Source organism: Pinus tabuliformis, chromosome 4_2 (assembly GCF_031772625.1).
Source record: "Pinus tabuliformis cultivar Carrire ecotype Pingquan chromosome 4_2, CPIR1, whole genome shotgun sequence".
Lineage (NCBI taxonomy): Eukaryota > Viridiplantae > Streptophyta > Pinopsida > Pinales > Pinaceae > Pinus > Pinus tabuliformis.
Genome location: NC_142304.1, coordinates 727,515,446 through 727,587,534, shown reverse-complemented (window position 1 = coordinate 727,587,534; position 72,089 = coordinate 727,515,446). Strand labels below are relative to the sequence as shown.

The 72,089-nt window shown below is 37.5% G+C and overlaps 1 protein-coding gene across 1 annotated transcript; it reads right to left on the bottom strand.

The window, feature by feature from the left end:
- Positions 1-32,266: 32,266 nt before the first annotated feature.
- Positions 32,267-33,195, bottom strand: LOC149171649 (uncharacterized). Its single transcript, XM_089427548.1, has one exon. The coding sequence runs from the start codon at positions 33,054-33,056 to the stop codon at positions 32,352-32,354; it is 705 nt and encodes a 234-aa protein (XP_089283674.1). The 5' UTR covers positions 33,057-33,195; the 3' UTR covers positions 32,267-32,351.
- Between the last annotated feature and the right edge of the window lie 38,894 nt (positions 33,196-72,089).

The window sequence follows — 72,089 nt, the reverse complement described above, 5'->3', positions numbered from 1 at the left end:
GACAGGGGACACAAAAGCATTGAACCTTAAAAAGAAAGATACATATGATAGAGCCATTGCCTGCTTCTAGGCCTAATTTTGTGGATGATAAGGTAGTTGAACTCTTTCATGATCCCCTTTGCGTAGATCACATCAATCCTTTTATTTTCTAGGGTATTTTGCATTAGAGACATTAATTGTACTTGCTGGGATTTTATTTAGTGGAAATTAGAACGTGTAGTATCAAACCAAGTGTCGATAGCTGTGAATTACATTCACCATATACAGAAAAAGGTCGAAGATCTTTCAACAAAAAGAAAAGAAATGAAAGCTAGCTCTGATAAACTACACAAATTTAATTCGAGGAGGCATAGTCTATGTTGGAATTAGGCCTTTGACCTATCAACCACATTTACTAATATGGTTGTGCTAATTGTACATTTATATAAATATAAATTAAAAATAAGAATCATGACCTGTTTCCATACATTTATAACATTTATTTTCACAAATTCTTTTCATTATTAAATTCCGAAATAAACAAAATTGATTTTGATATCGAGTCCAATTTTCATTTAGGAGATGGTATTTGTTAGAATTAAGCATTAAAAAATGACGTGAATGACGGTTTTTTAATATTTGCCCGTTTAAAAAATTCGCAGTGAGTACATTGTAAATGAATGTTGTGAACTACAAAAATGCATGAGCATGGAGCCAAGGTGTTAAATTTGTGTTTACCTATGATAGGATTAGGTTGTGGGGCTGAAGCATATTGTTATATATCATCTCTAAGTTACTTAAAAGTGTTTGTTGATTTAGTGGATGCCTAGGACTTTACAAGTTTTTGTTTCAAATATAGTTATATGTTAATTATGAAAATCTAAAAACGTGAAGCTAAATGTTAAAAGATAATTAAGTATGAAAAATGCAATGACGTCCTTGAGAGATATTAAGTCTCAAAAGGGAAATGACATGAGAGAAGAGATATTATGATATGTAATTTAAATGGAAAGGCAAGCGATGAGGAAATGAGAGGTTTGGAAGGAGAGGTTAAAAGTTCAATAAACATTAAGAATGGGAATGGGGATGTGATATATGAAGAGGATGAAAATCCAATTTTGAATTTCCGAAATAAGGAAGATTTTTGCTTATAAATATCAAGCGACTATTCTACTCGGTCATCATACACTAAACTCATGCAGTATAGAACTTACCAATAACAACTAACGATCTAATGATATAGCGATATAAAGGTACATATTCCATTGACACTCGGCATCAAATTCAGTTGGTGAAATGATGTTATGTTGCCTTTCACGAGTCATTACTTGTTTTGATTCCTCTATGTGCCTAATACATACAAGTTAATATGGATATATGGCACTATCCATAGAGTTCAGATCACTAAATGAAAAGCATATTACGATATGAAACTAAAAGAATTTCATTGTATTTTATATCATCTCTTTTTTTTATCTGGGCTAATATGAGTATTATACATTGCTTTCAACAAAATTAACGAGAAATTTTGAAGTATATAATGTCTTGAACCACACTAATACAAGTTACATGGAGGGAGAAACTCAAATGAATGTGAATATTGTGGAAGAAATCATATTCTACAAAAGGAATTTTATTCAATGGGATAAAATAGCTCACATTCTTGGGAGTGCTGAGGCATGGAAATGGGAAATATTTTTTTATTTCTTTGAAATTTTGTTCCCAAATCTATTTAAGGTTTAACGAACCAGGGAATTGATGTTCTCCTATAAATCTTTTCTAATTTGATTTCAGAAATTTTATATCTATTCTTGATTTCGTCCTAAGTCTATTTATGGATTCTAATTAATACTCTTTGATGAGTTAGGAGGTTGATTAGGGGAAGAACCTTGTCTAGAAAAAAACAATGTAGTTGAGGTTATGTTATTGTGAATAAAGTGTGTTATTAAGAATCTTGTTTTTAATATTGTATTTATTTTTAGTTACCATGGTGGAGGGATCACCCATGTTCAGATAATATTTACAATACTCAATTAAAGAAGACAAAGTATATATATATATATATATATATATAACCAATACTATGGGATTGTGGATGCAAAGGTGCTGGAACAGAGCTCGTTTTAGCTCAACTATGACGGGGGAATTTTTTATTGTTTTGTGACTGAAATTTATCATTGAAAGAAGTATTCTAACACTGCTTGTACTTATTAGCAGCGCCAATAAGAAGACAGTCTCCCTTGGCCATGATCAGGTGTTTAAATCACAAGAATAATTTCTTCTAGTCTTTAATGCCATTACCTAAAGTTTCGGAATTTCCTTGAGTTCAATGTAAGGAGCTTACAAACCCGGTAAGTTGTGCTTAGTTTGCAGCCTTCCTGAATGTGAAGGGAGTGTTAGCTCCTTGTTTGTGGATATATTCATGTATAGAGCATGGTTACTGACAACATTGATTACCCTCAGAGTCACTAGCCAAATTTAATATGTATATATATTCACCAATATATAGTATACTAGTCCTGGTTGGTAAGGTGATACTTGACATTGGGATTTGTCAGCATGACCTGCAAAATTTAGAATATATTTTCATATATATATAACACAATTGATGTTGTGAGAATGAGGTAATATGGTGCAGCACCTAGTGTGAACACTACACCTACATAAAAGCGAGATAGGTGGGGAATTGGGGAATAATACCACAGTTCTGACTGTGGGATTACTCCTTACCATACAAACCTATATGTTGTGCGAGTTTGTCGTAATGATGCCTAGTGGTTTTTGTTGTTATTCACACTCCAGGGTAAGAGAATATTGTAGCATAGGAGAGTGTATTGCCCCCGACAGTGCACAGTTAAATTTTTTTCTCATAACCCGAATACAATCGCAGTTGGTGGAACTTGCAGAGCATAAGAGCAGTTGTTTGACATTCCTGTTTTGGTGGCATCGTCGATGCTAAGTGGGATAAAGTTAGAGTAACACCATGTAGTATGTGACACGTAGCACCCAGTAACGTTACATGTTGGCACTGGTGGTATCAAGGAGCCTACGCTCAAGCGTCAGCTTAAGTCCATTGCAGATTCCCCGAATATTTTGGAATCCGACAGATATGAGCGCATTGGAAAATTAACTATACTCATATCCATCGGATTCCCAAATATTCAGAGAATCTACAATCGAATTAAAAATGAACGCAACCAATTGCAACTATGATCAAGGAGAAGTCAACTGAAAGGACACATGTGCGTGGACTATGGACGTCACTGATGTAATGTAGTTAGATAACCAATCTATGTATATTTGGGGAAGATAACCAAATATTACACCCTCGAAAGGTCAGCTAGCGTTTCTCGTCATATTGAATGAGGTTACGAGGGAAGTTATAAGCTATATAGATATATGAGTATATTTTGAATAACCTGTATGAATTATGTGTAGTGTTAATACTATCTATAAATATGTATAACCCATAATCGAGAATTGAAACTATTGTAAAGACACACATATATATACCTCAGTGTGCATCTTGCATGAGTAGTTGGCACTCTAGAGATGGAGAATGGTAATATGGCGCAACATGTAGTGTGAACACTGCGCCTCCATAATTGTGAGATAGGTGGGGAATAATACCACGAGTTCTGACTGCGAGATTAATCCTTGTCATACAGACCTATTTGTGATGTGAGTTGGTTGCAATCGGGTCGAGTTTTAATAACACAAACTATTAAGTCAGTAAGTACATAAGGACGCCCAGTGAATTTTGGATTGTATTAACACTGTTATTCACACTCTAGGAAAAGAGACTATTGTGGCACAGGGGAGCATATTACCCCCTAAAACACAGTTAACTTCATTTCCCATTACCCGAATAGAATCGTAGTCGGTGGAATGTGCGGAGCATAATCATACCGGCCTGGTGGCATCGCCGACACTACGTTGGATGTATTTGGAGTAACACCATGTAGTATGCGACATGTAGCATCATGTATCGTTACACATTTCCACCGGTGGTATCAAAGGACCTGAGCTCGAGCACCATATGTCTCATTGACTGCAACAATGAAGGCGAAGTCGACTGAAAGGATGCATGGACACCACTAATGTAATGTATCTAGATCAGTAATTTACATATATTCTTGGAAGACAACCAAATCTTACACCCTTGAAAGGCCAAGTAGTTTTTCACGTCATATAGGATGAGGTTACGAGGGCAGTTATATGTTATATAGATATATGAGTATATATTAATGTACCTTTATGAATTACGTGTAGTCAATACTGTGTAATATATATATATATATATATATATATATATATTGCTATCTTTAAGTCGATCGCAGATTCTCCAAATATTTGGGAATCTGACAGACATGGGTACAGTCAATTTTTTGACCGCGCCCATGTCCGTCAGATTCTCAAATATTCGGAAATCTGCAATCGACTTAAGCTCACCGTATATATACACCTTAGTGTGCATCCTACATGAGTAGTTGGTACTCTAGAGATGGAGATTAATGATCAATCGTTAGTCGATGAGAATAGACCGTGGACAATAAAATCAAGTGGTCATTCGGAAAGGCCCTGGCCAAAGTATCGTTAGGAAACTCAAGCTAGCCTCCAAAGAGCATATCGACCATAAGTCGATGCATAGTAGTGGTTGTGTCAATCGACGGACCAATAAGTTAGTTCGGTGTGGTCGGGATGAGACCTACATCAGATGAGGTTGACTCATCCAATCCATTAATGTCCTAGATTTAGTGTGCCAACTTTCCTATGGAGAAACTGAACCTCGCATATCGTTGACCTCCCATTTTCAATCATAGTTGTCGGTCATAGAGTGTTGGGGGGAGGGGGTGACAAGTCTTCAAGTCAGAAGGTCATGGTATCCTGATATCAAATTATAGGCATGTAATTGTATATCTATGTTGGACACATGCACATTGCATACGATCATTTCATGATCTCCATCGCAAGTCCAATTATTGTGGTCGACATGTATTTTGTTAAGTGAGTATTGAAAGGTGCCCACACACTACTATCAAGACAATATTTGAGACAATTTTTGAGTAAATTGTCTTAACTTGAGACAAAAAAAACTTTTATATTGTCTTAAATATTGTCTTTAACCGGGTGTCTCAAAAATTATTGTCTTAAAGATTATTGTCTTCAAAATTATTGTCTTAAAGATTATTGTTTTAAAAAATTGTCTCTATAAAGACAATATATAACACATGCATTATTGTCTCTTGGGAGACAAATTCATTTTCGTCTCTCTTGAGACAATTTCATTTTTGTCTCTCTAGAGACAACACTCGGATTAGAGACATATGTTTTTAATACTAGCTATTGTCTCTCTAGAGACAATATAAAACAATGAATCTAGAATTATCTCACCGTTGAAATAAATTGATATAAAAAACATTTAATTAAAAATAAACTACAAAATCGTTGATTAATTCATGTTAGCACGCAGTGGAATCGAACCACCAACCTCTTTCTTGTAAGGCAAACGCTCTTCCATTGAGCTAGCACATTTTAACAAATTACGTGAAGAGTTATGGAAATCCTAAAAACTACATTTATAGCAATTGATTTAAAAAAAAGAAGCTGACACATGATCTATAATCTTTATAAAAACTATAATCATGCAGACCATATTTTTAACTTACTAAAACTAGCAATTGCCCCAAAAGGTGCAAAGAGAGGCGGATTATATATCTAGCAAAAAATTTCAAAATCTTATATTAGTATATAGTTAAATGTTCATGTACACAGGCTATCTTGCTACAGTGGCATATCCTTGTGTTGGGATTTCATTCCATGTTAAGACTTCTTTTTCTTCATCTCCCTCTCCACACATGTATGTGTCTATTATGGTGTATATGCAGATATAAAATTCTATAACAAGATGTCTTGATTTCCAAACATAAAATAAATAGAATTATGATTTTGAATCCATAAGTTGCGATTGAGTTGTTATCAAAGCAAAAGAAATGAAACGGATTGGATATATTATCTTGCACCTTTGTAATCAGTTCTCCCTACTTAAAAGTTAATAGACTTGGAATATGTTTTTCCTTTGAATTTTAAGCTGGATAGATTCATGGCGCCATTCTAGCTCCACATTTATTTGGGGCCCTCTATGTCTTGGGAGTTCCACACCAACCATTGTTTATGAGAGTGAAGAGTACTGATGACCGAGAACATGTGCTAAAAATAGCATCTATGTTGCTACTAAATGCAAAGATATATCATGATAATGAAAAAAACAACAACATGTTTTTTATTAAACAAGTGGGAATTGATTATAAAAAGGAGAGGGTGACATCATGGAAGACAAACTACTTTTCAATTGCCAGTGCCAAGAAACCATGGCACACATTCAACAAAATAGATAAGCATAACATGTGAAAAGTTGAAAACTATGAACTGTAAAGCAAAAGGTCAAAGAACTGCTTACCACAATTGCTCCAACAAGATCTATCCACCAGTACAGAGTACTTGCAAGAACAACAACAATTAGACGAATTGTGTTGGTGATCACATCAATGAAATGATCTTGAGCATATGCCTTCACAATCTCATTAGTATAACTTCGACAATACATTATGAGGAACAACTTCACAAAAGTAACTGAAACCATAATTCCAACCACACAATGCCATTTGTCACCAACTAAGGATAAACCATCCTCATGTGGAAATTTAGACATAGAGTTGACAAAAGTTAATTCCTTGTATGCAAATTGGAAAATGGAAATTCTAACAAGAGCAGTCTTTAGAAATGAAAATAATAAAAAGAGCAATGTCTGAAAATTATATGTTTAATTACATGTATTAAACATTATACACTTTGTTAAAAAAAATTCATTTAGATATTTCGATAATGTAAATAACTTCATAAAGAAATAACCCTAGAAGCAAACATGTTCACCCCAATGAACCAAAGTAAAAAGAGGTATATCATTGATTGGTTTCCTATTATATAAGTCTCTAGGCAAGGAGGTGCTCAACTATGGGCATTTGTCTTGGTGACTTCTACCTTCACCTTCAATATGAGAGTGATGGAAACCTAATGGACAACCAATATCAGGTTCTGGAGAAGTGGTAAATATTTTTGAAGACAAGGTCATATACTCAAGTGGCTCTTCTAAAAAACCAACAAGCACCACCACCCATTTCCTAAATGGCCCATTGGGTGGGATCTGACTTGTATGTGATGTTCACATCAACATTTTTAACAGAATTCTCAAATGTAGAACTTCAAAATTTTGTATTGAGGTGGAAGTAAAATCTAGGTAAAAATAAAATATGTTATTTCAAGTTCAAAAATACTATTGGAGTGACAACATTCAATTACTTTATCATTTAGAATCATTAATATTTATGCCACAATGTTCCAATGATTTAACCTCATCTATTATGATTCATTGTGCGTGAAAAATATATTGTTGCAATATTAATACTAAGATATTTCTTTTCTTTTCACTCTCCACCTTTTGTGGACCCTATTTTCCTATAGTTTGAAGGGCATGCCAACTAGAATCAAATTTTGATTCATCTGTGAAGTCATAATTATGATTTAGGAAAGGCAAGGGGGGAAAAGAAAGTAATAATAAGCTGCAGAGGATATCCTACAGGATGAGGATGTCTAAAGCGTTTATTGACATTGTAAAGTAAAATATGTTTCTTCAAGTTATATTTGCTGTCCACACGTCAATGATATCAAGAAGACTAGTCCTGTGGTAAATCGTGTTCGTTCAAATCCATAAGTTGATCTTCTTAACTTGATAGGAATACATGGAATTTTTATTAAATTTCCACATGATTTGGATCTTTTGGGTATGTAGGCACTCAATATATAAACATGGTGAAACACTTCATTTTCAATGAATTGTCTTCCATGACAATCAAAGGAGATTTCTTTGTCTATATAAAGATTTTAGAGGTTACTTGCTACTTTGTTTTTCTATCCAACCCATAGGTGTTTGGCCTTATGAGATTGATCATCTCAAATCTATGACATTAATCACCACCTTTCTCCAAATTATCTTAGCAACTGCGGTGTCGAGTGACCAATAAACACATACAAAGGTAGATCTATGATGCAATGTTTGCTCAAATAGGTGACCATAAAGACACCTCCACTTACTAGTGCAAGGCCCCATTGGCAAGGGATTTCCACCATTCAAAGTCCCCAGCTTAGTTCACCTCAACATCTCAGATAAACAGTTCTAATTCTTCCTTACGAGAACCATTGCCTGTGCCAAAAATCTGAAGTTGCGGAGCAATTATTTGCACAATTTCAAGGGTTGCATTTGCCTCAAGAAAGGCCTCATTGTCACACATTTACAGTTATGACCAGATCAGAATTTTTTTCGAGATTATCTTGAGGCAAGAGGCAAGAGTTTCACAAGTGTGTGGGGCCTCTAGTGACCTTGTTACCTTGTTGGAGGCATCCATTTAGTTGTATGTGTTACCTGTGCAAAAACAAGGAGCAGAACCAAGATTCCAAGGGGATATTTCAATGAATATTGGAAGCTAACCACCTTGCTGTTTGTACCACTACTACTGATTGTGTATGCCATCATTTCATGGATTGAAACTAAGTTTTGGGCAACATATTCATTCCTATAGGATTGTAGGAACTATCTCAAAGGCGGATTGATATTTACACAGGGAAGTGACAGAAGATTGAAGGAATTCTTCCACTTTTCACACAGGGGTTTGCATAAAGAACAAGACTGCTTGTTGCCTTGGAATTTCACCGTGTATTTTAGGTTCCCTTTATCTCATTTATTGTGTCTATATGGTTGAGTTAAATGCAAGCTCTGTTTTTACTCAAATCTGATATCAATCTATAATGCAGCTCTAGATCAATACACATCAGATTAGCATGTTGATATTCTTTATTTCCGATTTATGCATGGTTATAAAGTGAAATGCAAGCTCTGTTTTTAATCAAATATGATATCAGTCTATAATGCAACTCCAGATCAATACACATCAGATTAGCATGTTGAAATTCTTTATTTCCCATTTATGCATGGTATTGGTTTGTTTGGAAATGAATTAGTAAAGAAACACCTACAACACATTTGGTGTGTTGTGTTGGTTCATAAACTCACCACTGTGTAACTTTTCCACTGTGTAAAATGCTTAATTTTCATGGAATGGTAACCATTGAATGTGTACTCATTGTTGAAGTTTAAATCTGAAGCTTATCTTCCTATTTGGTAGAGTGTGGGAGTTCCTTGCGAGTGCTATAGTAATGCATTTTAAATTAAATGAAGAAAATGAACCTACATCCATGTGCTCCTAAACTATTTAACGAAACTCATTAAAGACAAACACAGTGAACCACAGCAAATTTAGGGGCATAGAATTAGTTTTTCCAAAAGGAAAATACTACATTGTTGTACCCTGAGATAACAGATGCCAAAATCCCTCATTATATGTTTTATTTTTTCTTCATCTTATGATACTACTGCAAAATATTGCAGTCTACTCACCTCAATCCCTAAATTATGGATGCAAAAAATCATCTCTCTATACACCACAAAATCTTTAGTTTTGTAGTATTCTAAATTCTCTCAAAAGATCTATATAGTGCCCAATCTTCTAGAACTTGTAGTATAAGGCCTCAAAACCTCAAATCCCAACCTTATACCCTTTTCACACACATCACAAACAAGAAAAAAACTCTGATTTGCCAGTGCCATTCCCAAGGAGAACCAGAATGACCACGAGAAAGCTATCTGAAAGCAGTTAAAAGATAATTTGGTTGAGTCCTTGACCCCACTTACTCCATTAATCCATCATTAATTTACCTTTCGAACAAAAAATTGATAGACACATCTGTTGAGAATGATCTGTGATTGCCTTCATCCTAAGAGTGACCACAAAATATTATAATTGGATGAATTCAAATATCCAATAGAATGTTCTCTATCTCGTTCATGCCTATTAAATTTTGATGATTTGATATGGTCATTTTAAAAGGCCTAGTTTAAAGGATTTATGAATTAGTCCTGTTATGATCGAATACTTATCCAAATCATTACATGTTTTGGTGAGAAAAACCTACTCTTTCAAATTGTGTAACTATTTTTGTGTGTAGTTCATCCAAACGATGCCAACCAGACAACCTCTCAAGTCTCAACTCAAAGATTAATATAAGTGAAGTATGTTTAGTAGATGCACACGTTAATATCACCGCCATCATCCTCCCTCTATTTCAATTGTTTTCAAAAATAGCAAGCTCATTTGTTTTGAAGCATTGCTATGGTTTATCATTGGCCCTCCCTCCTCTGTTTTAGTGTTTTCAAGAGCTATGGGCCCACACATTTTGATGTATTGTTTTGGTCCAAAATGTTTTCAAGAGCTATGGGTCCATCTTTCTTGTGTTTGGAATGGACCTAGCCAAGTTGGAGAGGCAGATTATGTGCATGTGTTGAGGTGTAATTTCTCTATGAACATGCCAAAATATCTTCTGTGTATTGCAACACAACCCTGGAACAACTCTGATATAAAGGCCAAGTTGTAGCGCAGGAGTATAGGGCTTCTAGAGGAGGATTTGCATAGGTGTTTGAGGACTGTTAGGCCGAGTTGGGGTAGCACTATAGCTTTTACAGGAAGCCCTAGATAGGGTCAAAAACCTTAGAAGGTATTGTGCATAGGTCCGAGTATTTGAGAGCAGATGATGACGTCCTAGAGAGGTATGTTTTATGTCTTTCATGTTGATGCTTTTCTAGGGATTGTAGGTCTAGTTTTGGAAAGTTTTGAAGAAGCCTAAGTATAGTGGTTAGAGGATTGTTAGTGGCTATTTGGGTAACCCTAACTATTGTGGAAAAGTGGAATATTTGTCACAACAAGAGGGTTGTACAATGTATGCCCTAAGAATTGATTTTTGGAGAAGGGTAGTGAAGAGGGCTAGTTATTGGGTTCTAGTTCTGTGATTGATAGTGGACCAAATTAGAGATAAGAGGGTAGCTCCAAGCCCTAATTCTATTAATCTTTGGAGCAGTAGAGAGGAAAGAAGTGGGAAATTTTTAAGACCCTAAGAGTTAGCACTCTTGGAGGAGGATTTGCGTAGGTCTTTGAGGACTGTTAAACCGAGTTGGGGCAGCACAGTAGCTGTTACAGAAAGCCCTAGATAGGGCCAAAAACCTTAGAATATATTGTGCGCAGGACCAAGTATTTGAGGGGAGATGATGGCCTCCTAGAGAGGTATGTTGTATATCTTTCATGTTGATGTTTCGTTAGGGCTTGTAGGTCTATTTTGGGAAAGTCCTGAAGCAGCCTAAGTACAGTGGTTGGACTGTTAGTGGCTGTTTAGGTGGCCCTAAGTGTTGTGGACAAGGGGCAGATTTGTCACAACAAGAGGGTTGTACATTTTATTGCCTAAGAATTGACTTTTGGAGGAGTAAAAGGGCAGTCAAGAGGGCTAGTTATTGGGCCCTAGTTCTATGATTTGATAGTGGGCCAAATCAGAGATAAAAGGGCAGCTCCAAGCCCTAATTATGGTCTTCTTTTCATGGTTTCTTTGTGCCTACATATCAAGGATCATGTTTATCGAGAAACCAAACCCATTTCTCACACAAACTAGAACCCAACAATAGATACAACATTTCTTATATGTCTCTTGTAAGTAAAATATATTTCACGCAAATTCGATGCCTTGGAATCAGATCGGAGATGACCTTGCTGTGAACTAAACAATAACTTCTTGACCTCTCTATGAACTAAAGAATAACAACATAAATGTGTCTCTAAACTCTGTAGGCGGCCTATCTGACTCTGAAACTGCTATTCTATCTCTATATTGGTCCCTCGGTATTCAATTCAAGCATCCGAAAGATTGAAAGATTGGCAAGTCGGTGCTAGAACTATTGACTGGAATATTAAGAAACCTACCCATGAAAACTTTCAAGAAGTAACCAGTAAGCGATACCTTTTCCTCTAAATACTGATTTCTTCCCAGAGCATTAATTTCCACAATGGTCTTTCCCTGCTCTTCTCACTGGGTGCCAAGAGAATGGTTACAGTATTACAAGAGAAACATCTCCATCCTAGCTTTAGTATGATGGAAAGGATTAAAAAGTTATGGAGGCATAAACCTCTAGCTGATTAAAAAATTCTAACATGCTACTTTAGGTCTTTTTTTCTGTTAGCATCAATCTTTTCCATTTTAATTTAATGGGCTTATAGACCGACTAGACATCAGCATCATTTAATACAATTAATCTGCAGGCTCTGTGAAAATTATAAAAGGAAACATAAATCCCAAATCTGAATCTCAATTCAAGACCAGTATACCAGCATTGTAGATAAGGGCACTGTTCCACGCTTACTGTAGCACACATCCTTGAATTTCAGATTCTCCCCCGTTGGAAAAACACTGGTATTTTAGAATCTCTAACCATTTTTCATGTTTTCAGAATCCACAGTTGTTGTAGCCCTAGAGCACTGCTATGAGTATAGAATAAAGATACTTCCTTGTGGCATTATTTATCAGAGATAAACAGGGTGCCGAATATTTAGAAGAAAGATACTTCTTTGTGGGATTATTTCTCAGAGATAAATAGGGTGCAAAATTTTTCTGCATTGAAAGCTACGAGTTCTTGAGCTTCTAGGATGAAAATGGCTATCCAGAGTCAGTTATATTCTCTATTTCTACTTGCTGTAATAGTTTGCCTTCAAATCTTGGCTCCAAATTGTTCTGCAACAAAAACTCACCGAATTGTGGACAACATCATGGGTTTCCCCAGAGGGCACCCCACTATACAAGCAACAGGGCAGACACAACAACAGAAACAAAATTCTTCTTTTTCGGTATAGAGTCTTGAACAAGTAGTTAAATCAGTCCATAAGTAAGTGCCCTATTTAATTTTTTTCAATATCTAGCTATATATTTCAAAACGATGAGAATGACATCTATACTAATTGATTGCAATTGATTATCTGAAATGCAAAGTATTGCTTATAAAATTTTACTGATTTTATGCATGGGAATGGCGTGTGATGCAAAAGTATCAATGATTCTCGAAGACCGCTGAGCTATTTATCTTGAGGAACCGGTAATCCAAAATATGATTGTTGGTGCTTGTTATCAGGAAAACTAATGTCTATTCAAAGCTGCTAGTCCCACTAAGATGGGTAGCTATCTTAGAAACAAGCAAACTAAAGTCACTTGTGTTTTCCTTTATGAGAGATACATGATAAAGAAGCAGAGAGTACCAACCTCAGTCTTTCGGTTGGCTCCTTGCTTGTTTCCTTCCCCCTTTGACAGAATTTTGCCACTCCTTCCTTACTTTTCCCACTTCAGAGAGCACCTGTAGATTCAAAGCAGCATAATACCATCAAAGCATAGAGATCTATAACCATAAAAAAATATATGATCAGATGTATATTAACCATACAAATGCATATATCAATACAAGATTCAAAGATATACAAGAATATGGAGGAAAAATCAAATAGCTTTATTGATAGAAGTAGTAGAAGAGAGGATTATAACCCATTGGTCTGACCCAGCACCATCCTCCCAGCATGAAAGCCTCTTCACTTCATACAAAGCAAGATCACCCAACAATTTCTTCAAAGATAAACCAACAGCACTTCCTTGCAAATTACAAAATTCCAGCCTTTGGATCTTTGGGATGAGGGATCCATATATAGATGTTTACAGGGGGGTGAGTCAGCTTCTGGAATTTTAATTAGTGTCATCTCTATGATAGTTCTTGGTTCCACTTGGAGATTTCGTGATCTCTTACTCATCCCTAGGTGAATTCAGAGAGGCAAGTGTCAAATGAGCAGCTTCCAGAAGATTCGCAGGGTCTCCACCTAGCAAACTGCTTCTGCCATTTGTCTGCTCTCACTCGTCGCACCCTATAGAAGGGCTTTCCAGTATGGATCACACTTTTTGCATGTGGCAGGTGAGATTCATTGCATCCTTAGCACTGAACAGTGTGTATGGTGCTATTTTGACCAGTTCTGAGTAGTTTTCCAGGGAGAACATCTGGGAGATGATGTAATCAGTTGACCTTGCTCCTTTAGGGTATGGAACAACACTTTTAGGGACTTAGAAGCCCTTGGTTTATGGACATATGTGATTGGGGTCGCAGTGCCCAAATATGTCTATAACAGTTGCCCCCTAAAGCATGAGGTTGTAAATCTTTTTGATGTCGGGTGAAATGCTTTATCATGAGGATCCGAGGTTTTTCAAGGTGGAAGGTGACCTATAATAAGATACAATACAATACATTATCTTCATAATATTTTTCATGATCTAGCTGAGGCAGGCATTCCCATGCTCAGATTTATAAATTCATTTTCATGTACATAAGACAGACAATCATCTATGTAGCAGACTAATGATTCTGGTAGAGCCATCATCCTTTGGTTTGGATGATTATCTATGCAGCAATGATGTACATTTGATGTCTTTGTTTTCCTGAATATATCGCATCCTGGATGGATGAAACTAGATCCGGGGTCTTCAAAAATTGTTCAATCTTCGCCTGAAGTACAAGTCGGTCCATGTGAAAAGATGTTCTGATGTCGAACATGGAAAGGCATCCCCTGATTACTAGCCAATGATGTAAGTTGTTAACGGGCACGAGAGGAATCACTGATGATGATGATGACCCTAAAGGTACTGCAGTACAATTCACGTGATGTGAATACATGAGTTGATGTCGAACACCACGAGAAATCTTTCGATCGAAGGTCATTTATGTAAACCTGTCGTCGCAAGTGAGAAACTTGCCATTGAGGCATGCAAGCTTTAAAGTACTAAAAGGGTTGTTTCTAAGTCGACTTCTAGGATAATGAGTTGATGTTGACAAGAAGTGACCCATCGTAGGAGGGCCTTAATGAATCCCACATCTACGACTCGAAACAGAGCAAATGATTTTGTGGAGGTGAAAACGATTTGATGATAGAAGGTTTAGGGTGGCGGTCATGAAAGAATGAAGCGTGAAGGTATTGCAGTAGATGAGACACAAGCTGGGTTGGTGAATTCTCTGAGTGACTTCTCTTGAACATATTGGCGACACTGAAATGGATTGGTAGCATTAACCCCAAACGTGGTTGGTAAGGTGGACCAATGGTGATATGACTGGTGAACGGAATAACCCAACCCGACCCAATCATGGTGATGGAGTGAAAGTGTCATGTTCAAGAGCGACCTGCTACCAATAAAGTTTCTTCAAGTTTTCTTCCCAATTTTCCCCAGTCATTTCTTACCAGTACCTCTTTATTTTTGTCAAGCTTGAGGAGGATAACATATGCTTGTTCTATAATTTTCCCTTTGGGAAAACCCGTCGCTATGTTTTAACGAGCCTAGCAACAGTGAGACTCGCTCTTGCCTGCATGGACAAGTTTGTCTCTATTGTTTTAATGAGTTTAACGACAAGGATAACTCGGTTCTTTTCAATTTTAGAGAGTCTGAAAAGAGACAGAAAGGAAACTCCAATATTCCTTTTTCGTAATACAATCCCTTAAGTCTGAAAAAGTATAAAACAATGTGAAAGGGATGATTTTTCGATAGTTTTAACGAGCCGAACAAGACAAATGCTTGATCTTTTTGTGCAATAATCCCTCAGGTCAAAAAAGATTAAAATCTAGAGGAGGGATAACACTTCCGATCGCTTTAACGAGCTGGAGAGGCCAATTTCTCGACAATCTTTTCATATTTTACGAGTCAGATGAAAAGAGCTTAAAGGAGACTCGTTTTTTGAGGAACAAGTGATGATTTCAGATAGCAGCTGATTCCAGGTAATGTTCGGAACTTTCTCAATCATGATAGTGTAAAGAAGGTGGCTAATAGGATCACTCATCGCAGATGTTCCTCAAAAGGAGTAAACAATCAAATGGAGGCATATGATCGGCTAAAAAAGAGTGGAGGTGATGGTAAGAACATGACCAAGGCTCAAAAGCTGATAATAATGCAATCGCAATGGTTATTTACCGAAGGTGGGTTCATTTTTAATGAGCTTAAACTCTGGTGGAACATATGCTCATTGCTAGGTTTATTTTTTAACGAGCTTGAACTTCACGTAAAACTGCTCATGCCAGTCGTATAATAAGGATGTCTCATCGATAGGTTCATTTTTTAGGGAGCTTGCCCCATTCGAAATTTTGCTCTGGATCCTTTTATTATGTAAGCTAGGAACGACCAATCCTACGAGTTTAACGGGTTAAGAACCTACAAACTAAGAAAATAAATGGTCACTTTTCACTTTCATGCAAAAAGGTTTGCATGCCCCCAGGTATAGCAAAGTAGAGTTTCTAGGTTACCCTTCAATTTGCACACAAAACACTTGTTTTGTCGGGAAAGGCATACCTTATGATGGAGGTATCTTATTCCGGTCTAATCCCATTTTCATAAATGGACGGGTGTTTCAAACTAGTCATATATCCTCTGCGGAAACCTACCTTATACCTGAAGTTTTCCTACCGAAGCAGACCAGGGTGCATGCCCCCTGGGTTTCAGTCACAATCACCGAATAACTCGCGCTCATCAGGTGGATGTACTGGAGATTGCTGAGACATTCCTTGCACGAAAAGGCCAATTAGGGATGGTACTTGACTATTAGCTATGTGTGAACTGGAGAGTGAAAGTTGTTCTATGAGCTAGACCACTCTGCCTTCATGCGGAAAACAAATCACTCAAAAGAGTGAGGAAACAATAGCTCCCATGCTATAAATGTAGTCGCGCCCAAGGAGTAGATTGTAATCTAAAGGTACTTGGACTACCATTATGTTCAAATAAATGGTTTTAACTCTCAAAGTTATAGGAATATTTGGAAGGATCCCTAATGGTCGACTGGTTCCTTTGTCGAAGCTTGTCAGATTTCGCATCTGAGGCAGAAATGATGGCGAACCAAGCGTTTTCCAAGCAGTTGAGGAAAGGATACTCACAGAAGCCCCTTCATCTATGATGGTACCAACCATGACCATTCTATAATTTTGTACTCTGATTCGAAATGGTACATTAGATGGTAGATGGGGTCTACCTAGTAGATTCTAATCGAAGGAAACGACTAGGTTGCTTGGAGGTGGGACTGAATAAACGGCCAGATACATCTCTGACGAAATTCCTTCCTACGGTAAAGGAACAGGTAGATTTCCCCCATGTTCAACGGAGTCTGTGCTTATGAAAAGAATTTGAATGGTGTCGTTCTCATTCTCTTTGATGACTGTATCATCTGAGGGTAAACCTTCTGAAGACAAGACTGGGTTGACTGTCATCTTGACTTGTTGACTTTGGTCCAGTGTGGACTCAGAGGGTTTATCTTCAATGATAGATGCTTCGACCAACCACAAAGGTGTGTCAGTCAAATTTTCAACTAGTGATGGACTCGGCAAGAGTTTCTTGTATCCAGGAGGAAGCCGTAGTGGTGAAGCAGGACGGTTATCCAAGACTCTTTTAGCTTTGTCTAGGAAGGGACAACGATGGATGGCATGATCGCCTTCACACTGTCTACAAGTAAATTTAGATATTCCTTTCTATCCATTGACTTTGTTTTCACTAGTTGACGGTGTACTCTCAACATGATCATTAGAGGTTGACGACACTGGATTGTGCAAGCGGGGAGACCAGTCCCTTAAGATCCATGGGATGCAAGGACAATCTCGATGATAGTGGTCCCCTTTGCAGATGACACATGGAGATTTAGGTTTGGATGGTGCAGTGTGTGGATTTTCGCTAGATGATGTACGGTTGCCCCTTTTTGCCATTGGCTCCTTCTTCTTCTTCTCCTTCCCTTTCTTCTTCTTCTCAGTTACTTGGTTTTTATTTTTACTAGCTTCACCAAGTGAAGAGGAAGAAGGAGAGGGAGAAACAAACAAAGTAGAAGGTTGGGGGGTAACTCTAGTATCATCTAGTTGCTGATTTGATTGCTCAGGAATCATGGCGCTTTGAATGACAGAGATCGAGAAGAGCCATACTGGCAGGCCAATTTTCAGTCCTGGAAGGGACAATGTGGCCATATGAGGTGCACTAACATCTCCCCAAGAGGATAAAGGACTAGGATTTCCCCCAAGGGGAAATCCTTGATTGGTGGACTCCATTTTCTCAACCTAAGATCAACGAGGGAACATTGACGTTATTATGATTAAAATAAATTTTATGACGCTTTGACACAACTTTCTTTTTCAATTTTTAAGACTCAATAAAAAGCTAAGATGACTCTAGTCACCTTCGATTTTTAATGAGCCTGAAGTGACAAGTGCTCAGATGGATCTTTTCCTTTAAGGAGTCTAAAAAGGAACAAAAGAGACTACTCTGGAAATCTAGATAGAGGGATTACCAAAGCAATTGCAAAACTGCAGAATACTTTTTATGGTACGGTAGTCAATCTTCCCGAATGTTGTGTTCAGTGCACTGCGATCAATAGGGCAACAGACATGGCTTCCTAAGGATAAAGGATATAGCCTATTGTGGTCTCCCAATATATACTCGACGATATGTGGGAGCACAAGTCTGTACTAGCACTTTTTGTCTCAAAGAGGAGGAATCACCCAACCTACGATGAAAGGGACAGTTACCAGGCTTTACGATGCTGGTATACGTCTGTAGCCTAGACTTCTAGATGTTGTGCATTAGGTTCCAAAGCGTTTTTATGTTCATTGAATTTATTTTTACAGTTGATCTTTCTTAAGAAGTTTGTCTTTAAGGTTCACCGCGTGATGTAGATATACAACTCCTAAATATGCAATCTAAGATGATAAATAGTTGTTTACTTTTCTTTTTACAATGAAAATCCTAGCTACTAAGGAAAGAGAAGTGAAATTCTTTCAACATAGAGTAGAGAGCACACACTAGAATGCATTGTCCTAAATCAAAATCAACAAGCAGTCTAAATGAAAATGCACATGCATGTATTTGTTTTCCGCTTTCTTAATGTGTGAATGACAAAAAGAATGCTAAGTACAAATCTGAACTATCTTTTTTTCTCAAAGTGACAGTACTAACAATTTTTTCTTTTTCAAAAACGAAAGGAAGACAAGGATGAAACTTTGCAATTTTGAATTGAAAACTACTTTCGACACTTGAAATACTATTAATTCAGATCAAATACAAGAGTAACAGTGTAATCGACCATCAAACATAGTAGGATTATTTTCTTTGACTGAAAACAACACTTGCAACACTTTCAAATCAAAAGAAGACAGTTCGATTAAGCTACTTTTTTGTAAAGGGGAACTGTAAATGGCGAAAAATATATAAAAACATTGACAATTCTTTGTACAATGGAGGCTGAATAATGCAAAGGAAGGGGGTTTCAACAGTGGTATACTGATCAAAGACAGCAAAAATCCTGAATAAAGCTGAAGAAAATGAAGAAAAAACCAAAATCTGGAGGCAAAAACAGTCTTATCTGATCATCGCACCTATAACACAGGGAAACAAGGATGCATCACACCTACTGCACATGGGAGGTGTGATGCATCCAGTCTGCCAAAAGGAGATAGTGCGATGGTCTAGGGACGAGACTTTAACTTGGCTTTTGGTCATAGTTTGCAGCTTACTTCAGGGATTTAGGCTGAACTAATGATAGTCAGTAAATACAAAGTATAGGGGCTGATCTAATGAGGTTACTTGAGCTACCACTAGGGCACTTAGGATGTTTGCAAGTCAGTTGTTCAGTTCATAAACAAACCCAGAGATTGACTGAAGCAACATTGATCTACTTTGCACTTGCATATCAAATGCGGTTCGAAGGCTAGCTGGCTTAACTTCAGCCTCCGTCTGTAGTTTATGAAGCAAACAAATATAAACAAGCAATAAAACTAATCGCTCCCTAGTGGAGTTGCCATTTTGTTATCGGGAAAACTAGTGTCTATTCAGAGCTGCTAGTCCCACTAAGATGGGTAGCCATCTTAGAAACAAACAAACTAAAGTCACTTGTGTTTTCCTTTATGAGAGATAGATGAGAAAGAGGCAGAGAGTACCAACCCCAGTCTTTTGTTTGGCTCCTTGCTTGTTTCCTTTCCCCTTTGACAAAATTTCGCCACTCCTTCCTTACTTGTCCCGTTTCAGAGAGCACCTGTAGAGTCAAAGCAGCATAATACCATCAATGCATAGAGATCCATATCCATAAACAATATAGGATCATATGTATATTAACCATACAAATGCATATATCAATACAAGATTCAGAGATATACAAGAATATGGAGGAAAACTCAAATAGCTTTATTGATAGAAGTAGTAGAAGAGAGGATTACAACCCATTGGTCTGACCCAGTGCCATCCTCCCAGCATGAAAGCCTTCTTCACCTCATACAAAGCAAGATCACCCAACAATGTCTTTGAACAGAAACCAACAACACTTCCTTGCAAATTACAAAATTCCAGCCTTTGGATCTCTGGGATAAGGGATCCATATATAGATGTTTGCAGGGGGGTGAGACAGCTTCTGGGATTTTGATTAGTTTCATCTCTCTAATAGTTCTTGGTTCCACTTGGAGATTTCTTGATCTCTTACTCATTCCTAGGCGAATTCAGAGAGGCAAGTGTCAAATGAGCAGCTTCTAGAAGATTCTCGGGGACTCCACCTAGCAAACTGCTTCTGCCATTTGTCTGCTCTCACTCATCACACCCTACAGAATGGCTTTCTAGTATGCATCGCACTTTTTGCATGTGGCAAGTGAGATGCATCACACCCTTAGCACTGGGCAGTCTGTATGGTCCTGTTTTGACCAGTTCTGAGTAGCTTTTCAGGGAGAACTTCTGGGAGATGATGTAATCAGTTGACCTTGCTCCTTTAGGGTATGAAACAACACTTTTAGGGACTTAGAATCCCTTGGTTTATGGACATACGTGATTGGGGTTAAAGTGCCCAAATATGTCTATAACAGCAATGTGATCCAAATTGGCAAATGAATAGGCAAAAGCTTGCAGATTGTGTTATTGGCTTTGGCCGGAATTCCATGGGAGGAAAGGGTGGTCATACTATGCAGTATCTGATTCCATTGAAAACAATGTTGTGAATCCTAAACCTGGTACTCTCTGCTATGCTGTTATTCAAGACAAGCCGCTCTGGATCATATTTGAGAGTGACATGGTCATTTAGCTCAAAGAAGAGCTCATCATGAATAGTTTCAAGACCATTGATGGCAGAGGTGCCGATGTCCATGCCCATGGTCCCTGCATAATGATACAGTGTATGAACAACTTCATTATTCATGGTATCAACATCCACGACTGCATTCAAATAGGCAATGCCTTGGTGAGAGATTCCCCTAAGCATTATGGTTGGAGAAATATCTCATATGGCAATGGAATTTCAATTTTTAGAGGAAGCTATATCGGGATAGACCACTATTCTGTTTCCAATTGTAACGATGGCCTAATCAATGCAATTATGGGATCCACTACCATCACCATATCAAATAATTACTTCACTCATCATAACAAGGTCTCATATTTCCATTGGATTCCTTTCAACGAATTTACAGTTCTATCTATTCATCTCTGTCGCAGACAAAAAGCTGAAATGGTCATTTCTATGCAGGTCATGCTTCTGGGTCATAGTGACATCTATGTTCAAGATCTAATAATGCAAGTAACGATCACCTTTAATTACTTTGGTGAAGGCCTTATTCAGAGGATGCCTAGCTTAAACTCTCTTCCCCACATGAAATCAACCTCTGAATCTCTGTGATGTCATGGTATTGCCATAATTGCAGAAGGATTTCACAAGGTTGCATTGATCATATTAAGAATGGAATGGTGCATTTGATAATATTATATTGATCATATTATGAGTGCTAAGATAAATGTATATTAATGGAATGGAATGGAATACAATGCAATGTCAGAAAACCTTTTCCTATCAATTTCTTTATCCATTTTTTTGATATGGTCATTTTAAAAGGCCTAGTTTAAAGGATTTATGTATTAGTCATTTTATGATCGACTACTTATCCAAATCATTACATGTTTTGGTGAGAAGAATCTACTCTTTCAAATTGTGTAATTGTTTCTATGTGTAGTTAATCCAAACGATGTCAACTAGACAACCTCTCAAGTGTCAACTCAAAGATTTATATAAGTGAAGTATGTTTAGTAGATGCACAAGTTAATATCACCACCATCATCCTCCCTCTATTTCAATTGTTTTCAAAAATAGCAGGTTCATTTGTTTTGAAACGTTGTTATGGTCTATCATTGGTCCTCCATCCTTTGTTTCAGTTTTTTCAAGAGGTATGGGCCCACTCATTTTGATGCATTGTTCTAGTCCAAAATGTTTTCAAGAGCTATGGGCCCATATTTCTTGTGTTTGGATTGGGCCTAGCCAAGTTGGAGAGGCAGATTATGTGCATGTGTTGAGGTGTAATTTCTCTGTGAACATGCCGAAATATCTTCTGTGTATTGCAGCACAACCTTGGAACAACTCTGATATATAGGTTGAGTTGTAGCGCAGAAGTATAGGGCTTCTAGAGGAGGATTTGCATAGGTGTTTGAGGACTGTTAGGCTGAGTTGGGGTAGCACTGTAGCTTTTACAGGAAGCCCTAGACAGGGTCAAAAACCTTAGAAGATATTGTGCAGAGGGTCGAGTATTTGAGGGTAGATGATGACGTCCTAGAGAAGTATGTTTTATGTCTTTCATGTTGATGTTTTGCTAGGGAGTTTAGATCTAGTTTTGGAAAGTTTTGAAGAAGCCTAAGCACAGTGGTTAGAGGACTATTAGTGGCTGCTTGTGTAACCCTAACTGTTGTGGACAAGTGGCGGATTTGTCACAACAAGAGTGTTGTACAGTTTATGCCCTAAGTATTGACTTTTGGAGAAGGGTAGTGAAGAGGGCTAGTTATTGGGCCCTAGTTCTGTGATTGACAGTGGGCCAAATCAGATATAAGAGGGCAGCTCCAAGCCCTAGGTCTGGTCATCTTTGGAGCAGTAGAGAGGAAATAAGTGGACAGTGGTTAAGACCCTAAGAGTTGGCACTCTTGGAGGAGGATTTGTGTAGGTCTTTGAGGATAGTTGGACTGAGTTGGGGCAGCACTGTAGCTATTACAAAAAGCCCTAGACAAGCTCGAAAGCATTAAAAGATATTGTGCACAGGGCCAAGTATTTGAGGGCAGATGATGGCGTCCTAGAGAGGTATGTTGTATTTCTTTCATGTTGATGTTTCACTAGGTCGTGTAGGTCTATTTTTGGAAAGTTCGGAAGCAGCCTAAGTATAGTGGTTGGACTGTTAGTGGCTATTTGGGTGGCCCTAAGTGTTGTGGAAAAGTGGCAGATTTGTCGCAACAAGAGAGTTGTACATTTTATGCCCAAAGAATTGACTTTTGGAGGAGTAAAAGGGTAGTCAAGAGGGCTAGTTATTGAGCCCTAGTTCTGTGATTGATAGTGGGCCAAATGAGAAATAAAAAGACAGCTCCAAGCCCTAAGTCTGGTCATCTTTGGAGGAGTAGAGAGGTAAGAAGTGGACAATGGACTTCACATTCTTCACCATGTTCACGCTACTAATGTTGTAGAATAGTAGCATTTTTCTTTCACAATTTCTTCAACCAACATGTAATTTCTTAAATCAGGGAAATTGCAAAAGTAAAAAGCATTGTACAACATGTAATGATAGGATTTTTCTTGTTCTGGAAAGTGCGAGCAAGGTTTTCTCACAACAAATAGTAAGGTAAAAGGAGAGGGTGAATGGGATGAATTTGTTTTTGTACAATTATCATATATCATAGATGGCTTGGCAACAAAGATTACTAGAAATTTTAGTGAGGAACAGACTGTTTAATCAAATAGTCCACTGAAATTTCTCAAAGAGACTCTTAAAGCTTGGTTGCCATATATATTCTCTATGGAAGAAATGGACATTCTCAAGATGTTACATACGATGAAATTGTTGGGAATACGAGAGTTGTTGAAAATGGACCATTTAGTCCAGAGGTGATGGGGATCCCAACATATTTTTATTTGTATTTTAATGTGACTCTAGTTTCAACAATGATTAAACACAACAGAAACAGATATTGGAGTCTAGAGATGATGAATTGGTTACTTTGGATTATGGACTTCACTTTGGCAGCTTTATCTTGAGAGTTTGGGATTCTCAAGTGATCCCAAGAAGGACGTGTGTGCCCAATAGGAGCAATATGTTACCCCCTGGTTTGCATGAGGGTACCATAAGAAATATGTTCCTCAAAATTATCCCACAATTTGTGGACAGAGGAGATCGATGAAATGTTTGGATTTCTATTACTATGATCAGCCTCTACCAGCTCTGATGATAGATATGAAAGTCTATGGGCTTTATCCTAAATTAAAGACAAGGCTATGGTTTGAAAAACACTTATGGGAAGTTGGATTTCATATCGAAGAAGATAACTAAGATAATTAATCCCATGGCTGGAACATCACCTGGTATAAGTGATGATCCTAAAATGAAGTGTAACCTAGTGTGATGAGTAGACAGGGTATTGTATTGAGAAGCATTGGGGTGTTGTCTAAAATGTATAACCAAGATGTCACCCTACAACAGTGTTGTCCACAGGGATGATGGAGATATTAGATAGTTGCAACAACTAGGCAACATTTGAAGTAGATCTTCCATTACTTATAAGGCACTAGATGGCTACTAGTTCTGTACAATTATTGTGGGGCATGCATATCAAAGCCTAGTCAAGGGCGAACAACAACCAGCTCAAAACTAAGTTTTTAAAGAAACCAAAGCTTGTATCTATTCATGAAAGTAAAAATCAGATATCGAATCAAAATGTTTAAAGTAGATGACCTCAATGGACCATGTGGGCCCTCACATGAGAGCCATGTGCCTCACCACTCCATCTCCATAACATATCATGCAAGCATTGTGCCATGACACACAACGCTGCAACATGCTAATATGTTATGCCTATTATGGGAAGCAACTATCTGTCTAACTGGTAGCCATCATTTTCATTTATTCGAGCACATTGTTCCACCCCAAACCAGAGAATTACCATATCTTCCTAGTGGAACACATCAAATGGAAAGATCCACGGGGATTTGTCAAAATCCCAGGTTATTTTGCAGGTCATGTGTAGTAGTGAGCTATACCAGGTTACAAGGTCTCGAGTGGGTTTTAGTCATGTTGTCAAACCAATGAGCTTTAACATGTCACCAAGGTCTCAAGTTGACTCGACCCCCTAAACACATAACTGTCTCAAATTGGCCAGTAGACAAAATTACCACATATGAGAAGGTGTGAGATATACAAATATGTTAGAAACTAAGAAGCCTCAATGAAAACAAAACAGAATATTGCTTTTAGAACAAATAATGACTCAAACAAACTAGTACAGAAAGAAAAACGGGAAAGCACATGAAATCCCACAAAATAGTGAATTTCATAATTTTATATAGCAAGAACCAACAATGGAACCTTAAGAAAACCTTTCCTAAATACAAAAATTAAACTGAACCTAAAGGTCGACTTAAACAAAAAAATAAAATGCCCACCAACCTAGTATCTTATTATTGATTTGAAGTGCATGGAAGAGTAAAAAAAACTACGGGTGACAGAAAATGTATCTTGTGACTAATTTGAAGTGCATGGCAGAGCTTGAAAAAGTTCGGGTGATAGAAAATGTGAAAGACTAGCTCACAAAGGTCATCATCCTTAAATTCCTTTGAAATTCCATAAGAAACCAAGAGCTGCAGGAATGCACATGCATTAACAATACTTATCCAGTATTCAACCTCAAGTTTGAGTTTAGATTTCCATGCAGTAGAGAAATATTATGAGTCTTTTTCCATCTCCGACAATAACTTGTATGACGATAAAACAAAACAAAGGGAATTCAAGAGCAAATGACAAGCATGTCTCAACTCCTGAATGTATGTATACCAATTCTCAGTAGTATCATCCACATAAATGCAACCCAAGGGTTGTAGAATCATCTTGGTCAGGTTTACCGCATATCTCAGCACCGTGAGGACTTTGTTACAGATTGTCTTCATGTAATCGCGGGAATTTGCCAAGAAATTGTTTAGACCCTCACCATCCATTTTCATACCAACAAGATCCTAGAGTTTAGTATTCATATGAGTTTAACAACACTATCATTTTAATTAATGAAGAAAGACATCACCTAAATCATTACAAATATAGACCCCCTTAAGATGTAAGCACTATTAAGTATTATCTATCTTATTCATAGGGTCTCATTCTTAGGAACCATTATCAATGTGACCAGATTTGGTCTTCACGAGAGTATAAGGTCTTTATAAGCAATTTTGTGGTGAGTGCAATGGTTAATAGATTTCAAAATCATGTAGTGGAGAAACCCGATAGGTCTTTCTTGGACTCAAGTCCTCATCGTTTGCATTACTTGCTGCACTAACTCAACAAGAGGGGGTCACACTCCATGTCAACAAATTTTCATCATCTACAAACAATGTATAACTTATGTCCAAGGATGCTAAAGTAATGAAGGTAATGGCCTCCACCATATATAGGCTTATCGAGTAACTTTACCCATGCTAGAATTCCTATGACAATGAGGATAATATGGTCCACCCATACAACTATAGGATGTTTACACCGCATACTATACACTCCAAATTTGATCCCCAAAGTGACTCTAGAGATCCTTAACCAGTACAAAGGCATTTTCTTAAGATTTGTCACTATACAAGGAGAAATTCAAGCAAAATGCAGTCAACCATGGTGAACTGTTTTGCAATTGCCACAGGAATTGAGCGCAGCCCAAATTGGTAGTTCTAGATATAGTATAAGGGAAGAGCAACATTTGTTCATTAGCCAGTTTCATAGCAGTAAGTGACCAGCATACATTGAGACTATGGGTACAAGGGAGGTAGTAGCATCCCATGTGAAATTCTTATTACAATAGGAATTCATCCACAGATTATACATAGAGACCGTGTGACACAAGTGGATGGCTTCAGAATTTTAAGGCTGCAAGATTCACTTGCTATCTTACTTGTCTATATGCAAAGAATTTCAAATTGTAAGCATAGAAGTCCATTTATCAAGATCCCACAGTAAACACATAATATAAGCATTACCAGATCACCCAAAACAAAAGTTAAATTCTGTCAAGTTACCAGTATACAAATTTAACCACCCCCAATAGCAGAGTACTTGTCTTAACATGACCTTGATCTTAAGGTGTTTGATTCCATGAGCATAATGTCCCTAATTCTCCTCCCATCCTTTGATAGTCTGTAGATAATGCAGCTGCCACCCCCGAGATTGGGACCAAACTAGGCATTCCAGAGGTTTATACTGCCTCCACCCTATACATCTTTTTAGACCTTTACCAGGATTCCAGAGGCAATCTCCTCCACCCAATTGTTGTTGAGGGACTCCAGAGATGTATGGCCCCCACCAATTAATCAGTAAGGGACTCCAGAGATAAATGTCTCCACCCTTTACTCAGAAAGGGGCTCCAAAGATCAATGTCTCCATCCTTTAGGCAAGAGGGATTCCAAAGACCAATGTCTCCACCCTCTAGGCAACAGGGATTCTAGAGATCAATGTCTCCACCCTCTAGGCAACAAGGATTCGAAAGACAATGTTTGCACCCTAAGGTCGCTAGCATGGAAAGTGATGCATCCATGAGGTCACAACACTTGTCTGCATTCATCGCATTCATCTCCTAAAGTTCCTATGCCTCCAGGTTTATGACCATGTTCCTGGAACTAGCTTCCTAGAAGCTTACGCTCCACAATTTGTTGGATGCAGTGGTAGAGTCCATATGCATGAAGAAGAGCCTAAAAACCCATGAAAATGGAGGTGAGGCTAGCCCTATCAAAACCCCTACAAAAGGAGGTGAGGCTAGCCCTATAAAAACCCTTGCAATAGGAGGTGAGGTTGGACCTAACCCTGTAATTCAAGAGGGAAAACAATGCAAAAATGCTTTCGTCGGAAGAGTCGACCAGTCAACCTCCCGCCCCTCATTTGACCTCTTTATAACAATTACCTATCTCCAACCCTCATTATGTTTACTTCGCTCTTCTTTTTCATAATTTTTCTGCTACTCTTTGAACGAATTGTCTTAATTTGTAAGTTAATCGAACGTATTGTCTTAATTTCTAACTTACGACAATTAAAATAGTTTTAATTTTTAAATTAAAATAGTTTTAATTTCTAAATTAAAATAATTAAAATAATAGTTTAGGATTTTAAGACAAAATATCAATTTGGCCTTAAAAAAATGTTTTAAAATACCCTTATCTATAGTGATATAATGTGTGTGGTTGTTTAATCATTTAGTGTCTTTATCAATAGTTAAGGTAACCTTATTAAGTAATGAGGATTACTATTAAATTTTTCTATTCATGAGGATTACCTTAAGATGTTTGTGCGTAATTTGGGTGTAAGTCTAAAATAATCCAACAGACAATGCTACCCTTGAGTGCTCTAGTTCCCAATTTTGCAATTTTAGACATGGAAAATCCCAATTTTGAAATTTTGGCAATCAGAGGAACGTGTATCCATCTTGGTGGACAGTGGGGCAACCCAAAATTTTATTGATGCACTGTTGGTGGAGTGTAGAGGCATTCATAGATTGATATATATCCTGAACAATGTGGGTGAGAGAGGATGTCCATGCTTCACCTCAGTTGTCTTCTTGATTTTTGGTTCGATATGTTGAGGATATGGTTGATGGGACAAATGTTGAGAATATGGTTGATGGTTCGATATTGAAGTCAAAATCCTTCCTTAACCCTTTAGCCAAAGAGGTGTCTCCTCAAGTATCTCCAATAATATCCTATAAAGAGTCATAAGATTTTACTTGGAATTATGGCACACCATGATCATCTAATAATTAATTGAAATAGCACTAGACCCCAATTTAGGAATTGGGTGGATCATATGGTGGGACTATGCTAGTGGTAACCCTAAATAAATTACTTGAAAACCCCTTGATTTTCTGCCTTGATGGCATTCATCTCCCAATTTCTTGTTGGATACACAAGTCCTAGAAAACATGACAAGGAAGATGAGAGGGAGTTGACAAGGACATTAGGTTGTCCTAGAACATCATAAAGTGCATCCACATGGATGAACATGGAATGGGAATTAAGGTCATAAAGTAGACTAGAGTGTTAGAGAAATAGGGTGCATCAAAATATTTTTGGAGTGTCCCAAAGGGCAATATACAATTCTTGTCTCCTCTAAAATACAATATACATTAATTATGGTGATAGTAACCACAAGATTCTTAGAACTAGTGGTATAGTGTTTGGTCATGAATGAATATGTGGCAAAGAAATCTAAAGCTTTCGACTCACTTGCATAAAATAGATCATTGGGCCTGAATCAAAATTTCAAGGGACACGTCAAGGATCTCTGGTAAAATATAAGCCTGTTCTGCAAGGTCAACCAGAGAATTATCTATAAAATTAGATATGAAACCCGAATATCACAAAATCCGAAGAAATTTGACTAATGCTAACTTTAAAACAGAATGTTGCCTTATTTCAGATATCAGTAGGTAATAAGAAACATGTATAAGACCTCCAAAGAGGGTTTCGTCGGCTCTGGTTTTGCTGCTTGCACCTGCGGCGGCTGGGTTTACCTCTGGTGAGGCTTCCGCCGCCCATACACCTTTCGCTTGGTGACTCATCTCAGCCGGGGGTTGCTGCGTCTGGGGAGTTTGCTGTTTCAACGGTTCCGGTAGCCGGTGGTGCGGACAGACTTCGGCCTCTGCTACCTTCTCTCATGCGGTTCTTTTCACCACAGCGCGGCTCTGTTTATCGTCTGCCGTCCCCGGGGTCGTGTGCCTGCTCTGTTTATATTATAAGCAGAGTTCCGGTTTCGTGCTCTGTTCTTTGGGCAGCGGCGGAGTTTTCCTTCATTCTCTGTTGATCTTCGGCGGATTTCGACTCTCTTCAGACTCTCTGTTTTGAAGGACCTTCCTAGTCCGTGCTGAACCTTGGTGCGGGGGCGGGGGCTTTGCTGGCCTTGTGGGGGCGAGGTGGCTGCCCCAGCCGCCTCTGCCCCCGGATCCGAAACTCCACTGCTCCTGTTGGGCCCTGATGGGTTCCCTTGCTGAGCTGTGGGTTTCTATTTTTGGTTTATTGCTGGCTTACCTGGACAGTTATTGGAAGCGTTGAGGGATCTGTGGTGTGGAGTCTGTCTCTGCACCGATTCGTGCCGTCTCTTCAATGGCTGTTTCTGGTTGGTTTTTTCTTATGGCTTCTTTGGATATATGGGCGGTATCTTCCTCTGGCTTCCTCACAGAAGGAGAGTTGAGGGGGTGGGGGGTGTGGCTACACTGGCTGCCCCATTTCCATTTCGTGCCTCTCCTCTTTGTTTTGGCGGTCATTTCGAACCTTCTGCACTTTCTCCAGGAGCTATTGTTTATTTTTCTGTTTATTTTGGCTTGAGATGGGTAGGGGTATCCTCCTGTTGGGGTTTACAGATCCATTTTTCTTGCTGCCCTGTTTTGAGGGTTTTTGAGATATCATTTATTTACTGTTTATATTAGTTTGTTAGGGTAGGCGTATACTCCTGTTGGGGTTTACATACCCTGTTTCTGGATGCCCTGTCTGAGGGCTTTATCTGCATACTTCCCTGAAGTATTGGTTATTGTAAACACTACTGCATATGCCTTGGCATCAACAGCATGTAATCTCTATTATATCTTTTTAATAGAAATTACGAACTCTATTTTCCCCGGAAAAAAAAAAAGACCTCCAAACCATAATTTCATTGTTATTAAAGGACAAGTATTGCAAGAAGCAAAACCAAAATTTCATTCAATACATTAAATAAAGATGTGGTTATGGCTTATGGTTTTATTTTTTGTGCTACTACAACAGAGGACACCTGGAGTTCTAGGTTCCTCGAAATGTAGTTTCCCATGCAACAAATGGGTAAATGTAGCTAATGGAAGTGATAAAGCTAAGCTCAAGCTAGCTGGATGTTGCGAGTTTCCAATAAGAGAAACCCCAGTCAGGGCAAGATGATTGCACCTGGAAATCTTGGGAGTTGAACCATAAGCCAAATAGACATTGTCTCGTGGTGCCAAGAGGAAAATAAACCCCAACTTGCCCTCGAGAGGTGTCTTCAAAATCAAAGGAGAATATTTAGATTTGTTGCCCAAGTAAGGTTCTAATTTTCGAAAAAAACAGTGGCATACAAATCACTTGTAAGGAACCCATTGTTGTCTTAACAAGGTTGCACACCTGCACAACCTTCTACTTAGAATTCTTTCCAGAAAATATATAGGAAATGAGAAAAACAGATATACTGTCAAACCTGAGTAAGGTTGCAGGGTTACCTGTGTGGAGATTGCATCAACATCTCCAACATGGACAAGGAGCGAGCACCCTCAACCCAACCACAAAATTTAACAAAAGAAAACGTAGAAATGTTTGTCCAGAGTGGAAGGAAATCACCTGGGGTTTTAGCAAGAAAATTAGAAGAATCTCAAACGAAAATTCCCCAAAAAATATATAGGAAATGAGAAAAACAAATATACTGTCAAACCTGAGTAAGGTTGCAGGGTTACCTGTGTGGAGATTGCATCAACATCTCCATCATGGACAAGGAGCAAGCACCCTCAACCCAACCACAGACTTTAACAAAAGAAAACATAGAAATGTTTGTCCCGAGTGGAAGGAAATCACCTGGGGTTTTAGCAAGAAAATTAGAAGAATCTCAAATGAAAATTCCCCAATAAGTCTGAGCGACGGAAATACCTACAACCTACTTGTAAATACATTAACAATGAACAATAGCGTAAAAGGAAAATTTGGAGGGTTGAACAATATCTGAGAATAGGGAAACTTACAGTAGAGTATTTTGGTGAAATTACAGCCTATATGCTTATCTGCACAGTGGGGAAAGCCCTTGAGCACCCAAACCCTAACTTGATTTGCAGAGCTAAACCTCCATATTAGAAAATGCACATTGGCTCAGGAGTAGTGTCGATAGAGGAGGAGGGTAGTTCCACTAACTACTACGTCTTTTTTGAGCCATTAATTCTAGAGAAACTCATGGAAGCCCTTGATCGAGCATCACAATGGTCTTGAGGAGCCCTGAGAGTTGTATACACAAGGGATTCGAGAGTATTTGTTATGTGGAGGGAAACTTGTGTACAACATTTAATGTTATTAAGTATGCCAGATAAGAAAATCTGATCGACTTTTAACAGTCAAATCCATGCACACCTGATAAAATGCATAAATGATCTTCTCTTCATAGTTGTCCTATTTGATGATCCCCCTCATCAACAAAATTTGACACATTAATTATGACCTATTCCTCTGAGATACTTATTTCTCACATCTTTCCTGTATGAAATTTCAAAATGTGTATTCACTTGCAAAAGAAAATTTGTTTTACACGACTTGATTCTTGCCTGTAACAATTATCTACACCTACATTAATTACCTAGTCCATGTCATCCTCTGTTTCTTCTTCATCGTTATCGTCGTCATTGTCATCATCATCATCATCATCATCATCTGTTTCTGTCCCATGGCCCCAACCTTCATCATCTGTATCTTCCTGGTCTTCTTCTTTTGTCTCTTCACTATCTTCTCGAGGATGTCCCTTCCCAGGCTCTTTTGATTCCACAATTGCTCTGGAACTGGTTTTCGTATTTAAATCAACAGCTGCTGCATTCAAAAACTTTCTATGAAGATTTGTTGCAGAAGATGTCTTTGAATTAACCTGAAGTCTCCCTCGCCCAGAACCTGTCATGATGCCAATATTCCTACCATTTCCATCTTGGTCGCTTCCCTGATCCATTTCATCTTCGCTATCACTTCCATGTCTTCCATTTTCTTCGATAGCATAACCTGCGTGTTCTCTTCTGAGATGAAGATTTAACTTATACTCGTGTATGTAGCACTTGTCACAAGCCTCGTAAGGACAGGAAAATGGATGATCCAAAGGGACAGAGCCATACAGTGAAGTTGGAGCTTTTGGATGAGGAAACTCCCTTTCAGTCTGAGGGGGCAGCTTCACCGCATTTGCCAAATTCTTCTCATGTGTAGACTTTATGTGAGCTTTTAACTTGTATTCATGTGCATATCTTTTTCCACATTCTTCGAATGGACAAATATGATAGTTCTCCTGTGAATGTGTTCGCATATGTGCACGCAAGTTAAAATCCAAAGAAAATGCCTTACCACAACCTTCATGTGGACATGTAAAATGCTTTTCTCCCGTATGGATGAGAAAATGCTTCTTCAGCTTGGAGCTATCTAAAAATTTCCTGCCACATCCTTCATAATGAAAAACATGTTGCTTCTCCCCATGCACATGTGAATGCTTCCTTAGAGCTCCACCATCTGTAAAAGTCTTCCCACAACCTTCATAACTAAAAAGAAAAAATCTTGGAGGAAGTGTTTCATGCTCCGATTCCTTCTCTTGTTGTTTCTCTTTTAGGGTTTTCAAGGTATCCTCTGTTACCCGTTTCAAAAAATAACACTTCCCATTATTGAGAACATTCTCTTGAGTCATCCATTCTTTGATCCATTTCACACCCACATATTTCGCGGACTTCTGTTTGTTTTGGCCAGCCTTCTCCTTGTGCTCCTACGGATTGGGATAGGGATGTTGCTGCTTCAGTGCCTCCATTGCCTTGCTCTTCTCAAATGGAATTCCAAGATTTGATCTCATTACCTCTTATCCTCTTCACTCCACCTCCCCCTCGCCTCTAAAACCCTGACAATATCTCACTCGCTTGCTGTTAATCTAAGTATAATCATAGAACTTACACCCAAAATAAATGTGAACTAGGCATTTTACGAGAGATGAATATATGAGTAAAGGAGGCGCTATAAACTTTACAAAAGGAGAAACTTAAACAATTAGTTGAGATCACAAATATACATAATTTCTTAAAGGTAAGGTATGACAAAGGGCGCTTACTACGGTAATAACATAATTGGAACAAAAAAAAATCTTAACGGTATGTTACATAAACATAACATAAACTCAATTAAAAATTACTACAAAGTAAAAAATGATAAATAGATTAATTCCATTTGTAGTTTTGTTTTTATTAATAAATTGCAATTTAAAAAAAAAAAATCCTAAAATATAAATAATAATGACACATTTAAAATTATAAAAATTTAATTAATTTATTTAATAAATGTATGATTTAAAGGGTGTTGTGCTTATTATTTGGGATCATTTTCACTAATATTTTTTTTAGGGGATCTTATTAATATCTTCACTTAAGGAATGGTATGTTTATATTTTTAGCACAAGACAAATTAGATAAAGTGATGAGTGACATTGATTTTCATCATCTAAAGTTCATTAATATATCACAAAAAAGGCTCTTTGCATGTCCACCCACTTCTCTAATGATATTGCATAGAAAAGCATAAAATATTGATGATTGGTTGTCATAATATATCTAAAAGATCTAATATACATGTAAATATGCAAGCCGTTTTTAAATACCTAACTATATGGAAGAGTCCATTTACATTCAGGCCCAAGATATTTATTGGAAAAAAATGTTGATATGGAGAGCCATGACTATGGACTACTTCCATTTGGTACAAGAAATAATATCTACACTAGTGCAAAATTGGGTGTTAATTTAATTTACTCTATGTTGGGATACATGCTTCACCATATTATAGGAGAAACTCCTAAGAAAATTAGGGTATAAGGTAGAGATATCACACAAAGTCCAAGGTTTGTTAATTTCATGGCCTCTCATTTGGATGCCATTTCCATTCCTCAATTGCATACTTATATTAATAAATGACAGCCACTAAACTAATGTTATAATGTATTTGGAATTTCATTGCAAAAAAAAAAAAAAAACTTCTTGTTTGCCCCTTTTCCGTAGTGAAAGTAGATTTCTTTCTCCCGACTTAACCAAAAGATAAATGTATAATTTCAATGCAAATATGATAATAACCAACTTGAATTTAATTTTTTTCTCTTTATATGGTGTCACTTGTGTAATTTGAATTGATATATAAAATTTATTGAAGTGCCTTTACTCATCCTAATAGGTAAAATTAGTGGACTACAATTACAATATAAACAAATATCCTTCAACTTTCGAGTTTTTTATATTTAGAAGTCATTAATAAATGTTAGTGCTTGATATGTTTCTCTAAGAAAGGAGCCCATTGCACTGAATGGAAAAACAAAATTCATTGAGGTATAAAACAATTCCTATGCACACCACATAAATAAGCTACTTCAATAATATTTGTCCTCATGCCATTGATAAAATTTTCCCTTATTAACTAATTGATATTGAGACTGTTAAGTTATTTGAAAAATTGGACTATATCAACAACTAATTATACATGTTTTTTATTTCATTATTTTTAATAATAAAGTGTCAAAGGTTTAGTTAAGAGATAGTAGCAGTAAGGATTAGTTCAATTGGTAAATGCTCTTGCAAAAGAGTTCATAGAGCTCTCTATTGAACCTCAGAATTACCCTCTCCTTGACAACTTTTCTCACTTCTTTCCCTTCCTTTTCCATAAGATTACAGATCCCCATCAATGATAAATGATAGGTTTTGTCTCAAGGAAGGCATTAAATGATTCACATGTTATATTTTAATGTTTTTGCTATTTGAATAAATTTTTGCAAATTAGCTACAAAACGCAACCTATTCTACTGCTAACTGTGTATTCTGTAGCTTCTTCTATGGTATGGCAGGTTCCAGATGTCAAATGAAGAATTCGGCCACATGGGCATCTCTAGAATCATCTCCACGTGGATTCTATCCTAATCACTTAGCCCAGATCGATAAGAAAGCAAGCTCAAGATCGTAGTTAAAGGTGGAGTCAAACATATGATACCTGGAAGCAATAGGACTCTTCATCTGCTCCTTCATGGTTAATCAATAAATCTAACAGTTCTGTTGCAGCATTAACTCAGATCAGCCACCTGTGTTAACGGTTCTATTGCAAACATCTCGCTTGAATTTAAGTCACATGTAGCTGATCATATGTTTACGTAGTCCTGTTTCAATATGTATAGGCCACTTGTAGCTAGTTTTCCTCAAAGACAGTTATGGTTATTTCCTTTTAAATACTGGTTGTACAGAACTAAGAGGGGTTCGAAGAATTTCATGTATTCAAGTTCATACTTTCATCTTTGTATTTTGGGACTTCGTTCTTTTCTATAATATAAACCGTGTGTTGATCAATGATCGTTTAAGAGAGAATTTTCAATTAGTTAGCAGCTCAACCCAGTCAGTTGCAGAGGGCCCCTGCATCGAAGGAGGTTTTCTTTCCATTTGTTTTCTGGTTAGTTTTAATTTCATTACTTTCTTTTAGCAGTGTTTCTAACTTAGGTTGATGCCTTTTAGTTTTGATCAATAGCATAATGTTTAAACTCAATTGTGCAGTCTTGTTCCTCCAATACATTTCATGAAAGGAAACAATTTTGTTTCTATACAGAGTAAAGTTGAAGTAATGGGAATGCACTGTTGACTAGCTTACTCACTGTTTTGTTATTTATTTTCTAGATCATATTATCAATACACTACGTTAATGAATGTTTTGGAACACCATTTCAAGTTGATACTCATCCTAAACTGACTGGTTAAACATTCACTTCACACAATGGTTGAAATCAATCAAGTACCTTTTGCATGTTTTATTTAGTTCTCGAGATCATAAAGTACAGAAAGTTTCTTGTATTCCATCTCAAGAAGGTTATCTTTCAAAATTGAAGGTTAAAGTAACTAGAAGTACTTTGTTTGATTTCATTCTCTGTATTTATTTCAACATGCATTACAAATTCATCCTTAATTTTAAGAAATAGATTCATGACTTAGAATTAATGATGAAATAGAATAGATGCTCTGTTTTTCCTTTCTTTAAATTAGATTTTGACCAGCTTCAGCTCTTGGTTCACCTTTAGGAAGTTTAGATTCACTTGAGTTTTTCATAGTTCAGATTGTACATCACTAGGAATCAAAGAATATAAACCCAAAAACAATATAAAAATACAAAACAACGAAGTGAGAAGGGTTAACTAAGCACATAGAGTGCACTGCACTTCATTAGCTTACAAACCTCGGTTGATAATTTATGTAAGCAATTTAGGACACTAAATTGACTAAACATTTTGGTGCCATTGCTGGGGAAGTGTAAATTAGGTAACCTTATCTCTTACATTCAAAAAAAAAAATTTGATATGTGTAGAGAAAGAGACTCTAGGGGTGGATTTATAGCTAGAGGCAGGAGTTTCATTCCTACAACACCACCTACTCCACCAAGACTAAGAAGAGATATACCTCCATCTCAAGCTCATACTCCTAGCCATAGAACTCCTGAAGTTTTAAGGTGAGAAATTCAATCAAGAGGATATCCTACTTCATTTACTGAGGGAGTACTAGAGGAGGGAAATCTTGGATCTCCAGCAGAAGGATTAGCCTTTTCCACCTCCATAGGGGAACATATTTTAGTTTAAGAATTAAGAATACGTAGTGAGGAAGAAGAAGTAGAATTTCTCTCCCACATACCATTAATAGAGGAACCAGAGGAAGAGAGTTTAACCTTGCAGGTTAAATCTTATACTGACTCTGAAGAAACTATAATGGTAGGAGAAGGAGAGGATGGAGAATTCACACTATTTGGAGGAGGAGGGGGTAGAGGAAGAGGTAGAGGAAACAATGGAGAACGCAGAGGAAATAATGGAGGAGGTAGAGGAAATAGAGAAATTGATAATTCTTTTGGATTCCCTATAGTTGATGAAGAAACAAATGCCACAGTGAAAAATATCGCACCTTTTGTCCTCCCAAACTTCCATGGGTTAAAAAGTGAGGATCCTGAAACATTTCTATTTGAATTTGAAGTCTTGTGCAAAACCTATGATTACTTAGAAGACTCTCAAAAACTTAAGTTGTTTCCTTCAACATTGAAAGGAGCTGCTTTGAAGTGGTTCATGGGATTGGTCACTCAGTCCATTAGAACATGGAATGGCATGAAGAAAGTTTTTTTGGATAGGTATTTGGATTATTGCATGCCTACCAATCACAAGGATGAAGTGTTCAAAATGATGAAAAGAGAGGATGAAAATTTAGAGGATTTAATTGAGAGATTCAACTATAACTTGAAAAGAGCAAAGATGGATAACTTAGATGAAGATACCTTAAAAGATCTTCTATTAAAAGTCATTAGAGATGATTGGATAGATATCCTTAACATGATGGGGAAGGGAGACATCTCTCAACTTCCATTAAGTGACATAGGAGAATTATGTGTTCATCTCTCAAGAGGAAAATCCAAAACTGGGAAAGGTCCAAGAGATCCTTCTCTTGTTAGAGTGAATAAATCTACAATTAGATCAGTGAGTAGGGTAGAAATTGGGAATATGCTTGATGAATTCAAAACAGATATTTTAGGGAGAATTAGTGAGAAAATAGACACCCTTAAGTTACAAAAAAAGTAGAAAACTGAGGCTGATGCTTTAGCTATTTTCTGTCCCAAATGCAGAAAAGAACACACCTTAAGAGAATGACTTTTGGATGCAAAAATCATAGAGACTTGTGTGATTTTTTTAGAAAACCATGAGACCAAGGGTTGTCCTTCAATTCCGGATCTTAAGGCTTTTTTTCAAGAAGAAACAATTCCAAATTCAGCAGAATCTCTTTGCTTTGTCTCTAGAAGACCTTGGCAGGGGCCACAAAATCAAGGATTTAACAATCAAATGTATCCACATCCCCCACCAAATTGGAATTCTTGGCAGCAACCTTGGCCTCAACCTCAATCTCAATCTCAACCTTCGGCTCAAGGAATACAAAATCCTTATGGAATATTTTCTCAATATTATCAATATCCTCCACCATATCAAATTATCCTCCCCCACAAATTCTACAACAAAATTAGCAGCCACAACTTCAAAATTAGAATCCTCAACTTTCACTACCATTCCCACAACAAAACTAGCAAATTCAACTTCAAAACCAAAATCCTCAACTCTTACTACCATTTCAGCAGAGACCAAATCATCTACCTACCCAACCATTACCAAACCCCAACAATAAAAATCCTCAGAATACTGACATGGTGGAAGGACAACAATTTCCACCTTATATGATCACTCCTCTAGATCTCAATGATGTTCAACTAAGATATGGTAGGATATTAGAAAAATAAAAGTCTTCTGTAGTTATTCAGGAACAAGACAATTCTAAGGAAGATTCTTTACAGCCTAATAAAAGTTTTGAATGAACACCTCTCCAAAACAAAAATACTGAAAATGAAAAATATAAAGAACCAATGAACTCAACTCATATCATTGAGCAACCAGTGTCTACTTCTGCACCTCCTTTTCCTGAAAGATTACAAGTTGATAGAGGGGTAGAAAAGCAGATTACGTTGCCTAATTATGATTTTCTAGATGAATTGAAAAATGTTTGTATCAAAATTCCTTTGTTACAAGCCATTAAGGAGATTCCAATTCTAGCTAAAATAATAAAGGAGTTGAGCATAAAGAAACCAGGAAGAAAAAAAAGAGAAACAAAAAGAATTCACCTTATAGGAAAAATAGCAGACATAATGATGGGAAAAATTGCCATACAGAAATATGTAGATCCAGGAAGTCAAATTGTGAAAAAACATATCAATGGAATTGAAATTCTGAATACATTGATTGGTTTAGGAGTAGCTATAAACATCGTGATCAAACAAACAATGGAACAACTCAAGCTTTCTAATCTTCTTTATACACCTACATTACTGCAATTAGCATATAGATTTGTAATCAAACCAGATGGTGTGTTAGAAGATATTTCAATGTCCTTAGATTCTCGGGAATATCCTGTTGATTTTATGATCTTAACCCCCAAGAACAATCTAGGAGGACATCCACTTATATTAGGAAGACCTTGGCTGGCTACAACTGATTCTTTCATTAGCTATAGATTTGGTGACATGTATATTTCTGATGGGAATTCAACAAATAAATTCACTCTATATCCTCCAGAAAGAACAATCACAAAAATAGATGACAAATAATGGATTGATGATGAAAATGACATTCAACCTCTCTTTACTATTTCAGACATTAGTGAAGATAGTCAAATCTTGAATACAATGGAAAATTTTGAATCATCTCCAGTATATGAACATGATCAATTCCAAGAAAAATACAATATTGAATATTTGTCATCTAGGCAGATGTCTGTTTATTCTATGGAATAATTTGGTAGCTCTACAATTGAAATCTTTCCAGGGAGAACATTGAACATAAACAATAACTTGGAGAAATTACAACAAGAAAAGCTAATCAAAACATTAAAACAACATTCTGCTACATATGCATGAGAATATACTAACATGAAAGGAATTAGTCCTAAGACTTGTATACATCACATCTACATTGAGGAAAATTGTAAACCTATCAGACAACCTCAAAGAAGGATGAATGCAAATGTTAGGGAAATTGTGAAAGAAGAGCTGCAAAAACTATTGAATGTAAACTTCATTTACCCAATTTTAGATAGCCAACGGGTTTCCCCTTTAGTGATTGTGCTTAAAAAGAATGATAAATGGAGGGTATGCTTTGATTATCGAGAAATGAATAAAGCTACCCTTAGGGACCACTTTCCTTTGCCCTTTATAGATCATGTGTTAGATACATTAGCAGGTAAGGAGTATTTCTCATTCTTGGATGGTTTTAGTGGTTATAATCAAATTTAGGTGGCACCTGAAGATCAAGATAAAACCACTTTTACATTTCCATGGGGAACCTATGCCTACCGAGTACTTCATTTTGGATTATGTAATGCACCTGCGACATTCCAAAGAGCAGTACTAGGAATTTTTTTTGATCTAATACATGATTGTGTAGAGGTATATATGGATGACTTTATAGTCTATGGGAATACATTTAAAGAAGCTTTAGAAAATTTGGAAAAGGTTCTTAAAAGATGTAACGAAGCAAACCTTTCACTAAGCCATGAAAAATGTTTTATGATGTTTACAGAAGGGATTGTTTTAGGACATCACATTTCAGGAGATGGAATTAAAGTTGATAAATCTAAAGTTGAAGTCATCTCAAAATTATCAATTCCAAATTGTCAAAAAGATGTTAGAAGTTTTCTAGGATTCACAGGATACTATAGAAGATTTATAGAATATTTCACTAAAATAGCATCCCCACTCTTCAAATTACTCACCAAGGATTGAGAATTCAATTGGAATAATGATTGTCAGTTAGCATTTGAGACTTTAAAAGCAAGAATTTTTGAAGCACCCATCTTGAGAGGTCCAAATTGGAAACTATCTTTTCACATTTCAACAGATGCTTCAGATACAGCTCTGGGAGCTATATTAGGACAAAAATATTTGATTCCATATGCCATCTACTATACAAGTAAGAATTTGACTCCCACCGAGTTAAATTATACTGTAACTGAAAAGGAATTTTTAGTTGTTGTTCATGCCATCAATAAGTTCAGGCATTATACAACAGGCTATGAAACCTTTGTTCATACAGACCACTATGCAATTAGATACTTAATGAATAAACCTACTACTAATGGCAGATTTACAAGATGGTTATTACTCTTGCAAGAATTCAATATTACTGTGTTAGATAGACCTGGAAAGAAAAACACAGTTGCTGATTTCTTGTCTAGAATTCAAAATATCAAAGATGACACTCCACTTGAAGATAAGTTTCACGATGAATATCTTTTTGCAGTGACTACTCAGACCCCTTGGTTTGTAGATATTGCCAATTACTTAGTCACAGGTAAATTGCTTTCACATTTGTTTCCTAGAGAGAAAAGAAAAATATTCAAATAAGTGCAAGATACTCATGGATCACTAATGAATTGTATAAAACAGGTCCAAATCTCATGATCAGAAGATGTGTTAGGGAAGATGAAATGCCTGAGATTCTTAAGGCATGATATGATGAACCATGTGGTGGACACTTTTCTGACAAGAGGACAGCCCATAAAATCCTTTCTTTAGGATATTATTGGCCATCCATCTTCAGAGATGCCAAAGAATATGTCAGGAGGTGTGACAGCTGCCAAAAGGTAGGAAAACCTGCTTCTTCAAAGTAAATGCCACTACAAATTCAGGTACTCATTGAACCTTTTGAAAAATGGGCCTTGGATTTTGTTGGACCAATTAATCCCCCATCTAAGCAAAAGAAATATATATTGGTATGCACTGATTATGTAATTAAATGGGTAGAGGCTAAAGCATTACCTTTTTCTAATGAAAAATATGTAGTTAATTTTCTTTTTGAGGACATCTTCACTCATTTTGGTGTTCTAAGAGAAATTGTGATAGATCAGGGATCTCAATTTACATCTAAAATGGTGAAGGGTCTTGTGGAAGATTACAAGATCAAACATAGGAAATCTACCCCCTATCATCCACAAGCAAATGGTCAAGTTGAATCTACAAATAAGGTGATTGAAGGAATTCTCACTAAGACTGTGCATCTACATAGAAGAGATTGGGCAGAAAGGCTTCCTAAAGCCTTATGGGCTTATAGAACTACATGGAGGAACACAACGGGACACACACCCTATGAACTTGTTTATGGGAAACAAGTCTTGTTCCCTATAGAGTTTCAAATCAAAACCTTCAAGATGGCAGTCCAATTGGGACTAGATTTATCAGAGGCATAGAAACATAGATTGGAGCAACTCAATGAGCTTGATGAAATCAGGCAAGATGCAGTTCAAAGAACCAATATAGTCCAACAAAAAAGGGCTAAATGGCATGATAAATATATCAAGGAGAAGAAGTTTCAAGCAGGAGATTGGGCACTTTTGTTTGATTCAAAATTCAAAGATTTTCAAGGGAAGTTTTAGATTCTTTGGCTTGGGCCATATGACATTGAAGAAGTCTTTAATAACAGAGCAGTGAGGATAAGGACAATAGATGAAAGAAAAATACCTCTTCCTGTGAATGGTCATCGGTAGAAGATATATTAGAAGCCAATTTCAAGAGAGGAGTTCATTAAGATTTTCTAGAATAACTCTGAAATGAAGCTAGTGAAGAAGAATTATTCTTCTCCACTAACTTAGCCTTTATTATTCCTAAAAAAAAATAAAAAAATACAGAATATCAAATAAATAAATAAATTGTATGAGTATGAAAACCAATCATTGATTGGCATACTTATACAGAAAATACAGGATGAAAATCAGAGATTTCTGACATCCTATATTTTCCATTTCCTTTTTGTAATAAGTAGTGACAAAAATCTACATTCATTTTGAAGCTTAGAGTCTGCAATTTCATAGTTCCATTCCATCTCATTCTATTTTCATTTTTATAGTCCCATTTCATCTCACTTTCATATTTCATTTACATTTTATTTTTAAAAGTTTTACTCCATCTCACCCTATTTCCCATTTTATTTTACATTTCATTCCATCTCATTGTCATAACCCATTTCCATTTCATTTTTACACTCATATTCCATACCCATACTTCACTTTTCTTTCTTTTCACATTCTGCAACTAATATGATTCTGCAGCTACAACTTACTTATCAGCTCTGACACAATTGTACCACTCACAAATAAATCATGAATGCAAGAAATTGAAGAATCCAGTTTTCGAGACCAAACATGCTAAAAGGTACCTACGGATCAACACCAAAAGAATTATCAAGCAGGAAGGTTAAGTTCTAAAGGTAAAATGCAAAATTTATTTCAAACAACAAGTTAAAAACATAAGGCATGTGTAATATGGATAATCGTATGTCTCCTTAACGAGTCATCATTTGATTTGACTGCCACTTCATCACACCACATCTCCCATACTCGGTACCAAACAATCCATAATAACTTCATCATACCACATCTTCGCTACACTCTCCATACTCTCTACCTAAACGGTCCCTAATAACTCCATCTATTAATGGGCATGGCTACGATGTGACCAATGTATCCACGTCTTTCCAAACCCTCACCATCTACTTATTCCACACAAACCCGTAGTTCTTTTCCACCATACTCGCAGTCAGTGCATTCCATAGACTAGGAGAGTAATTCTGAAGGTTAAGAAATTTTGCGAAACAAAAGCCATGGGATTCATTGTCAAGACAGAGCCAGTATGAGAAAAATATATGGAGGGATACGCACAACTCAAGGAAATGCTGTAGAAGGCTGGATGGCTCAACTTCATTGAAAAATTTGATGGCTTCCACAAAGAGATCACAAAATCTTTTGCTAGATCATTTTGTTGGGTTGTGCTATATTCTTTCCATGACTAGCTGACATAGTTAACCGGGGGGCTAGAGGGGGGGCGGAGCCCCCCTTCATTGCACCAATTGTGTATCGAGGGGAGGTAACAGGGGGTTTAAGGCGTACCCATAACCCCACTTTATGGGGTCTGGGGTAGCGCCCCAGAAAATTTTTGGTTTTGGACCCTATGTTAGGTTGGGCGGACCCACCTATGGTTTTGTGCATGATTTTTGCACATGTTTTTTGGACGCGATGGTTTTCGGTCCATGGTATTGGATGATTCAACATGTATAAATATGTATTATAACATTGAAATGAACATAATGAAAAATCAAGTTGGTAGTCTTGGTTTTGGGATCCAGGGGAAAATCTCTATGTATATGTGTTTTATGTGTTATGCTCTCGCATTGTTTATTTTTTATGTTTTAGAATTCGTATGCAAGTAATTTCTTTACGGGGTTAAAACCTACATTTGGTATTAGAGAAAATTTGGCTTCAAGGGGACGCCTTTGTTGCTGAGGGGTTTCGCTCAGGGCTGTGGTAGACCTTGTTTAGTGGGAGATCTGCGAGATCGATTCTGGTGGTGAAAGAAGATGGCGAGTAGTGGAAAGATAGAGATCAAGAAATTTAATGGTAAGAGTTTTGAGTTGTGGAAACTCAAGATGGAGGATCTGTTGGTGGATAAAGATCAGTGGATCGTAGTAGATCCGGGTACTAAACCAACGGGAGTGTCCGATGAAGAATGGAAGAAGTTGGATCGGAAGGAAAAGAGAACAATACAATTGTGTGTCTTAGATTAAGTATTGTTGAATGTATCATGGGAAGCTACGGTGAAGGCTTTTTGGGACAAGTTAGGGACTTTGTACCAATCTAAGTCTCCGGTGAATAAACTGTTCCTGCGGAAAAAGCTGTATAACCTAAGAATGAAAGATGGAGACTCGGTGACAGAGCATCTGAACGCATTTAATACTGTGGTAAGTCAGTTAGCATCTATTGATATTAAAATTTCAAATGAAGATAAGTGCATCAGTTTGTTGTGTTCTCTACCAAATTCGTGGGATAGTCTAGTTATTGCAATAGGTAGCAATGCAACTGCCTTGCAGTTTGATGAAATAGTCTCATCCTTGTTGACGGAGGAGATGAAAGGGAAAAATATGGAGAGCCAGAATGGTGATGCCTTGTCTGTACAAGGATGGTCCCAGAATAGAAACAAAAATAATTCATCGAGTGGGAGATCTAAATCTAGAGGGAGATCTAAATCTCTAGGAAAACCTGTAAAGGTGATATACTGGAAATGTGGAAAGGAAGGGCACTACAAAAGGGACTATAAATCTAAAGCTCCTAATAAAGGAAAGGGATCTGATGATGTTCCTTCTACAAAGGTGAAAACCACCTCAGATGAAGGTGGGGATGTGTACTTGGCTTCTTCAAGTACACATGTAGATCATGAGGCATGGTTGATTGACTCAGGTGCATCCTTTCACTTCACTCACCATAGAGAGTGGTTCTGCGAGTATGAGAAATACGATGGTGGTGATGTCTTCTTAGGGGATGATAGGAAGGCTAGAATCATTGGTCGCAGAAAAGTAAAGTTGAAGTTGCAAGGTGGAAGGGTTAGAACACTTCTAGGTGTTCTGCATATTCTTGCATTGGCCAGAAATCTAATTTCTGTAAGTAAGCTGGATGATGCAGGTGTAAAAACAGTGTGCGAAAAGGATACCTGCAAAATGGTTCAGGGATCACTGGTATTGATGCAGGGAGTTCGAATTGGAACTCTGTACAAGCTACAAGATAGCACTATTATTGATGGGTGCAACAGTTCTGTGGTTCTTGAAAGTGGAGCAGGAATTCTAGTGGTCTCTGGAGAGAAGACCATGTTGTGGCATCAAAGGCTTGGACATATTGGAGAAAAGGGCCTTCGAATACTTCATGGTAAAGGTATGGTAGAAGATATGAGTAATAGCTCTCTGGATTTTGATTTCTATGAAAATTGTGTATATGGGAAGCATAATTGGGTGAGTTTCCCCTCTGGCAGTAAGAGGGCGAAACAAATATTAGAACTTGTGCACAATGATGTGTTTGGACCTGTGAAGGTTCCATCACTGGGTAAGTCTGTGTACTATGTATCATTTATAGATGACTTCTCAAGGAATACATGGATATATTTACTTAAGAAGAAATCTGAAGCCTTTGATAGGTTTAAAGAATTTAAGGTTCTCGTGGAAAATCAGACAGAGAAGAAGATAAAGGTGTTGAGGACAGATAATGGTGGAGAGTTTTGCAACAAGGAATTTGAAGAATTCTATAAGAAGTGTGGTATAGCATGACATAAGACTACTCCATATACACCTCAGCAAAATGGAGTTGCAGAAAGAATGAAAAAGACATTGATGGAAATGGCAAGAAGCATGCTCAATGGTGCTGGGTTAGGACAAGAATTCTGCGTAGAGGCGGTGGATACTACATGTTACCTGGTTAACAGGTCACCTTCATCAGTGTTGGAGGATAAGACTCCACAAGAGGTATTGACTCGTAAGAAACCCTCTCTTTCACATCTAAGGGTATTTGGATGTGATGCATATGTACATGTTCCAAAGAAGAAATTAACCAAGTTGGATAGTAAATCTGAAAAGTGCATCTTTATTGGGTATAAGGATGGTTTAAAGGGTTATAAGCTTTGGAACCCAATCACAAGGAAGGTTGTGTACAGCAAAGATGTGGTGTTCAGAGAGGTAAAAGATGTTATTAAACATGAAGTCCAACCAAAGGAACCTGAGAAGATAGAGTTTGAGCTTAAGGAGGAAGAATCAGACTCTATAGCAGAGGAGGAATCAAAAGATGAAGAGCCACAAACTCTAGGTGTGAGAAGATCAGTTCGAGAAAGAAGGCAGCCAGAAAGGTATAGTCCATCTGCTTTCTGTTCAAATTTTGCTTTATCCATTACTGACGATGATCCCAGAACTGTGAAGGAAGCAGTAGATTCAAAGGATGGAAAACTTTGGAAAGAGGCCATGGTTGATGAAATGGCATCTTTGCACAAAAATGAGGCTTGGGATCTGGTGGAGTTGCCGGCTGGAAGGAAACCCATTGGCAGTAAATGGGTGTTCAAGAAGAAGACAAATGCAGAAGGAAAGGTGGAGAAATACAAAGCTCAATTGGTAGCAAAAGGTTATTCCCAGGTGCCGGGAATTGATTTTGGTGATATTTTTTCTCCTGTTGCCAAGGTAACTTCTATTAGATTACTTTTATTTGTTGTTGCTGCTTTTGATTTTGAGGTAGAACAAATGGATGTAAAGACAACATTTCTTCATGGGGATCTGGAAGAAGAAATATACATGAAGCAACCTGAAGGCTTTGCGGTGAAGGGTAAGAAAGAACTGATATGCAAGTTAAAGAAGTCTCTGTATGGGTTAAAACAGTCACCAAGGATGTGGTATCAGAAATTTGATACATTTATACAGGGACTTGGCTTCACCAGAAGTAAAGAAGATCACTGTGTGTATTTTAAATTAATTGGTGACCATGTTATTTATCTGGTCTTGTATGTGGATGATATGTTGCTGGTTGGAAATGAAAAAGCAATTATCCAGGATTTGAAGACCCAATTGTCCTCCAAATTCGACATGAAAGATCTTGGTGCTGCAAACTATATTTTGGGCATGGAAATTAAAAGATATCAGGCAAAGAGGAAGCTCTGGTTAAACCGGAGGAAGTATGTTGAGACAATTCTGCAGAGGTTTAATATGCAGAATACTAAACCGGTGAAGGTTCCTATTCTTGTAGGTGTGAGGTTATCTGCTGAACAATGTCCTGAGACAGAAGAAGAGGAAGAGGACATGTCCCGTGTTCCATATGCAAGTGTAGTCGGTAGCCTCATGTATGCAATGGTCTGTACTAGACCATACATTGCAAATGCAGTGGGAGTATTGAGTAGGTTTATGTCAAAACTAGGGAAGGAGCATTGGACAACAGTGAAGCGGGTTTTCAGGTATTCTTGTGGCACTAGTGATTATGGTTTGTGCTACCAAGGAAGATCAGGATTGGACAGAATGTTGGATATTCATGTCTTTGTTGATGCAGACTGGGCTGGAGATCTGGATTAAAGAAGATCTACAAGTGGGTATCTGTTTAACCTATTTGGAGGTGTAGTCAGTTGGATGAGTAAGAAATAATCTATAGTGGCACTATCAACTACAGAGGCAAAATACATGGTAGCCACTCATGCAAGCAAGGAAGCAGTTTTGGTTGTGGAGATTGTGTTCAAGTATAAGTATAGACTGTGACAGCCAAAGTGCAATTTTCTTAGCAAAGAGCCCCACATATCATTCAAAGACAAAGAACATTGATGTTCAGTATCACTTTGTGAGGGATATGATAGAAGACAAAAAGGTGTTGCTAGTAAAGGTGGACACTTTGAAGAATACTGTAGATGCATTGACAAAATCTGTGAGCTCTGAGAAGTTCTCTTGGTGTAGAGAGACAATAGGTGTTTTAGGGTTGAAAAAATGACCAAGCTCTCTTGTGGCCCCCTGTGGAAAGAAAACAACAAGTGGGAGAATGTTGGGTTGTGTTATATTCTCTCCACGACTAGCCCACGTAGTTAACCGGGGGTTAGAGGGGGGGCAGAGCCCCCCTTCATTCTGCTGATTGTGTAGAAGGGGGAGGTCACAGGGGGTTTGAGGCATACCCGTAACCCCACTTTATGGGGTCTGGGGCAACGCCAAGGAAAATTTTTGGTTTTCGACCCTATGTTAGGTTGGGCCGACCCACCTATGGTTTTGTCATGATTTTCACACATGTTTTTTGGACGCGATGGTTTTTGGTCCATGGTTTTGGACGCGATGGTTTTTGGTCCATGGTTTTGGACACGATGGTTTTCGGTCCATGGTATTGGATGCTTCGGCATGTATAAATATGTATTATAACATTGAAAGGAACATAATGAAAAATCAAGCTGGTAGTCCCGATTTTGGGATCCAGGGGAAAATCTCTGTGTATATGTGTTTTATGTGTTATGCTCTCGCATTGTTTATTTTCTATGTTTTAGAATTCGTATGCAGGTAATTTCTATACGGGGTTAAAACCTACACATTTGATGGTACAGAAGTATAAATTGGAGACATTAAGTTTGTAGTAGCAGAATCCTTCATAACGGAGGCTATAGAACTTCCAAGACATGGTGAAAGATGGTTCAGAAACAAATAATTCCATAATGAATCATAGAAAATAATCCTCAGGAACCTAGGTATGGATATCTCTGTGTTTAGAAAAGGAATTACTATTTCAACACTTAAAAGTAAACAGAGAAGCACACTTTTGATATTATAGAAATTTATTACCTGTGAGGGGAGATTCGGGTGCATGTATGTCTACCATATACGTTTATTGATGAACTTTCTAGAAAATGGAGAAATCAATCTCCCTTTCTTCCTGCTAAACAATTTAAGAAGGATGGCTTCAAATGTACAGAAGAAAACATAATTTATAGACACAACCATGTACCATCATGGGTTGGTAAATATACTAGTTGAGTTTCATTTGAAAAAAATAGGAGATACTTGGGAGAATTTCCTAATAAGAAACTATTTCCAAGAGGCCCCAGAGTCACCTGAAGAGGGTAATGTTAGAAGGAGTAGGAGAAATAAGACCGGTATAACCATTGAAAGCAAACCTAGGTCCTCAACGGAGAAAAATGATGAAGAGCTAGTCTCTGAAGAATTGACAGAGATCAAGGAGAAAATCAAGGAAAAAGGGAAGATGAAAAAGAAAGTTGGTGAAACTACTGGAAACAAACCTAAATCTTCATTACAACAAGATGATGAAAAATTAATCTCTGAAGAATTGACAGAGATTAGGAAAGAGATCGAGAGAAAAGAAAAGATAAGAAAGGAGAAAAAGGGTACAAAGGAGGAGAACGTAAGCCCTCTACAACTTAGAAGGAGCTCTAGACTATGAGGTATGGTAAAGAAGATATCATTGAAGGGGACGAAGTTCATAAATTTAGAAGAAGAAAACCCAGTACCATCTCTTGATGATGTTCCATCTGCACACATTCCTCCAAATTCTCCTGAACAGTATTTTGAAGGCAACCCTAGCATAAGATCTCCAGGCATAGACCTAGTGTAACAACAAATATGTGACTATATAGAATCACTGGAGAAGAAAAGTGCCTCAATGGATCCAGAATCCTTTCCCAATCCAAAACCCTCTGTCAATCCACAAGAACCTCTAATTGACTCTCTCAAATAGGAAATCTATGAGTTAGAGATATTGAACAGACATATCAAGAAATAAAATGAAGCCTTGAGGGAAAAAAGTAAATTGGATAAGGCTATTCATGATAATACTGTAGGAATTTACAGGGTAAGTTCCACAGAAGAATACCAAAAGGACACCGCTCACAACCAGATCTCAAATCAATACACCAGTATTTTTGACGTGGTTAAAACCCTCAGAGTGCAAGGAGGGAAACAGTCCACGGCCTGTCCCAACGTGGGTACAGACAATTTATTAATCAAAGAATGAAAATTTACATAAGCTTCTCTCATGCACGGATTACCCGAACAATGACCCTCCATGCGCTTTAAATAGAACTCATGGACCAATCGGGTGTCAAGCCACGGATCAAGTGTCGGTAATACCGAGGTGAGAGTGAACCGTCGGATCACTACATATCGTGACCGTCGGATTGTAAGTTACAAAATGTACAACGGTAAAGAAACACACTTTACCTAACTCTAACCTAACTCTATACTAGACCAAGTTGAACTTAACTATATCCTATGTGTCGGAATATCCTAACATCCCCCCTTAAGAACAACTTGGGATAGGATTGAAGGATTTACAAATATGACACAATAGGAGAAGGAAGGAGGCACTAGAGCCTATCCCCCCTTAGTGACAACTTCCTGAACTCCAAGCATATATCGAAGTTTAGTGAACTTCGCCTCTGTGAGAGCCTTTGTGAAGATGTCTGCAACCTGATCATCCGTTGGACAATATTGCACTTCAAGAACATGGTCAAGAATGAGCTTTCTGATGAAGTGCATGTGTAGTTCAATGTGTTTGCTGCGCTGATGCTGGACTGGATCTTTGCATAGCTGAATGGCACTTTGATTATCACACCAAAGTGTGGTTGGATGCTGCTGCTCAAAGCCAAACTCTGATAGGATCTGACGAAGCCACAAGGCTTCCTTACTAGCTTCCACGGCACCACGATACTCTGCTTCTGCTGACGAAAGAGAAATGGCAGCCTGTTTCTTACAAGCCCATGTAATAGGTCCTGAACCAAGAGTGAAGACATAACCGGCAGTAGACTTCCGATCATCAAGGTCACCAGCCCAATCAGAATCAGTGAAACCAACTAACAGAGGAGTGCTTTGGCACTGTAATGAATCCCAAACTGTATTGTACCTCGAACATAACGAAGTATTCTTTTAGCTGCTTTCCAATGACTTTCACGGGGGTTTTGCATAAAACGAGCAACAAGGCCAACAACAAAGGAAAGATCAGGACGAGTATGGGTTAAATACAAGAGTTTTCCGACAAGTTGACGGTATAAGGTAGCATCAACTTCAGGAGAAGTACAAGAGACTGAAAGTTTGACTCCAGACTGAAAGGGAGAAGGGGCTGGCTTACAGTCTTCCATGTGAAAATGACGAAGAATATCACAAGCATACTTGGACTGGGAAAGGAAAATACCCTCTTGGGATTGCAAGACTTGAAGACCGAGAAAATAGTGTAAGTGTCCTAAGTCTGTCATTTCAAATTTCTTTTTAAGGCTGGACTTCACATGGTTTATAAGGTTGGGATCACTACCAGTAAGAATAAGATCATCAACATAAAGAACAAGGATGATGAGAGAGTTGCCCACTTTCTTGGTGTAGACAGTATTGTCAGAATGACACCTAGAAAAGCCAGATTCTAAAAGAAAGCTATCCATTTTGGCATACCAAGCTCGAGGAGCTTGCTTGAGGCCATAAAGGGATTTCTTAAGGCGACAAACGAGGCTGGAGTCTGTTTGTATGAAGCCAATGGGTTGTTCCATATAGATTTCTTCCTGCAAGTCCCCATGCAAGAAGGCAGATTTAACATCCATTTGATGTACTTCCCATTTTAAAGAGGCAGCAAGGGAAAGAACAAGGCGGATAGAGTTCATTTTGGCAACTGGAGAGAAGGTTTCAGTGTAGTCAATGCCTTCAACCTGTGAAAAGCCCTTAGCAACTAGACGAGCTTTATGTTTGTTAACTTTCCCATCTGGTCCATACTTGGTTCTGTAAACCCATTTGCATCTAACAAGTTTGCGTCCCTTTGGTAGAGGAACAAGATCCCATGTATCATTTGTCATCAATGAATGATATTCTTCATTCATAGCTGTTTCCCAATGTGGATGGCCTGAAGCTTCTGCAAAAGTGTCAGGATCATGATTCACTGGAGCTTGAGCCAGTAAAGAAGAGGCTCTTTCAAACTGAGAACGTGTACGTCGCTGATCTGTAGGATCACCGGCAAGATCACCTGCTGCATCCCGAGTAGCACGGACCCATCTTGGAAGTTGAGGATCCTGAGAAGGTGGGGAAGGATTATCATCCTCGCTTTCATCATCAGAAGAAGAAATGTTCTCAAAGATAGAAGAGATGGGAAGAGGTGGCACATCCGCCGGACTAGGCTCGCAGGCCGATTTATTTTCATCAAATTTTACATCTCTTCTAATGATAACATTTTTGGACTTAAATGGAATAAGTCTATAGCCTTTTACATCTTCAGAATATCCAACAAAAGTACATTTCTCACTCTTAGGTTCTAAGGCTTTATGCTTTTCATCTGGAATATGGGCCCATGCTTCACTTCCAAACACACGAAAGTGACTTACATCTGGTTTAATGGAACTCCAAGCTTCTTCTGGAGTGATATTCTCTAGAACCTTAGTAGGAGTGCGATTGATTATATAATTTGCACAATTAATTGCTTCGGCCCAAAAACTAAGACTGAGTCCTTTAGATTGCAGCATACAATTAGCCATTTCCTTTAAAGTGCGATTTTTCCTTTCAGCTACACCATTTTGTTGTGGAGTGTATGGAACAGTATGTTGCATTTGAATGCCATTTTCGGTGCAAAAGTTGATGAATGCATTTTTAACATATTCTCCACCATTATCAGTTCTTAGCTTAAGAATTTGATGTCCAGATTGTTTTTCAACGAATGCTTTGAAGGCCAAAAAGGTGGTAAATACTTCGCTCTTGAGTTTTAAGAAGTATACCCAAGTGCGTCTAGAGAAATCATCAATGAAAGTTAAGAAGTACTTGCAGCCAGAGAATGAAGCAACAGGAAGAGGACCACATAAATCACTGTGCACAAGCTGTAAAGGGGCTGAGGCGTGCCAAGAGGCACGTTTGTCAAAACTGTCCCGATGATGTTTTCCGAGTACACATCCGGAACAAACACCATCTTTGCAAGATACCATAGGAAGACCTGTCACCATGTTTTCTTTACAGAGATGCTGAAGGGAGCGATAGTTTAAGTGACCATACCGCTCATGCCAAAGTTTGCTCACTTCATCATTATGAGCAACAAATACTGAGGGAAGATGGGATGACCCAAAGTTGTGAAACTTATACAACCTTTTGGAATCATCAGCAAGACCAGTAGCTAGAATCTGTTTAGGATCTTTTAGATCCTTGATTACAACATCATGAGGTGAAAATTCAACGATTTTACCTTCACCTGAATGAGTTATCTGATAGACAGATAGAAGGTTGCAGGATAAGTTTGGAACACATAATACATCATTGAACTGACCATTGTCTAGATGAACAGTTCCAGTCCCTACAACATTAAGAGATCTATCATCACCAACATATATATTTTTGGTGTTACAATCATTTAAAGAAGAAAACATGGCTTGGTTTTTGGCCATGTGACAAGAGGCTCCAGAATCAATGAGCCACTCATGAGAATGAGAAGAAGAAGAAGATACATTTAATGCATAACTAGACTGAGATGATTGACGATGACATGCAGAAAATGCCGTTCCGGAAGTTGAAGTTGAAGTAGGCTCCAGATGGATGTTATGTTTCTTCATTGCGGCTTCCAAGGCTTCCATCTTCTTAAAGCATTTAGATTCTAAGTGGCCATCTCGATTACAAAAGTTACAATGTCTTTCAGTCTTCTTCCATTTGTTTTTATTGGGCTTATCATATTGCTGAAATGATCTTTCATCTTGAGGCTGAGTTGGTTTAGGACCATTCCTTTGAGGATAAGACTTCTTAGGATTCTTTGAATTTGGTTACTGCTGGGCGGCTAACGCTTTTGTGGAAGAGTTTCCAAGATTAAGAAGACCAAGGTGTAAGAGTTTTTCTTGTTCTCTTATTAAGGAATCACAAAAGGAGTCAAAGGAAGGGGGCTTGTAGTCTTTGCCTTGACAAATGAAAGCTTCCCTGGTAGAATGGAAAGTGGAAACAAATACAGAGTAGGCTGGCCCAACTTAGTGAGGATGGAATAAATAAGGTTACCATCATCTTTCTTAACTTTAACACCTTCCAAGAGATATCTAAGGTTCTTGAATTTTGACAAGAAATCTTCAATGCAAGAAAAATTATTAGGATCCAAAGTAAGCAGCTCATTTTCAAGTTGATGGGCTCTAATTTCATTTTTAATCCCAAAAACTTTAGCAAGTTTTTCTAATGCTTCATGAGGAGTTTCAATTTCTGCAATGTGGAATCTAAGATCAGGAGAAACAGACATTCCTATCAAGCCACGTGCTTGATCTTGTCGATTTTCCCATTTTTCGGCCTTGTCTTCATCTTTGGGTTTCTTCTCTTGGTCTGTGGCTATTCTGAAGAGACCTTTACTTCTAAGTAAATCTCCCATGTAGGCTACCCATTGGAAGTAGTTAGTGCTGTCAAGAATGACTTGGCATGGACTTTCCATTTTTGAAAAACAACTGAAGCTGAAGATGCTGAAAGTGAGTGGCCCAATGGATAGATCTCGAAAAAATAGGCGGTTTTAAAAAAAACGGCTCTGAAAAAGGCTTCCGGATGAAGAAGTTATGGCTTTTTGAAAAAAAATTGTTGACGTTGCCGGCAAAGTGCGCGAATGTGCGGGAATGAAAAAATCCGCCCCCACAAAATGGAGACTTGAACCCAAGACCTCTACTCTCTTAAAAGGTCTTTGAACCAATTGATCTATACAAAAGATTTGAGAGAGAGAGAGAGAGAGAGAGAGAGAGAGAGAGAGAGAGAGAGAGAGGGGGGGGGGGGGGGGGGGGGCCTCGATTTGCGTGCTTGCCTTGGGAAGACTCTTTTCCCCTACAAAACACAAAACACAAAACCCAACACGAATATCCAAAGAAAAACGAACCTTACGGCTCGAAGTTAGCTTTAGCCAAAAAACTAGAAATTTTTAAAAAAAATCTCAAAGTTAGCTTTTAGCCGAAAAACTAAATATTTTCCTCAATGTTTCTGATTTTCCGAGATCACACTAAGGTGCAGGGAAAAGAGCATACGCATGAGAAAAATCCTTTCTTTCTGTTTCTGATTTGCCCAGATCGCACAGAGTCGCAGGGCAAAGAGCATACGCAGAAATGAAAGGTATAGATCCGGGAAAAAAAAAGGCTAAATAAACCGAAACCGAAATAAGCAGAGAGAAAATGACAGTAAACTGCAAAAAACACTGTATACCTCCCGATCTGAAAAATGACGCAGCTAGGGCTACCGGAAACCTTTTCGCGTGAAACGAAAGGGGTTCCTCACTGAAACAGATGCTCCGAATGCAACAGAGCAGTCCTCTCGGCCCGAAAGCAGTCAGAAACAGCAGATCTAGGAAACGACAGCCGCATGCAGTTCTACCGGCTTCAGATTTGGATCACCAACGGACGCGGCCCTCAAATAGCTCTGATACCATGTAGGAATTTACAGGGTAAGTTCCACAGAAGAATACCAAAAGGACACCGCTCACAACCAGATCTCAAATCAATACACCAGTATTTTTGACGTGGTTAAAACCCTCAGAGTGCAAGGAGGGAAACAGTCCACGGCCTGTCCCAACGTGGGTACAGACAATTTATTAATCAAAGAATGAAAATTTACATAAGCTTCTCTCATGCACGGATTACCCGAACAATGACCCTCCATGCGCTTTAAATAGAACTCATGGACCAATCGGGTGTCAAGCCACGGATCAAGTGTCGGTAATACCGAGGTGAGAGTGAACCGTCGGATCACTACATATCGTGACCGTCGGATTGTAAGTTACAAAATGTACAACGGTAAAGAAACACACTTTACCTAACTCTAACCTAACTCTATACTAGACCAAGTTGAACTTAACTATATCCTATGTGTCGGAATATCCTAACAAATACAATACTGCATCTAGGGCTGTGGTATAAGAAGAATAGGGAGTTGAAGAGGAAGAATAGAAGCCTGAACAGAACAGTCATCAACCTTAAATACAGGCTTCTTATGAAAAAACCCAGAATGGAAGTCACTTCAAAGAAGAGCAAAAAAGAAAATTAGATTTACTAGCAGAAGTGTTTGAGCAAATGCAATAGGAAAGAAGAATTCACATTTTTGGGAAATTGCATGACGACATGCAATGCTTTTGCAGTGGGGGTATGTTGAACCTTAGAATTACCCTCTCCCTAACAGCTTTTATCACTTCTTTCCCTTTCTTTTCCATAAGATTACAGATCCCCATCAATGATAAATGATAGGTTTTGTCTCAAGGAAGGCATTAAATGATTGACATGTTATATTTTTTTTATGTTTTTCTATTTGAATAAATTTTTGCAAATTAGCTACAGAACACAGCCTATTCTATGGATAACTTTGTATTCCATAGCTTCTTCCATGGTCTGGCAGGTTCCAAGTGTCAAATGAAGAATCTGGCCACATGGGCATCTCTAGAATCACCTCCATATGGATTCTATCCTAGTCACTCAACCCAAATCGATAAGAAAGAAAGCTAAAGATCGTAGTCAAAGGTGGAGTCAAACATATGATACCTGGAAGTAATAGGACTCTTCGTCTTCTCTTTTGTGGTTAATCAATAAATCTAACAGTTCTGTTACAGCATTAACTCGGTTCAGCCACCTGTGTTAACGGTTTTGTTGCAAAGATCTCGCTTGAATTTAAGTCACATGTAGCTGATCAGACATTTACGTAGTCCTATTGTAATACGTATAGGCCACCTGTAGCTAGTTTTCCTCAAAGACAGTTATGATTATTTCCTTTTAAATATTGGTTGTACAGAACCGAGGGGGGTTCGAAGAATTTTATGTATTAAAGTTCAGACTTTCAGCTCTGTATTTTGGGACTTTGTTCTTTTCCATAATATAAACCGTGTGTTGACCAATGATCGTTTAAGAGAGCATTCTCAATTAGTTAGCAGCTCAACCCAGTCAATTGCAGATGGCCCCTGTACTGAAGGAGGTTTTCTTTCCATTTGTTTTATGTTTAATTTTATTTTCATGACTTGTTTTTAGCAGTGTTTCTAACTTAGGTTTATTTCTTTTAGTTTTGATCAATAGCATAATGTTAAAACTCAATTGTGCAGTCTTGTTCCTCCAACACATTTCATGAAAGGAAACAATTTTGTTCCTAAACAGAGGAAGGTTGAAGTAATGGGAATGCACTGTTGACTATATTACTCACTATTTTGTTATTTATTTTCTAGTTTAGATTTTCAATACACTATGTTAATGAATGTTTTTGAACACGATTTCAAGTTGATACTCATCCTAAACTGGATGGTTAAACATTCACTTCACACAATGGTTGAAATCAATCAGTTACCTTCTGCATGTTTTATTTAGTTCTCTATATCATAAAGTAGAGAAAGTTGCTTGTATTCCATCTCAAGAAAATTATCTTTCAAAATTGAAGGTTAAGGTAACTAGAAGTACTTCAGTTGATTTCATTCTATGTATTTATTTCAACATGCATTACAACTTCATCCGTAATTCTAAGAAATAGATTCATGACTTAGAATTAATGATGAAATAGAATAGATGCTTTGTTTTTCCTTTCTTTAAATTAGATTTTGACTAGCTTCATCTCTTGGTTCACCTTTAGGAAGTTTAGATTCACTTGAGTTTTTCATAGTTCAAATTGTACATCACTAGGAATCAAATAACAGAAACCCCAAAACAATATAAAAATACAAAACAATGAAGTAATAAGGGTTAACTAAGCACATATAGTGCACTACACTTCATCAGCTTACAAACCTCAATTGATAATTTATGCAAGAAATTTAGGACACTAAATTGACTAAACACTCTCAATATAAAATCTTATCAATTGCCTTATGGTTACTAGTTGGTATTTTAGTTTCCAGTTACTATTGTGCTCCATTTGAAGACCAAGAAGGGAGCTATTTTTTTATTACACAAAGTACAGATGACAGAGGTGCAATTGTGTTTACAATTATAAATTTTCTGAACATTGACCTTAGAACTGCTGGAACAATTCAATGAAAACATTTTCTTTAACATCCAATGACGGAAGTTCGAGCTGTAGTTGTTTCATTTCCATGCATGGTTGTGAAGGATGGAATAAAGTCACAGTTCAAGAGGCTTGGTCAAACTTTTGGTGGAAGATATAGTAAAGAATCATCCTGATATCCAACTTAGTTGATAACTAGAATGGGGTTACCAACGAGGTGGATTCCCTTCCATCCATGAGGCCTATATCTTAGAACTGTGATTCAAAGAATTTCTAAAATATTCCATTTTGAGTAGCATCTATCAAAGAAATCCATCACTGAAAATTTCCATCTTCCTATGGCCCCTAGTTAAATGGAAAAACTTAACTTGGACTAACATTCAGAAATGAAATTATAGGGACATCTCTTGCTATTCTTTGTGCCTTCATGAAGCTGAAATGTGGAGCAATTCTGTAATATTTCTCACTATTCCAATCATCTATTGAGAAATCTACAAGCTAGCATGAAGAGATAAAATTGTGATCTATCTAGTCTCCCTTGTATTGTTAACAATTGGAGGGCTGGTCCTTTTAACAATCCTAACTTGATCCTCATTTGGAACACCTTTCTAAGTGTCCTCTTGTGGATATTTGGAAAGAGAGGAATTATCGCATATTCAAGAATCTCTCCCTCCACAACTTTCATTGGATCATAGTTCAAAACAATGTAAAGGAATCAATTGTCATGCATAACTCAATACACAAAGACTAGCATGCCTTATGTGAGGAGGTCTTTTTAATTCATAGTTAGTTATCTATTCTGGGAATTATTATTTCCTCCTTCTCTTCTTTGCTACAATTTCCATTCCCTCCTCTTAGATCCCTCCACCCCTTAATTTTCGAAAGCTTATTTTTTTATGGTGCTTGAAAAGGTAACCCAAGCAAGGTGGGATATGGGCGTATCTTCATGCATAATTTGGGATCCCATATCTACATTTATATATGTTTTGTGAGATATAATATTAATAACGTAGTAAAATTGAAAGCCTTACAAGATGTACTATTGATTTCCTAGACTCAAGGCCAGACCAAACTTATGGGATGGGAGATTCTCAACTTGTTATAAACATAATCAAATGAATCCTAGAATGCACCTAAACTAGAAGAATGTCTTGTATTTTGATACATGAAATCCTACTCATATGAGTATCATTTTTCCTTCCTTCCATTTTGATGTTCATCACAACCCACATCAGAATAACTGGAAATAACATTACAGATAAATTAGATAATCATGTAAGTGTATCATGATACTTGCAAATATTATCCTCATGGAAGCCCTTTGAAGACTGTTCCCTCAAATAATAATGTTGGACTATATCTAAAAAATAAAAATTCCCCTTACCAATCTCTTTTTAACTTATTGTTTCATAATATTTGTTTGTAATTCTTAGCCTTTCATTGGCCTACGTAGCGCGATTTTTAGGTTTTGGTTTTAATATCAACGAAAGGAAACATGTCCTCTTATCTTTTAAAAAGGTTGACATTACAGGTTAGATCTACCTTCCCCAATGACATATAAGCCTATATCACTAGGTCATAATATGTACTTCATGTTTTCACGAAACATAAAATGTTTGCTCCATAAAGAGAAAACTTAGCAATCAAATTTTATGCCACGTACATCTTTGCTAGTTCTTAAAATGGGTTGATAATGTCCTAAATTCCAAATCATTATTATCATTATGGTCTCTATCCCTAGTAATAGCTTTCCATTTCTAATTACTATCCATTTTACTTCATTTATGACTTCATTTGCTATTTGAACTTAATCTATGTCTTATGGGTATAAGAAACATTTTTGAGAGATCATATTTTGTTTTAAGTATATTGAAAATTATGTATTTGAATTAATGCAATGACCAATACCCTTCAAAGGAGAGTGTTTCTTCCATGTATAAAGGTCTACATCCAAAGGATATTTTTCCCAATATGATATTTTCTACCCAAAGGAAATACATTGTATCTTATGCAAAATGAGTAAAAAGTATACTTCCCATGTTTTTTTATTGTATGATGATATGTATTTGTTATGTTTTTAAACTTATAAACTAAAAAAAATTGAAATATGTATATTTTAAAAAGATAACATAAGAATACATAAGAAAATACACAATTATAAATCAATGAAAATGAAGGGGCATTTTACCTTAACACAATAACTTAAACTGACTCAACTAGCATATGATCCAAAATATGTATTGGATATTTAGGTATATCAACTATTCCATGTTGTCTCTAGAGAAACTTCTATGAGGTGGAAGAGAATGAGGAAGGAGATTACCATGCTATGAAAAAAGAAAGAAATGGAAGTTGTCTAGACTAATTCATATGTTTAGTTATGGATAAACTACAACCATTTTGCCTAAGAAAACGTGAGGACCGATTGGACTCAATGCAACAACTAGTTCATCAACTTGTTACTGAAAATGTCAAAATGGGAGAATAAGTAGAGCAACCATAAAAGAGAAATAATAAATAAAAGACATATGAGCTATCCTTTATAATTTAGTAGGAAATTGCCACGTTTAAAGAGGTAAAGAATAAAATACGAGAACTAATGGATAGGCAAGATACTTTTAACTTTCTCCTCAATTACTAGCTAATAAATTTGACACCCGCCTCCAATGGATTTCAGATTCAAAAGGTACTTAATAAGGACTTGTTGGAGAAGAAGAATTGCACATTTGATCCTTGGGAAGTATCATCCCTTGTACTTGGTTTCGATTTGGTTTCCTTCTACATTGGGTACTTATTGGTTTGGTCAATGACTATTCTATGTCTTGTTTCGATAAGCTAAGTTTACAATTCCTTCCAGGTTTATAATAAACAATCCTTAAATGTGGATATATGTAATTTTCTACTCATCACCTCAATTTTCTCATCAATTTCCCCCTTTAAATAGGTTAGAATTATTCCATTATTGCATTCAGTATAACTACTAACCCCATAGGTGCACTGATAATTGTAATGATCATACACATCTCATATTACTTACACACAACTAAGCATGGGAGATGAGCCAAAATTTGAATTTTCCTCTCATACCAAATTTTGTGAGGTCCAGTTGGGACCTCATACCATAGAGAGTCACAAACTATTGTTGGGAATTTTTTTTCTAACAACATGTATTTGAATTATGGAATCAAGGTCTATAATAAGGTTGAGACCAAAAAATGTCGTCATTTAAGGCCTCAAGATGGATACTAAAGCTTTTCTCTGGAAATTTTCAAGGTGGGAGAAGTAGTAAAAATGACACATAAAGTTGATTCCTCCAAATATTCTGCTCTAAAATATGGCTTCAAAATAATATATTTATCCAACCACAATTATTTATACTTTACAGACCTTCCTCTTGGATTGTATCTAACAACATATGAACAATTTTTTTTACCTAAAACATCTAAGTAAAATGCCTACTCACATTGCTTAGAAGAACATAATATGTCATTGTCAAAATCCTCCACCTCCTCAAGTTAAAAAGTAATATTAGGGGAAGGAAAAGTTACTTTGAATCCTAACACACCAATAGGATTAGCATCGAGGGGCAAGCTTAGAAATATCTGATTTCAGAAAGGAGAAACCATTCCACATTACTCTTTGGGTTCACTTAGTGTCGAGATGAGCTTGGAGGAGTTGGAGAAAATATTCCCTCTCCAGAAGTAATGATCTTAGCCCTCCTAGGGCTTCTAAAATCCTGGCACAACTATTGGGACTCTGTAAATGGAAGGGACAAATTACCAAATTGGGAGAGACTTCGATCTGATTTAGTGCAGGAAGAAATTCAACAGAACACTAGAGATGGAGTAACATCCAAATATGAGGAGGAAGAGAATTTTGTCTTGGTTGGAAAGGGAAATAAGGGAAAGGGAAAGAAGGCCCAAAGAAAACCATAGACTAGCCAAAACAATGGCAAGAAGAAGGACTTGAGCAAGATAAAATGTTTCCATTGCCATGAATTTGAGCATTATGCAACAAAGTGTTTGCACAAGAAGTATAACAAGAAGCCTTCAAGAGGAGTAGGAGGTGAAGCACTTGCCTCAAAATTCGAATTAGAATTCACCCCGATTGCATGTATGGAAAACACTATAATGGGGAGTGTGTGGTATCTATATTCAGGTACCTGGTTCCATATGACATGATGTAAATAATTCTTTAGTAGCCAAGAGGAGAAGGATCTCCAAATGCACATAAAAATTGGGGATGATGGGTGGTACAATACCAAAGGAACTGGTACTGTAACCTTTAAGAGGGATTCAGGCTCCCATCTTCATTTGAAAGATGTCATGTATGTACTTGGATGAAGAAGAACTTGATCTCTATAGTTGTATTGGAGGATCATGGCTATGATGTTGTTTTCAGTAAGGGGAAATCCTTTCTGAGACATGTAGCTACCGAGCAAGTGAAACAAATTGGATTTTGTGTGAACAACCTATACAAACTTGAGGTGGAATCTTGCATTGCACTAAGTAGAAAGGTAGGAGAAGTGCAGAGTTGGGATGTTGGAGAACTCTGGCACAGACACATGGGAGACTTACACCATAGGGCCTTAAAAATCATGCAGTAGATTACCACCGGTCTCCCGAAATGCACCCTTGACCAACATGATGTCTGCAAGGGATGCACATTGGGGAAGTATGTCAAATCCACCTTCTAGGGCCGAGATAACATAGCTGGAGTAATCTTGGAGTGAGTCCACTCTAATGTATGTGGACCATTTTCTACAACCTCTACAACAAAACACAAACATTATGTTATTTTTGTCGATGAATTTTCAAGAAAATGTTGGATCTTCTTCATGCAAAAGAAGGATGAAGTTTTCTCAAAATTTGTTGAATTCAAAGCATTGGTTTAAAAGGATACTGGTCAGAAATTGAAAGCCCTGAGAAGTGATAATGGAGGAGAATATGTATCTAGCACCTTTAAGTACTTTTGTGCCAAATATAGTATTAGAAGAGAATTGATACCACCCCATAACCTACAACAAAATGGGGTAGTTTAAAGAAAGAAAAAAAGACTAGTGGGAGTAGAAAGAGCCATGTTGCATGATCAGGGTTTGCCATTACACCTATGGGCATAAGCATGTAACAACGTAGTCTATTTGTAGAACCATAGTCCTCATAGAATACTTGGCATGATCACACCCAAATCTTTCTATGGGAGGGAGCCAGTTGTATCTCATTTCAGAATTTTTGGAGCTACTGTGTATTGCCATGTCTCTAAGGATAACAAGAATAAACTTGAGCCTGCAACTAAGATGGGAATCTTTGTATGATACATAGAGACACCAAATAAATATAAGGTGTATTTGTCATCACCAACATGATAGTAATGAGGAGAGATGTCAAATTTGATGAGGAGAAGGCTATGAGATGCTATCTAGAGTGAGAGTTTGGTATCCCATCATAGGAGGAGCTTATAGTTCCTAAGGAGGAGCCTCATGCAGAGATTTAGGAGGTTTTGGAGCAGCCACATTTAGAGGAATAGACAAGAGGCCTAGTGGATGCACCCACAAAAACCAGAATCTTCCATTGAGGGAAGGAAGAGAATCGGAGAAGCTAACAGATTGGTACAATATGCACGGGAGCATGTGGGAGCTCCTTAATCTTAGCACAAGAAGAGGATGTCACCAGATAGTTACATTGAGTATATGGCTCTTATTACAGTGCTCATTGAATTAGAGCCTTCTTCATTTGAGGAAGAAATTTCTCAACCAATGTGGGTTGATGCCATGGTGGAGGAGTATGAATCCATCATGAAGAACATTGTATGGGAGGTGGTGCTTAGGCTAAAGAACAAGTCAATAGTTGGTTCCATATATATCTACAAAGTGAAGCCTGCAGCTCATGGGAGCATCGAGAAGTACAAGGCTAGATTTGTGGCCAAACTCTTCTCTAAGGTAGAGGTAGTGGACTATGAGGAAACATTTGCACCAATGGAAAGAAATTCCTCGATCATAACCATTCTAGCATTAGCTACACATATGGGGTGGAAGATCCACTAGATGGATGTGAATACCACCTTTCTCAATGGTGTTATTAAGGAAGAAATTTACATAGAGCAGCCAGAGGGATTTGAGACATATGACTGGGAGACATGTGTAGACTCAAAAGAGCCTTGTATGGTGTCAAACAAGCACCCTGAGCATGATACACTCAAAATTATACATATATCAACTAATTTGGATTCACCAAAAGTGAAGCAAATGCCAACCTCTATCACATTGTGATATATGTCAAGTTGCTTATCTTAGTATTGTGTGTTGATGACTTGATACTTAGAGCATATGAGTAGTGATTTGAAGATGAAGGACGTGGAATTGATACATTACTTCCTTGGGTTGGAAGTATGGCAGGGTGATGGTGAGATGTTTGTGAGTCAGGGCAAGTACGCCTCTGAATACTTTAGACATTTTACATGGAGAACTGCAAGCCTATGGACACACATCTAGCTACAAACTCGAGGAAGGAGAGTTCTTCTTTAAGAGAGGTAGTAGATGCTACCATCTAGAAACAGCTTATGGGATCCATGATGTATCTGGTGAACACAAGGCCTGACATACGTTATGCAACTAATTAGTTGAGTCAAGACATGGTTAAGCCCACCAAGCTTTATTGGAAGGTGACAAATCATGTGTTGAGGTACCTCAGAGGTACAACTAAGAATGGGGTATGGTAGAGGAGGACAAAGGGAGTGAAGCTCTAAGGTTTCACTAATGCAGATTAGGCAGGGAGTCCATCAGACAAGAAAAGTACTTCGAGTGATACCTTCAACGTTGGGTTTGCAGCCATTTCCTGGTATAGTAGGAAACAGAGGTATGTGGCACTCAACTCAACAGAGATTGAACACATGGATACAAGTCAAGAAGCATGTGAGGCCATATGGATGAGGAAAATACTTGTGGGTATTTTCAGTCAACATATGGATTTGACAATGATTTATTGTGATAATCAGAGTTGTACCAAACTCTTTGAGAATCCAGTATTTCATGATAGGTCCAAGCACATTGATATCGAGTACCATCACTTGCGGAATTGTGTGCAGATGAGAATTATGATGTTACAGTACATTCCAAATGAGAAGCGAGATGAAAATATATTGGAAAAGGCATTGTCAAGAGGCAAATTCAAATTTCAATGGTGCAGGATATGGTTGGTTAAAAATCCATTTCTTCCTAAGAGGGAGTGTTAGAAAATGTAGCAAGAAAGGCTAAAATTGACTTGTTCCTTAGTCAAATTTAGTAATTCAATTTTCTAAATCAACATTATGACTTGGATGGAAGTTAACTTATGTGACATGGCCTTGTCTACTTGTTTACTCAGTAAATTCTAGTTATAGGTTAGAAGTAGAGTTGTGCATACAATGCTGCTAAAATTTAGCAATCTAACTCAATTATTTTCAATTTGACTCAGTTAACTGAGCTCAAGCAACTAGTTGAGTCAGTTGAATAGTATAATTGTTGTTAACTCAATTATTTCTAGGTTAAGTTGGTCAATGAACGAAAAATAACCTAGACATGAATGGAATTTGAATTTCCAAACTAAAGTGGAGGAAAAGGTACACTAGTTGAGTGTACATGCTGGGCATTGAGGCAGGCAATCAATTACTTGGGATTTGCACAATGGAATAGTGAATTCCCCTATTATTTAGGAGCTAATTTCCTCAGGAATTGTGCAAGGAAATAAGAGAAATATGGGGCCTTGAATTGACTAAGGGTTGGACAGAGAAGGACAATCAATAGGATAACAAGTTTACAGTGCAGGGTGTGCTTTAGGATTGAAGCAAGACATTGTAATAGTTTCTCATTCTCATATGATTAATGAAAAGTAGTGGAAGGGTTTTTCCCTGTTGGGTTTCCCTATAAATAATTATGTTCTTGGGTTTTTTTTTTATGGTTCCATGTCATTACATGTGTTTCTAAATTGTGATTTCCATTTCGCAAATTAGTAGAGGAAATTTGTAATCTCTTTTTTTCAGTTTGAATACATCAGTAGTAGCAAATTTATATTAATTTTTACACCCTTAGGGTGTTGTAGGATACAAATATGTCGGCAATGGGAAGCTAAAAAAGTTCCCAACACTCCCAGTTCTGCCTAGACCACACTCTTAGCCTTTAGGATTCTGTTATGAAACCAGCTGAAGAAAAGATAGAAAAGAAAGATCAACGCCTTAGAATTCAGCCTCTTCGAGGGGGCAACCTCCTTTACATTACATAAATGAACAATTCTTGGATGATACAAATGACAAAACCTCCTTTCTATATATAGGAGTCTAAGGAGTCACAATATAATCCAGCCGACCTAACAATAATAATATAAAGCCACAAAAATAATAATAGAGGGATTCTATGGGGCACAGAAATAACAATATGTGGGTAATAGGGGCACAACAATATAAATAAGGGGTATAACTACAATAGTAATGGGGTAATCACTAGTATTATAGGGACCCAACATGCCCCTCTCCTTCAAAAAAGTGTTGTCCTCAACGCTTGAGCAGTTCTGGATACTTCTGCATAAAATTCTCATCCTCCCATGTGGAATCTTCAGCGGATAAGTTCTTCCACTTGATAAGATACTCTGAAATTGATCGATTTCGTAGCTGTCGAGTTCTTGTTTCTGTGACTGCTTCCGGTTCCAATATAATTTTTCCTTCCTCGTCAAGTTCTGGCAATATTGTTTGAACTGGGAGCTTGTCGCCTATAACCTTCTTTAAACATGAAACATGGAAAACTGGGTGCAATCGAGAAGCTGCAGGAAGCTCCAATTTGTATGCCATAGTACCAATCTTTTCCAACACCTTGTACGGACCATAATACTTTGGTGATAATTTATTATCCTTCTTAGCTTGCTTTAGGGACATTTGCTTATATGGTTGTAGCCGTAGGAATACCCAATCACCTACATCAAAACTTCTTTCACTGCGATGTTGATCTGCCTGTTGTTTCATTCTATTTTGTGCCAACACGAGGTTATCCTTTAAGAGTTGGAGGACTTGTTGTTGATGTTCGATGTGATGTTCCACTGCTTGAACCTTAGAATTTTCTCTTAAATATGATGTGATGGATGGTGGTTGGTACCCATAAAGTGCCATAAATGGGGTCATTTTTGTTGCTGTATGGAAGGAAGTGTTATACCACCATTCAGCCAGAGGCAACCATTTGACCCATTGTGTCTGTTTATCAGATACAAAGCAACGAAGATATCCTTCCAAACATTTGTTTACTATCTCAGTTTGCCCATCAGATTGAGGATGATAAGATGAGCTATGAGCTAACTGAGTACCAAGACAAGAAAATAATTCTGTCCAAAAATTTCCAGTGAAAATGGGATCTCTGTCACTTACAATAATCTTTGGGTTTCCATGTAGCTTTTGAACTGTTTCCATAAATGCAGTAGAAACTGTACTGGCTTTAAATGGATGTGATAATGCACAAAAGTGTGCATACTTGGTAAGTCTGTCAACTACCACCATGATGACACTCTTTCCCTCAGACTTGGGTAAACCTGTGATAAAATCCATTGAAACCTCCTCCCAACGTTGGCTTGGAATGGATAAAGGTTGTAATAGACCCGGTGTCTTAATTGTTTCAACTTTATTTTGTTGGCAAACCAAACATTCCGCCACAAACTTTTGAATATCTGATTTAAGGCCATCCCAAAAAAATTCCTTCTTAACCCTGTGGTAAGTTTTTAAAAATCCTGAGTGCCCTCCTAAGGGAGAAGTGTGCAATTCCATAAGAATCTTTTGTTTTAGCTGGGAATTCTTACAGAGGTATAAGCGATCTTTGTACCATAACGAATCATTTTTCCAGCTAAATGTATCAGAAGTACTGGAATCTTGTTGTAGCTTTCGAATAAGTGCCCACACTTCTTCGTCATTCTTCCATTCCTCCTTTGCTTCGTTTATCCAATCTGGTTGGATAATAGAAATGGCACACAACAATGCTTCCACATCCTCATCCTTTCTTGAGAGTGCATCTGCCACCACATTTTGCTTCCCTTTTTTGTAGATGATTTCAAAGTCATAACCCAACATCTTTGTGACCCACTTTTGTTGCTCTTCAGAGGATAATCTTTGTTCTAAAAAGTATTTAAGGCTATCATGATCCGTTTTTACCTTGAAGTGTCTTCCCATTAGGTAGGGTCGCCATTTCTTAAGTGCATGGAGTATTGCCAACATTTCCTTCTCATAAATAGCTTTGCTTAAAAACTTTCCCTTGATTGGACGACTTTCAAAAGCAATGGGTCTTTCATCTTGCATTAGAACAGCACCAATTCCATTTCCTGAAGCATCACATTCCACAATAAAGGTTTTTGTGAAGTCCGGTGTAGCTAAGACCGGTGCTTGGCACATTGCCTCTTTAAGATGTTCAAAGGCCTTTGTTGCTTCCGGAGTCCATGAAAATGAATCTTTCTTCAATAATGTTGTTAGAGGTGCTGCTATTCTCCCATAATTCTTAACAAACTTGCGATAATACCCTGTCAACCCAAGAAATCCTCGCAGATGCTTTATGGATGTGGGGATTTTCCATTCCTTAATGGCTTTAATTTTGCTAGGGTCTACCTTAACTCCTTCATGAGATACAATATGACCCAAATATTCCACCTCCTGGACTCCAAAGAAACATTTGGATCTTTTTGCATATAATTGTTTCTCCTCCAATAGTTGTAGCACCTTGTCAACATGTTCAACATGATCCTTCCAAGACTTGTTGTAGATTAGTATATCATCAAAAAATACTAACACAAATTTTCTAAGGAATGGTTTGAAAATTGAATTCATCAAACCTTGAAATGTTGAAGGTGCATTGGTAAGGCCAAAAGGCATGACCAAAAATTCATAATGACCCTCATGAGTTCTAAATGCCGTTTTCGGAATGTCTTCAATCTTCATTCTGATTTGATGATATCCCGAACGAAGATCCAACTTGGTGAAGTAAATTGATCCATGCAATTCATCCAGTAATTCATCAATGACAGGAATGGGGAACTTATCTTTAATAGTGAGCTTGTTGAGCTCCCTATAATCTGGACACATGCGCCATGATCCATCCTTCTTGTGCACCAATACTACTGGAGCTGAGAAAGAACTTTGACTCGGTTGAATTATACCAGCCTCTAGCATTTCTGCAACCATACGTTCAATTTCACTTTTTTGGACATATGGATATCTGTACGGCCTGATGTTTGGAGGAACACTTCCTGGAATCAGATGAATAGCATGATCATGATCACGCATAGGTGGGAGACCTTTGGGAGTCTCAAATACCTTGGAATGATTGTCCAGGACTTTTTGGAGATCTGGAGAAATAGATGATTCCAATGTGGAAACATCTAGCGAACATAATTGTGCAATTACACCTCTTTGCTCCTTTTTTAGAAGCTTTGTCATGCCATTAGAGCTGATTATCTTTCCTGGTTTCCCTGCAATACCCCTTAATTCAACTTCCTTTCCTTCCACAGAAAATTTCATGAAAAGTTCTTGAAAATTAAAAGCTATTGTACCCAAGGATTGTAGCCATTGGACTCCTAGTACAACATCAGCACCTCCCATTGGAATGGAAAGCATTGGGCTAGTCAATACATATTCTCCCATGGATAGCTTGATATTATGGCACTTTCCAGAACAATTTATTGTTCCTCCATTTGCAATCATCACTTGACACTCTGGTGCTGGATATAGGAAGCAATTCAATTCTTTTGCTACCCTACAATGAATAAAATTGTGGGTGCTTCCTGAATCAATCAACACTATTACCTTTTTCTTCTTGATTTGTCCTTCTATCTTGATGGTTTGAGGAGTGGTAATTCCCGCCAATGCATTACAAGATATGGTCGGATTTATTTGTTCTTCATCTAGGCTTTGTTCCTGGAATATATCCTCTTCTTTTGACCTTTCTTGCTCCTTTTCTTCTTCCTCTTCACAATCTATGTAGAATAATTTCTTCTCAGCACACTTATGACCTTTTGTGTATTTGCTATCACAATTGTAACAAAGCCCTTTTGCTCTTTTTTCTTCCAATTGTTGTGGTGTCAACCTTGTAGGTTGTGGAAGACTATGGGCAACAACACTTCCGTCTTTATAGTTGTGAATGGTATGCTTCCTAGTTGCCATAATTTTGCTTTCCATTTTTCTTGCTAACCTGAATGCCTTCTCTAATGAATCAGGTTCCCAAAGGCGCACATCATGTTGGATATTATCCTTTAAAGACCCTATGAACACATCAATCCTATGCTCCTCTGGAATATCTTTTACCCTTATGTTCAATTTTTGGAACTCCTCAATGTGCTCCATTATTGAACCCTTTTGTTTGAGACTTATCAATTGGCTAAAAAAAGTGTTGCTTTTTGTATCCTCATAATGTGCTATCAATTCTTCCGTAAAAATTGCCCAAGTGATAAATTGTTTACGAGAACAAAGCCATTGATACCATACAAACTGATTTGGTTCCAAATATAAAGTTGCCATACGTACCTTTTGTGTGTTTTGCACATTATTGAGATCGAAGAATTGCTCCATCTGTAATATCCATGTGGCGGGATCCTTGCCATCAAACTTCCTCATATCGATTTTTGGAACATGGTGAGTCTTCGATCCAACATTAGAGTCTATGGAATCATGATTAACATTTCTTTTGTTCTCATCATGAGTTTCCTTTAGTACTCTTTCACCCTTAGTGACCATTTCTTGTAGCAACTTATCCATCTTATCATCCATGCCATCAATTTTAGCGTCCATGCCATTCACCTTAGCTTCCATGCCATCCATCTTAGCTTCTACACCTTTCTTTAAACCGTCCATCTTAGCTTCTACATCTTTCCTTAAACCATCCATTTTAGATTATGTTGCTTTTTGTGCAAGTGACACTCGTTGCACTTGTTCTTGTAATTTTGATATATCATATAGCATTTCTTCTTCATGAGTCATGCTAGAGCTTTCAGGCTCCTTACTAGGTGTTTGCATTTTCTTTCCTCGGGGCATCAGTTACTGATAATAATTCTCTAATATGCCCTTTGAATTCCTTCAAAATAAATTTTCAAACCAAGCTTAAGCAAAAATTAAAGAAAATCTACACACCTTTTTTCACTTTGTAGGAGCTCGATATTGCCTCCGATGTATCTCTGTACTTTCTGATTATCTAGTTCTGAATTTGTGACCTGTAGTAGCCCTCTGTGTCCTCTTTCCAATGCCACAAGTCTGACCCAAATTGGATTCTTCAAGGAAGAGTTATGCGAAATCTCCCACAGTGACTTGATTATAGACTAGTTTAGTAGAGCGAACTTGTACGACGTGCCACGTGTCACTGTTTCAACCTTTGACTCTGAAAAATATATAAAAGAAAACTACAGTCTGTTCTCTTTCTGTAACTTCTTACGAAATTTCAATCCGATGCTCAGAAAGAAAGTTATGACAATTTTCCCCAGGTCACCTGTTTTGAGTGTAATTCAGGAGTCTGCAAAAAGACCAACTTTTTCA

What these genes read in the sequence shown, in the direction of transcription:
- LOC149171649 (XM_089427548.1), bottom strand. Translation starts at nt 33,056, where the DNA reads ATGCGAACACATTCACAGGAGAACTATCATATTTGTCCATTCGAAGAA.